Raw genomic sequence first — 72,089 nt, forward strand, 5'->3', positions numbered from 1 at the left:
AGAGGTATGTTAAGCGTGTACTTAAACGCATCAATATAATGAGTGCTAAATAGTTAGCATGCCTCTTGCTAGTCATATGGAGTTGAACAAGACAATGTGTCACACAACAAAGGAAGATAAAGAAAGTATGGTTAAAATTCCATATTCCTCTGTCGTCCGAAGCTTGATGTATGCAATAGTATGTACCAGACCTGATATTGCTCATGTTGTCGGTATTGTTAGCAGGTTTATTGACAACCCTGAAAAATAACATTGGGAAGTTGTGAAGTGGATACTTAGGTACCTGAGAGGTACCTAGGATACTGTTTGTGTTTTGGAGGATCTGATCCAATCTTGAAGGTCTATACAGACGCTGATATGGCGGGTGACATTAATAATAGAAAATTCACTACTGGATATTTGTTTATATTTTTAGGGGAAGCTATATCATGACAATCAAGGTTGCAGAAGTGTGTCACACTTTCTACAACAGCAAATTACATTGCCGCTACTGAAGCTAGCAAGAAGATGATATGGCTTAAACGGCTCATTCAAGAGCTTGACTTGAATCAGAATGAGTATGTTCTCTATTGCGACAGTTGATGGTAAGCTAGGAACATGCATTTTAGCCGCATTTTGCACTATAATTACTGTATTTTACGTGTATTCGATCTTAAATGATGGTGATTTACACTTATTATGCATTCCAGGAAATTATTTTGAGTTAAAATGATAAATTGGAGCTAAATTGAATAATTCAGAGCTTTAAAGTCTGAGTAAAATCCAAGGAATTAAACTGGGATCATATTGAGGGCTCGTGGACCGGCGTTGCATATGAAAGTTGGAAGAAAGCGCAAGGGCTAGAGCAAAATGTACTAGTGCGTCGCATAAGGCGTGGCATGGAGCGACATATTAGTGCAAAAGTTTGTCAGAAATTTGAGAAGTTCGGAGACTTGTAGTTTTTGGATCTGATAGAAAAAAACACTAGTACAACGCATAACGTGTGGCATAGTACGACACATTAGTACAAAAGTCTATCAGACAAGCAGAGTTCAGACAGTTTGCAACTGAGTAAATTACACTACTGTGATGCATAGTGTGACACATGAAGTGTAAAAAATTTGTAGGTTTTATCATTGCTCAAAGAGGGTAGTTTCGTCCGGGTTCTTTCGTACTTGGTATAAATACACTGGAAATACATTTTTGAATGGGCTTTTAACCTCCGATGTTGTGGGAGAGCATTGGAGGCTACAAGACGTAGGATTTCATCATCTTTCTATCAATTCAACACGGGAGTGTGAATTGTAAAGTTAGATTGATATTTTCTTACTCTTTAATTATATTTGTGATGACTTCCTCTATAATTATTGAGTAGTTCACCTTAGGGTTTGACATGATTTGGTGACTTGGTTGTTGTTTATGGATTTGACTATTTTTTAATTGCTTGAATTTATTGGAGGAGCTTTAATATTAGTTTTGATTTTATTCTTTATAGTGTTTAATCGAAAGATGACATCTTATTGAATATTATTGCAGTATATACCTTAATTTATTTTGGTGATTCTTTAAAGTAATCGAGAGAGCTTTTTGAGTTACCGTTTAAATTAAGATTGAGAAATATTCGCGAGAAGTTTCTCTTTGATCAGTCATACCAATAGATTTTTGCAAGTTTCACTGTACTTCACATTAATTAGTTTATTTGAAAGATTTAGATTTAATCGAGAGAGAAATACGAATCAGAAGTATAAGCTAATCACCTATTGAATTCGCGAGAATCGATAGAACCTCAAGAATGGAATATAATAGCGTCATATCCAGAATAATAACCTTGCACCCATCATGTTAAAACTCCTATTCCTCAAATTGACAAGAAACCAACTCTGCTAATCTCTTGTTCTTTGCAGTCAATTGTTAGTTGCTTTACTTTAGTAGTTAATCGTAGTTGTAATCATTCCAAATCAAATTTTGATCGTCCTGAATGGCGTTGAACCAAAAATTACTAGAGTATTGTTTAAATCCAATCCATGTGGAGACGATAAATTAACTATACTATCTTTGGCTAGCGAGCATCAATTTCGTGTTGTGTTTTGCGCTTGTCAACAGTCAAAGTGCAGTAGACTTGACTCTTGAGCAAGAACTCCATGTACCATGCAAGAACAAAACATATTAATGTGAGATATCATTGGATTCGTGAGCAAGTAGAGAACGAATTTTGTAGGTCAAAAAGATTCACACGAGTGAAAATCCTGCGGATATGTTGACCAAGATAACACCAAAAGAGAAGCTCGAGCTATGCAAAGAACTTATCAGCATGAACTCTATATGAAAAATTGAAGATATCCCCTTCAGATGTATGGGATTGGAGGGGGGAGATTGTAGGGTCCATCTCACGAATGTGAAAGGAAGACAAACTTCCTTTGGCATAAAGTATCATGCTACCAAATCTATATGAAATGTGATTTGGGTTGTCGAATTTTTCATTACTTTCACAAGGTGAAACTTTGACATTTACATTATGATGATGTTATTCATGATTCAAGCAAAGAGTATTGGACGTTTATAAATAGATAGCTCCTGACTCAGTTGAAGATACACCAAACAGAAAGAAAGAGAGTGATTCGCAGAGTAAGAAGCAAAATACTCTATAAGGAAAAAAAGAGAGTTTGAGCGGTATTTGCAATGAGGTAAAAAAAAATCAAAAGAGGGTTATTTCTTTTGAGTGTGTAGTGATATTAAAGTATTTTACTAGGTACCACAAAGTGTAAAAATTCATGTTATAGTAAAATCAGTTGCTCCTCTCGGACCGTGGTTTTCCCCTTATTCATAAGGGGTTTTCACGTAAAAATTTCGGTACCCCTGTTTCTCTTATTATTATTGTATTTTAGTAATTTGTATTTTACAGTCGTATACCGTGAATATTATTTTTGCGGGGGTTATTTTTCCCAGCACTTAGCATATAGTTTAAGGGGCTAAGCAAAATCTAACCAAAAAACTAATTGAAAAGAAAAAGAGAGTAATTAATCATGTAAGGAAAATAATATAAGACGTTGACATCATAATTGATATTTGGAATAAAATCACGTCTTCTGTTCCAATCAAACTCTATAATACAAAATAAATTGTTACCATGAAAGCAAAACATTCGAATATACTAGCTTATTGCATTATAAATTACTCCCAAGTTTCAAATTAGATGACATATTTCGCTTATCGAAAGCAAGTTTGACTAAACTTTAGAGCTAATTGGATTGGTTCAACTCAGTAGTTTAAAATTAAAATTAAAATATTCAAAAACTATACAAAAAGTACTACTAAGATACAATTTTTCTCATGCCAATAAGATAAAAAAAAATATATATATTGATCAAATTTCACGTAAGAAAATATGTCATCTAATTTGAAATAAAGTGAGTACAAATTTTATATAAAAAAAATATTTGCAGTTATCTGTAATATGAATTGATATTATACCTATAAAACCAAGTTTGGTTTGCTCATTCCATCGAAAATATTTAGTTGGATATGAGCTTAAATAAGATGCTAATATTCACATCTTGTAAGGTGTTAATCGCCTATCCATGCTTAATTTTAGAAAGACAAGTTAACATTTTAATTTAAACTAGTATTAGTACCCGCGCGATGCGCGAACACAAATTATGTCAAATTATGATTTAGGTTATTTGAATCATGTGCAAATAACCTTAAAATATAAACCTCTTAGATAAATATTATATTATATAGATATTAATAAAGAAGCAAGATATGAAATTAGTGTTCAAATCTCGTATAGTCAATGTATTTTTCTACATCTGCAGTAACCTAACCCCTTGATTTTAGTACTTGCATTTCATTTAGCTGTAAATATTAAAGAATACTAAACATGTCATGTTGTGATCTGTCTTGTTTGAGCACATTAGATTATATTATTTTAACAAAATTCTTATTATCACTTTGTTTTTTCTGAAAGTCAAATATGTCTTATTCATCACATCATTTTTACGCAAATTCCTTTTTCTTTTTGTTCTTTTCTTACAGTTATTGTATTATTTATTATTTAACATTATTATACTATTATATAATCTTTTATAAGCTTAATAGTTAACTTAATGTCTTGCTAATTATCCTTTTAGTAGTCTTTAATAAATATAAATTTTTTGTTCTTGAAATTTAATATATTTATATGCTTTATCCTCTTATTCGAATTTATTTAATCATTTAAATCTATTAGTAATATTTTTAAATATAATTTAATTATTAAATTTATTTATTTTTAAATTAATTTAAAGTATAAGTATCCTCACACTACCGGTATTCTTTTACACATTCTCTTTCCTACTATAAATCTTAATTAGTTTTTATATTAATATTTACTATAACCATAATAATATCACATTTTATTTTAAATTGTAACTTTAAATTAGTCCAAAATATTAATACATAAGTTCTTTGATTATTATGTTCCAAATGTATTGAATTTTCTTATAATTATTTTTTGTTTTAGATGTAGTTAAATTTTTGATTAACTTAATATCTTGCTTATTATCCTTTTATTAGTCTTTAATAAATATAAATTTTTGATTCTTGAAATTTAATATATTTATATGCTTTTATCCTCTTATTCAAATTTATTTAGTCATTTAAATCTATTAGTAATATTTTTAAATATAATTTAATTATTAAATTTATTTATTTTTAAATTAACTTAAAGTATAAGTATCCTCACACTACCGGTATTCTTTTATACATTCTCTTCCCTACTATAAATTTTAATTAGTTTTTATATTAATATTTTATTAGAACCATAATAATATCACATTTTATTTAAACTGTAACTTTGAATTAGTCCAAAATATTAAAACATAAGTTCTTTGATTATTATGTTCCAAATGTATTGAGTTTTCTTATAATTATTTTTATATTAGATGTAGTTAAATTTTCTTTCTTTTTTAGTTTTAAGATACAAATTTATTTTTTAATTTTCATTAGTAAAATTACCTATATTAGAAATTTATTTTGTATTTTTAAAATTTTATTTTAATCATAGAAAAATAGTTTCTTTTGTTTGAACACATTATATCTAAATATTGTAGTAATAGTTTTACTGTCATTTTACTTCTTTACATAATATTTTCAAAAATAAAAAAATTATGAATAAAAAAAATCTCATCTCAAATTCAAATAATTCTTACCATTCTATTTTCTAAATAGGACAACATTTTCGAAAAAATTATGCTATACTTTCAAACTTAAACTAACTGCAGTTCATTTAGATATTAATCATAAAAAAATATTTTCTTAATTATTTGAACACATTATATCTAAATATTGTAGTAATATTTTCAGTGTCATTTTATTTCTTTGCATAAAATTTCTTTCCATTTTAGTTTTCAAATACAAATTTAATTTTTAATTTTCATTAGTGAAATTACCTATATTAGAAATTTATTTTGTATTTTGAAAATTTTATTTTTTAACATCTTTTTAATTTTCATAAATAAAACTTCAATTTTGTGGTATTATCCATAGTTTGAGCATTCTCATCATAATTTTAAGAACTTTCTAATCTCAAATTCAAAAAGTCTTTCCCTTTTATTTCTAATAGTAAATTTGTAATAATTCTTTAATTTTACTATTTTTTAATCTAATACATAGTCTTATTATATTTTATGTGAACTTTCATTAATTTGTAACTTTATTTAATATCATTATCAACTACTATTCTTAAATTTAATATAAATAAATATATAATTTCATTAATCATAAATTAATTATTTATTTTGTAATAAAAATATTGCTAGAAAATTTTAAATTATTTAAAATTTAATAATATTTTAAGGTATAGTATATTTACTTTGTTTTAATTTCTAAACTTATGATTTATAAATATCCTTACATTATCTCTAATTTATTTTTATTATTCAATGTTTTTAGTTTTTGATTTTATCTATTAGACTTGAGTTATGTTGACTTATCCAAATTGCGATCTTTCTTATCATAATTTAAAACATTTCTCATCTCAAATTTAAATAAGTTCTACCTTTTTTTCTCTATGACAAAAAATTCGAATTTTTATTTTTTCTCTATTTATTCTTTATTTTTGCTTTTATATTATTCAATACCTAATATTTTTACATTATCATGTGACTTTTCATTAGCTTGTTTGAATTTAATACCTGTTTATACCAAACTCATTCTAATATAATATAGATAAAAATTTAAATACTTTCTCATCTCAAAAACAAATAATTCTTATCATTCTATTTTTTAAATTAGATCGCATTTTCAAGAAAAATTATGTTATATTGTCAAACTTAAACTAATTGTAGTCAATTCAAATATTAATCATAAAAAAATATTTTTTAATTATTTGAACACATTATATATAAATATTGTATTAATATTTTGTCACGACCCCAACCCCAGTCGTGATGGCGCCCAACACATTGCTAGGCAAGCCTGACCAACTAATAACCCTTTCTGTTTTCTTATAAAAATTATTATCAGCTAACACAGTTAAATTGCTAAATTACTCCAATAAGAGTTTAAGACAACGAGTCAAATATGCGGAAATTCAAATGATAATACCATTACATAGCCCATACATATCTGGTGTCACAAGTCTCGAGCCTCTAGTACAAGTTTAACAACCTAATACATGTCCATCTAGGGAATACTAATTAATAACAAGGATAGAAGGGAGAGATCAGGGTTGCGGACGCCATGCAGCTACCTCGATGCTCTCGGATATGCGCTGCTCAACTGAAATAATCCTCACTCAGCCTCAGATGCACCTGGATCTGCACGCAAGGTGCATGGAGTAATGTGAGTACTCCGACCCAGTGAGTAATAAACATAAATAATGACTGAGAATAAGAAATCACGGAAAACACAGAGTAATCTATACTGCGATAGTTTAAAAACAAGTAATATGAGAGTAATAAACCAATGGAAGCGAAATGTAGAAATACTACAACAAATAAGCAGTTAAGTGACAAACATATAAAGAGAAATCAACACATAGAACGGTACCCTATAGTACCCGCTGCGGCGTGCAGCCCGCTCCATTTATTAATCGTCGACGACGCTCACTGGGGGTGTGCAGACTCCGGGAGGGGCCCCTTGCGGCCCAAGCGCAATATCAATCCATCTCGTAGCATCAAATCTAAGACCTCGGCCTCATATCAATATCAGTATAACACTGCTACGGCGCGCAGCCCGATCCCATAGTATCCTCACATCTGGCCTTTTGTCGTACTCAGTCCAGAAATCATATAAGCCCCTCGGGCAATAGTAAAATAGTAGTTCTCAGCCCAAAACATCATTTAATATATCTTTTAGTTTCAAAAATCGAGTAAAAGTGGCTGAGTTGTAAGACAGTAGAAAACGGTACGACTGAGTTCAAGTAGTAAGTCAAACAGTGAGGAAATAGTAAATAAACTCCCCGGAGGGTTCAAAGAATTGGCAAGAAGCTCAAATATGACAATCAGTCCAGATAATGATGATAACAAATAAGCTTTAATCAAATACACAGTAGAAGCATCACTCGGGACAGACCAAGTCACAATCCCCAATAGTAAACAACATGCGCTCATCATCAAGCGCGTGTCTCACCTCAATATAGCACTACGATGTGCAAATCCGGGGTTTCAAACCCTTAGGACATCATTTACATTCATTACTCACCTAGAACCGGCGAAATCTCTAGCTCGCGACGCCTTTGACCATCAAATCGGCCTCCACGTGCGTCGAATATATCCAAAATCAGAACGAATACGTCACAATATGCTAATGGAACAAAGCCCAAGCAAAAACAATCAATAAAGGGCCCTGTTCCTGAAATTACCAAAACCCGAGCCCCGGGCCCACGTCTCGAAATTTGACCAAATTCACAAAACTAGAATCCTTATACTCTCACGAGTCTAACCATACCAAAATTATCCAATTCCGATACCATTTGGTCCTTCAAATCATTGTTTTACATTTTTGAAAGGTTTCACAATTCTCTTCCCAAATTCCATCCCAAATAACGAATTAAATGATGAATTCAGTGATAGATTCATGTACTCTAGCCAAATCTGAGTTAAAATCACTTATGCCGATGAATTTCTTGAAAAACCTTCGAAGAATCGTCAAAATTCGAGCTCTCTAGGTCAAAATATTAAATAAAATCCAAAACCTCGTATTTATAGAGTACCCCTCAGATTTCAGCCACCGCGGGCCGCATCAAATCGACCACGGTCCGCGCAAAAACAACCGTGGCCGCACAGGCCTTCCTCTGCAGTGATAGACTTTAATATTTTGGCCATAACATTCGATACAGATGCCCAAATTGTGATATCTTTACCTTTATAGAAACTAGACACGAAGGGCTACAACTTTTATTTTTGAATCATCTCAAAATTCCTTATAGATCAAAAGATATGAGCTTCCAAAGTAGGACCAGCGGAACGTTTCTTCACCGCGGCAGCGCCCACTTTTGTGCGGTCCGCGTGACGCCTACCGCGCCCGCGCCCGCTTTTGTGCGTTCCGCACTTCACTCACCGCAGGCGCACTTATTTTTGTGCGGACCGCGTGGGTGAGTTCTGGGGCCTGCAACCCTTCTGGAACTGTTGCAGCTATGATTTTCAGCCTAAAACATCCCGGAACCTATCCGGGACCCCCGAAACTTCAAATTAATTGTACAACACATCCCATGACATCGTTAAAACTTGTTCAACACTTCGGAATGCTTACAACAACATCAAATCATCAATTTAATATAGGATTCAAGCCTAAAAACTCCAAGAAGTCTTAGATTATGCTTTCGATCAAAAAGTCTATCAAATCACGTCCAAATGACCTGAAATTTTGCACACACATCCCAAATGACACAACGAAGCTACTGAAACTCTCGGAATTCCATTCCAACCCCTATATCAAAATCTCGCCTATCAACCGGAAATTGCCAAATATCAATTTCGCCAATTCAAGCCTAAATCTTCTCTACAACTCCAAAACCCATTCCGATCGCGCTCCTAAGTCACAAATCACCTCCCGAAGCTAACCGAACCATCAGAACTCATATCCGAGCCCTCTAACACATAAGTCAACATCCGGTTGACTTTTCCAACTTAAGCCTTCTTAAAAGAGACTAAGTGTCTCATTTCTTACCAAAATCCTCTCCGAACTCAAACTAATCAACCTGATCACATAAAACACAGATAACGAAGTATAGAGAAGCTGAAGGGGGGAAAACGGAGCGGTAACTCATGAGACGACTGGCCGGGTCGTCACATCCTCCCCAACTTAAATAAACGTTCGTCCTCGAATGAGTCAAGAAACATACCTGAAGCCTCGAATAGGTGAGGATATCTGCTCCGTATATCCCGCTCGATCTCCCAGGTAGCCTCCTCCACGGGCCGACCTCTCCACTGCACTTTCACTGAAGCTATATCCTTTGACCTCAACTTCCGAACCTGGCGACCCAAAATAGCCACTGGCTCCACATCATAGGTCAAATCATCGTCCAACTGAACCGTGCTGAAGTCTAAAACATGAGACAAATCCCCAATATACTTCCGGAGCATAGAAACATGAAATACCGGATGCACGCTAGACAAGTTGGGTGGCAAAGTAAGCTCATAAGCCACCTCCCCAATCCTCCGAAGCACCTCAAACGACCCAATAAATCGCGGACTCAACTTTCCTTTCTTCCCAAATCTCATAACACCCTTCATGGGCGAAACCTTTAGCAAGACCTTCTCACCAATCATGTAAGATACATCTCGTACCTTCCGGTCCGCATAGCTCTTCTGACGCGACTGTGTTGTACGAAGCCTCTCCTGAATCACCTTCACCTTCTCTAAGGAGTCCTGAACCAAATCTGTTCCCAATAGCCTAGCCTCGCTGGGCTCGAACCAACCAATGGGAGATCTACACCGCCTCCCATACAAAGCCTCATACGGAGCCATCAGAATACTCGACTGGTAGCTATTGTTGTAAGCAAACTCTACAAGTGGCAAAAACTCATCCCATGAACCTCCAAAATCAATAACACAAGCACGCAACATGTCCTCCAATATCTGAATAGTACGCTCGGACTGTCCGTATGAGGATGAAATGTTGTGTTCAACTCCACTTGAGTACCCAACTTCCTCTGCACGGTTCTCCAAAACTGCGAAGTAAACTGAGTACCTCTATCTAAGATGATGGAAACCGGAATACCATGCAACCGAACAATCTCCCGGATATAAATCCCTGCCAATCGCTATGAAGAATAGGTAATACACACAGGAATGAAGTGCGCAGACTTGGTCAGCCGATCCATAATCACCCAAATAGCATCAAACCTCTTCAAAGTCCGTGGAAGTCCAACAACAAAGTCCATAGTAATCTTCTCCCACTTCCACTCGGGAATAACCATCTGTTGAAGCAAGCCACCCGGTCTCTGATGCTCATATTTCACCTGCTGACAATTGAGACACCGAGATACAAATCCCATGATATCTTTCTTCATTCTTCTCCACCAATAGTGCTGCCTCAAATCCTGATACATCTTCGCGGCACCCGAATTAATGGAATACCGCGAGCTATGGGCCTCCTCCAGAATCAACTCTCTAAGCCCATCCACATTGGACACACAAATCTGGCTCTGCATCCTCAACACACCATCATCACCGATGGTCACATCTCTGGCATCATCATGCTGAACTCTGTCCTTAAGGACAAGCAAATGTGGATCATCATACTGGCGCTCTCTGATGCGATCATATAAGGAAGACCGAGAAACCACACAAGCCAAAACCCGACTAGGCTCCGAAATATATAGTCTCACAAACCGATTGGCCAAGGCCTGAACATCAATTGCAAGGGGTCTCTCCCCAACTGGAATATATGCCAAACTCCCCATACTCACTGCCATTCGACTCAAAGCATCGGCCACCAGATTGGCCTTCCCCGGGTGATACAATATGGTAATATCATAATCCTTAAGCAACTCTAACCATCTTCGCTGCCTCAAATTAAGATCCTTTTGCTTGAACAAATGCTGAAGACGGCAGTGATTAGTGAATACCTCACAAGATACGCCATACAAGTAGTGCCTCCAAATCTTCAATGCATGAACTATTGCAGGCAACTCCAAATCATGAACGGGGTAGTTTTTCTCATGGGGCTTCAATTGACGAGAAGCATAGTCAATGACTCTACCCTCCTGCATCAGTACACAACCAATCCCAACTCTCGAAGCATCACATACATGATATATGAACCTGAAGCTGATGGCAGAACCAATACTGGAGCTGTGGTCAACGCTGTCTTGAGCTTCTGAAAGCTCTCCTCACACTCATCCGACCATACAAATGAAACACCCTTCTGAGTCAACTTGGTCAAAGGCGCTGCGATAGATGAAAACCCTTGAACAAACCGGCGATAATAGCCTGCCAAACCAAGAAAGCTACGAATCTCTATGGTTGAGGACGGTCTAGGCCAACTCTGAACCGCCTCTATCTTCTTTGGAACAACTTGAATACCCTCGCTGGTCACCACGTGCCCCAAGAAAGCCACTGAACTGAGCCAAAACTCACACTTGGAGAATTTTGCATAAAGCTTCTCCTCTCTCAATCTCTGCAACACAACTCTCAAATGCTCCGCGTGCTCCTCCTGACTACGCGAATACACCAGAATATCGTCAATGAAGACTATGATGAATGAATCGAGATAAGACCGGAACACGCTGTTTATCAAATGCATGAACGCTGCTGGGGCATTGGTTAGCCTGAAAGACATCACAAGGAACTCATAATGACCATATCTGGTCCTGAAAGCAGTTTTAAGAATATCCGAATCCCTGATCTTCAACTGATGATAGCCTGAACGGAGATCAATCTTAAAGAACACCCTCGCTCCCTGAAGCTGGTCAAATAAATCATCAATGCGAGGCAAAGGATACTTGTTCTTAATTGTTACCTTGTTCAAATGCCTGTAATCAATGCACATTCTCATTGTGCCATCATTCTTCTTCACAAACAGAACCGGTGCACCCCACGGTAACACACTAGGCCGAATGAACCCCTTATCTAGGAGTTCCTGAAGTTGCTCCTTCAATTCTTTCAATTCTGCTAGTGCCATCCGATACGGCGGAATAGAAATGGGTTGAGTGCTCGGCACCAGGTCAATACCAAAATCAATATCCCTGTTCAGTGGCATGCCCGACAGGTCTGCAGGAAAAATATCGGGAAAATCCCTCACAACTGGAACAGAATCAATGCTAGGAGTCTCAGCTCCAACATCTCTCACGAATGCTAGATATGACAAACAACCCTTTCCAACCATACGCTGGACCTTCAAGAAAGAGATCACTCTACTAGGAACATAATTAGTCACGCCACGCCACTCGATCCGTGGTACACCCGGCATAGCCAAAGTGACTGTCTTAGCATGATAGTCTAGAATAGCATGACACGGAGATAACCAATCCATGCCCAAAATAACATCAAAGTCCACCATGCTCAATAGCAATATATCGACTCGGGTCTCCAGACCCCCAATAGTCACAACACATGACCGGTGCACATGGTCCACGACAATAGTATCACCCACCGGGGTAGACACAAGAATAGGTAAAGCAAGAAACTCCCGGGGCATACCCAAATAATGAGCAAAATATGAGGACACATAAGAATAAGTGGAACCGGGATCAAATAATACAGAGGCATCTCTACGACAGACTGAAACAATACCTGTAATGACAACGTCTGAAGCAATAACATCTGTCCTACCTGGAATAGCATAGAAATGAGCTTGGCCACCGCCGGATCGACCTCTCCCTCTAGGGAGACCCCTGGCTGCCTGACCTCTACCCCTAGCTGGCTGGGCGGGTGGTGAAGTAACTGGAGCAGAAGTCGAGGGCTGACCCTTCTACTGAGGCTGACCATCACGAAATCGAGGGCACTGCCTCCTCATATGTCCAAACTCTCCGCACTTATAACAACTACCCGGTGCTAGAGATGGGGACTAAAGGGAACCCCTTGCACCGGAGTGACTAGCTGATGCACTCGGCGCAAAAGAACCCTGAGCTAATGGGGCATGAGACGAACACTGAGCTGGAAGGGTGCTGAGTGAAAGCTGGCCCTGCTAAGACCCATGATTACCACGATCGGAAGATGCCCCACGATACTCTGGACGAGCCGAATGAGCAGGCCTGAAAAAACGACCTCTACCATGCTGGAACTAGCCTCTCGAAGGAGCACCACTGTAACTGCCCGATCCTCGAGGCCTCTTAGCCTCCCTCTCCTCTCGCTCCCGACGGTGAACCATCTCAATCTTACGAGCGATATCAACCACCTCCTCGAACGTAGCACCTAATACTCTCTCTAGTCATCAGAATACGGAGATGGTAGTTAAGTCCATCCACAAATCTCCTGATCCTCTCATGATCTTTCGTAATCATCCAAATGGCATGACGAGCCAACTCAGAAAACCTCATCTCATACTGGGTCACGGTCATACCCCCCTGCGTCAACCACTTAAACTGCCTATGCAACTCCTCTCTACGGGACTGCGGTACATACTTCTCTAAGAAGAGAGCGGAGAAATGCTGCCAAGAAAGGGGTGTTGCACCAACCGGCCTACGCCTCTCAAAATCCTCCCACCAAGTAAAGGCAGCCCCCGAGAACTGAAAGGTGGTAAATGCCACACCACTAGACTCAAGAATCCCTGTTGTACGGAGCATCCGCTGGCACTTGTCAATAAAACCCTGGGCATCCTCGCCCTCAGCACCACTAAACAACGGAGGCTGGAGCCTACCAAACCTCTCAAGACGACGCTACTCATCGTCCGGCATAGTTGGTACTACGAACTCCTGAACTGGTACAACCGGCTAAGCTGGAGGTGCCCCCGACGTCTGTAGTCCCTGCACTACCTGCTCAGGTGTGCGAGCAGCGGGGGTCTGATTGCCTCCCCCGGCCTGTGAGGTAGCTGCTGCGGTAGTGGCTGAAACTGCCTGATCCAGGCCAGTGCAAACTGATAAGATCTGGGTCAAGGCCTCATGAAGACCCGAAATCACGATGGGCACAGTTGGTGCCTGAACTGGTGCTGCTGAAGCATCCGTAACTGGAGCCTGATCCGGAGCTAGGGCAGATGGTGGATCTACAGGTGTTACCCTTGCTGCTCTGCCCCTGCCACGACCACGCCCACGGCCTCTAGTGGTCTCAGTTGGTGGCACTGGTGCTCGTCCACCTCGTCTGGTAGCTCGCGTCCTCACCATCTGTGAGAGAATGGAATACAGAAGTTTAGTTCTCGGATCAACAAAGTCACACGACAAGAATTTCAAGAATGTGAAGTTTTTCCTAAAGGTTCTACAACCTCTCGAGGATAAATACAAATGTCTCCGTACCGATCCGCGAGACTCTACTAAACCGTCTCATGACTTGCGAGACCTATGTAACCTAGGCTCTGATACCAACTTGTTACGATCCCAACCCCGGTCGTGATGGTGCCCAACACATTGCTAGGCAAGCCTGACCACTAACAACCCTTTCTGTTTTCTTATAAAAGTCATTATCAGCTAACAAATTAAATTGCTAAATTACTCCAATAAGAGTTGAAGACAACGAATTAAATATGCGAAAATTCAAATGATAATACCACTACATAGCCCATACAGATCTGGTGTCACAAGTCTCGAGCCTCTAGTACAAGTTTAACAACCTAATACATGTTCATCTAAGGAATACTAATTAATAACAAGGATAGAAGGGAGAGATCAGGGCTGCGGACGCCATGCAGCTACCTCGATGCTCCCGGATATGCGCTGCTCAACTGAAATAATCCTCACTCAACCTCAGATGCACCTGGATCTGCACGCAAGGTGCAAGGAGTAATGTGAGTACTCCGACCTAGTGAGTAATAAGCATAAATAATGACTGAGAATAAGAAATTACGGAAAACACAGAGTAATCTATACTGCGGCAGTTTAAAACAAGTAATATGAGAGTAATAAACCAATGGAAGAGAAATGTAGAAATACTACAACAAATAAGCAGTTAAGTGACAGACACATAAAGAGAAATCAACACATAGAACGTTACCCTATAGTACCCGCTGCGGCGTGCAGCCCGCTCCATTTATTTATCGTCGACGACGCTCACTGGGGGTGTGCAAACTCCGGGAGGGGCCCCTTGCGGTCCACGCGCAATATCAAGCCATCCCGTGGCATAAAATCTAGGACCTCGGCCTCATATCAATATCAATATAACACTGTTGCGGCGCGCAGCCCGATCTCATAGTATCCTCACATCTGGCCCTTGGCCGTACTCAGTCCAGAAATCATATAAGCCCCTCGGGCAATAGTAAAATAGTAGTTCTCAGCCCAAAACATCATTTAATATATCTTTTAGTTTCAAAAATCGAGTAAAAGTGGTTGAGTTGTAAGACAGTAGAAAACGGTACGACTGAGTTCAAGTAGTAAGTCAAACAGTGAGGAAATAGTAAATAAACTCCCCGGAGGGTTCAAAGAATTGGCAAGAAGCCCAAATATGACAATCAGTCCATATAATGATGATAACAAATAAGCTTTAATCAAATACGCAGTAGAAGCATCACTCGGGATGGACCAAGTCATAATCCCCAATGTAAACGACCCGCGCTCATCATCAAGCGCGTGTCTCACCTCAATATAGCACTACGATGTGCAAATCCGGGGTTTCAAACCCTTAGGACATCATTTACATTCATTACTCACCTCGAATCGGCGAAATCTCTAGCTCGCGACGCCTTTGCCCCTCAAATCGGCCTCCACGTGCGTCGAATCTATCCAAAATCAGAACGAATACGTCACAATATGCTAATGGAACAAAGCCCAAGCGAAAACAATCAACAAAGGGCCCTGTTCCCGAAATTACCAAAACCTGAGCCCCGGGCCCACGTCTCAAATTTGACCAAATTCACAAAACTAGAATCCTTATACTCTCACGAGTCTAACCATACCAAAATTATCCAATTCAGATACCATTTGGTCCCTCAAATCATCGTTTTACATTTTTGAAAGGTTTCACAATTTTCTTCCCAAATTACATCCCAAATCACGAATTAAATGATGAATTCAGTGATAGATTCATGTACTCCAGCCAAATCTGAGTTAAAATCACTTACCCCGATGAATTTCTTGAAAAACCTTCGAAAAATCATCAAAATCCGAGCTCTCTAGGTCAAAATATTAAATAAAATCCAAAACCTCGTATTTATAGAGTACCCCTCAGATTTCCGCCACCACGGGCCGCATCAAATCGACCTCGGTCCGCGCTAGCCAGTGCGGTCCGCGCAAAAACAACCGCGGTCGCACAGGCCTTCCTCTGCAGTGACATGCTTTAGTATTTTGGCTATAACGTTCGCTACAGATGTCTAAATTGCGATATCTTTACTTTTCTGGAAACTATACACGAAGGGCTACAACTTGGATTTTTGAATCATCTCAAAATTACTTATATATCAAAAGATATGAGCTTCCAAAGTAGGACCAGCAGAACGTTTCTTCACCGCGGCCGCGCCCACTTTTGTGTGGTCCGCACGACACCTACCGCGCCCGCGCCCGCTTTTGTGCGGTCCTCACTGCACTCACCGCAGGCGCACTTATTTTTGTGCGGACCGCGTGGGTGAGTTTTGGGGCCTGCAACCCTCCTGGAACTGTTGCAGCTATGATTTTCGGCCTAAAACATCCCGGAACCTATCTGGGACCTCCGAAACTTCAAACTAATTGTACCAACACTTCCCATGACATCGTTCAAACTTGTTCAACACTTCGAAACGCTTACAACAACATCAAATCATCAATTTAACATAGGATTCAAGCCTAAGAACTCCAAGAACTCTTAAATTATGCTTTCGATCAAAAAGTCTATCAAATCACGTCCGAATGACCTGAAATTTTGCACACACATCCCAAATGACACAACGAAGCTACTGAAACTCTCGGAATTCCATTCTGACCCCTATATTAAAATCTCGCCTATCAACCGGAAATTGCCAAATATCTATTTCGTCAATTCAAGCCTACATCTTCTCTACAACTCCAAAACCTATTCCGATCGCGCTTCTAAGTCACAAATCACCTCCCGAAGCTAACCGAACCATCGGAACTCACATCCGATCCCTCTAACACATAAGTCAATATCTGGTTGAATTTTTCAACTTAAGCCTTCTTAAAAGAGACTAAGTGTCTCATTTCTTACCAAAATCCTCTCCGAACTCAAACTAATCAACCCGATCACATAAAACACGGATAACGAATCATAAAGTAGCTGAAGTGGGGGAAAACAGAGCGGTAACTCATGAGACGACTGGCCGGGTCGTCACATATTTACATATAAAATATTCGTTTGCCCGATTTATCAATATTAATATGACTTTATTATTCTTGTTATTGAAATATTTTTTGCTCATTATTTAATACCTTATAAATAATTTGTATACTTTATATAGGATCTAATTTTGCTGCTTGAATTTTTTAAAATTTTAAAGTCAATTAATCTTTAATATCTTAAGTAAATTTTAGTTTTATTTTATATTTTAACTTGCTCCAAAGTATAAATAGACATAGGTTATCTCAATTTACGTCTTTCTATATTTTTTTCTTTTTTTCTTTTATAGTTTTTAAATTAAATTTTTACCTTCATAATTCTAGTTAATATAAAAGAAAATCTATGAGTGAATCAATATATAGATATAAATATAGATATAGATATATATGTAGATATAAATATAGATATAGATATATATGTAGATACAAATATATATATATATATATATATATATATTAGATTTGTCTAAGATCTATTTAGATTATGTATAAGATTCATTCAAGCACTTCCATTAATTATGTTTCCATTTATAATTTTTAATTTTTTTTTGGTAACTAAAACTTTTATTACCAAGTAATTTTTACACTGATTTGCTATAGCTTGTTCTGGACATACGCCATAGACTAAGCTACTTCTTCCTTTCCTCTAATCTCCCCGTATCTCTATCTATACATTTCACTAAACAGTAGGATAAGAATTCAATTCAATCAGTTTCCTTTTCAAGCATTTCTTTACATTTCCTCTACAATGTATATCTTGTGCTAAACTTCTAGTAATTGTTTCAGCAGTTCTCTGTATTTCTTGAAAGACTTTAGCACTCCTTTCTTGCCAAATATAGTATATGCTACCAACCAGTATCATCCTGTAGATTTCAGCAGCTGCACTTCTACCACGACAGTGTTGTTCAGCCCATTGCAGCTCATGTTCCCAATCCATAACTGGTCTAACAATCTTCAGCCATCGTAACATAGTAACCCATATTATCTTTGAGAATGGGCATACAAAGAATAAGTGATTCATGGTCTCTGCTTCTGCATTGCATAACGGACATGAGTCATCTTCTACACATCCCCACCTTTTCAATCTGTCTCTTATTTGGAGTCTTCTGTGAGCAGCCAAATATATCATGAATATCCATTTTGATAATCTAGCATTGTTCCAGATGATCCTTCTCCATGAAACTTTACTGAATTCTCCTCTATTCTTCAAGTACACATCTTTAATACTGAAAGTCTTCATTCTAATACATCATCCTTTGTGTAACCAGCTTCTGCAAAATATTTCTTGGATTTAAAGATTTTTTGAATCACCCAAGATACCTGCTTTGGTTCAGTCCCCCAGCCAGGATTGTACTTTTTATAGTATACATGAACCCATTGCACCCATAATTTATCCTTTTTTTTACACAAGTTCCATAGTAGCTTGCACATCGCAGCTTTGTTCCATGTGCCTGTATCCATCAAATTCAAACCACCTGCTACCCTTGGACAACACAATCTATCCCAAGCTATAAGTGCCTTCCTTGTACTCTCAACATTTCATGTCCATAAGAATTTTCTACAATTTTTTTAATTATTAATGTTATTTTAAAATTGCCAAGTAGCTTTATTTTAGCTTGCTACTTGGCTTAACATCATGCTTCACTACCCTTCTTTTAATATAATATAGATATAAATTTAATAAATTGGGAAACTAAATAACGGGGAGTACATTTGAGCTTCTAATTGCCAACACAAAAAGGAATGTCTCCGTCATCTAATTGGCTTGATCCCTTTTATTTATCGCTCTAGATTCTAGAAGGTGTGAGATGATCAATCAGATCATAAATCTTGAAAAAGCTCAAGTTATCTTCTCGAAATAGATGGATAGGAAGAGAAAAGGAAAATCAAATAAAAAGGGTCAAATTAAGAGCCCGTTTGGAGAATTTTTTCTCCTTTTTCCAATTTTTTTCCCGAAATCAGCATTTGTTCATAAATTTTTCAATTTTTCCTAGAAGATGCATTTTAGAAATTTTCGAAAATTTTAAAAACTCTAAAAAACTTTTTTTCAAAATTTTCACTCAAATCACTCACAAAACTTCAAAAACAACCCAAAATTATATTCATGTCCAAACACTACTCTAAATTTCAAATACCATTTTCACTTGAAATTTTTTCCCCCTATTTTGGAATTTTAAAATTGCACGGGCGCCCTATTTAACCTATACCCATTTTTTTAAAACTTTTAACTTGTACCCACTTTTTAAATAACTTCAGTCCTCTTTCTCCTCCTCCTTTTCTTCTTCAAGTTACAAAATAAATTGGTATTTATCTCCAGAAGCAACGCTGCTTTAGTTATAAGGTCAATTTTTTTTTAATTGAACAGTTTGACAATTATACTTCTGCCCCAAATTTACAGCAAATTAGTCTTAAAAAAAAGTTTAAGTTACCAGTAAGGTTTGTATTGGATTGCTCACTGTTGGAAAGCATTTTTGTAAGGCAATTGCTTCTATTTAAATATTTCTGCACAAACTTTGTGAAACCCAAGCCAGGTCGAGCAAAATGAGACAAAAGAGAGTGCTATATTCTCTAACTAATATATCACAAAATTCATTCTTGGAAGCTACAGTAAAAAGGCACAGAAAGATTAAGAGGAGATAATTTTACATTTTCAGAGTTGGTATTTATACCCATCTGTTCAAGAGAAAGCTTCATTTATCCCATTGATTTACAAGAAAAGAAAGAATTGCTTTCTTATATTCAATGCTTAATTTGAAAAGAAGGAAAGACTTTTTCCTTGCTTAGAACTTGGGAGAACATCAACAGAGGAACTGCAGTTATCTTTCCAGTGTCTTCGTTTTCTTTTTTAAGTAACATGTACTATACAATGATTGGCAGAAAACCATCTCTGGATGTCAGTGGACGAAGATCTGTCACTTCATTTAGTAGGGAACAAGATCTCTCAGTTACAACACAAAAACTTCAGCTCTAGTTACAACACAAAAACTTCAGCTCTAGAGCTGAAGTTTCCAGTTACAACACAAAAACTTCAGCTCTAGAGCTGAAGTTTCGCAGTTACAACACAAAAACTTCAGCTATAGAGCTGAAGTTTTCAGTTACAATACAAAAACTTCAGCTCTAGAGCTGAACTTCAGGCCCGACTACTAGAATGCTGAAGTTTTGCATGATTGCCTTTGCAACTTCAGCCCTGTGTGCTGAAGTTATGCGAAAAAGCGGGTGCATTTGCAATTGTTTTTGCAAAGCGGACACAAGTTAAAATGTGACACAAAAAGCGGGTATAAATGCAAATGCCCCATTCTTATGTCCAAACGCCCACCAAGATGTTAAAATAGCACGGTATAGCCAGTTTTCAGACTGGTCATTCAAAAATAGCCACCGTTTACGAAGTTAATGAAAAATAGCCACTATTTTGCTGCAACAAAGACCAGTCCCGCATAATATACGGGAGTTCGGTGCATCTGTGTACGAACTCCAGCATATTATGCTGGACCGGTATACTTTGCTGACTCCTGTATAATATACAGGAGACTGGAGCACCGGTGCTCCAAACTTCAGTATATTATATTGGACATTTATACTTGCTGGAACTCCAGTATATTATGCTGGAGTTCTAGTGTACTTATGCTGGAACTCCAACATATTATGCTGGAGTTCCAGCATAGTTATCCTGGAACTCTCGTATAATATGCTGGAGTTCAAGCATACTTATGCTGGAACTCTAGTATAATATACGTGCGTATTTTTCGGGTTTTGAACAGTGTTTTCGCTCAGATTTATCTTTACATGAAAAATAACTAAATTTCGATTACTTTTAAAATTGAGGTATTTTTGAATGACCAGTTGTAAATCTGGCTATTTTTAAATTTCTCACCGCCAAGATTCCACCCATGGAGCGAATTACTGAAGAAAAAGAAAAAAGAAAAAAGGAGGAGAAATACATGGAGCGCACCACCGGGGCGTACAGGAGTTAAAATGAAGATCCGACCCTTGGATCAACCCAAGGGTCAAACAAAACCGATATCAGTAATAATATTCCAGTTGAAAATAAATAAATAATATTCCAGCTTCACCAAACAGCAAACCAAAAAGTCCCAAAGCTGACAATTATATAAAGTGCCCATATCTCGTACGCGCAATATTGCAATTTCATCTCTCTCTCTCTCCTTCTCATGTTCTTAACATTGAGAAAGTGCGTAGACGCTCCGTGTTGTCGCCAGCAGCTCTCCTCTCATCGTGCCGCGACACAAGGCTGTTCCTCTCTCTCACATTTGCGGAAATAGGCTATTTCGTGTGAAAATAGGGAGATCGTTTTACTCCCTTCAATCAATTTCCTGATAACGAAAAGGACAATTGCTTTAACCCAGCGCATTTGCTCCGATCGGTTGGACGGCTCCTTTCATTTTTGTTTTGCTTCAATCGTAAGTACATCCTTTTCATTTTTTCAGATCTGCTGTGTTTAACATTTCCCCCCCGAATATTTTGGCTCGTTGTATCGATTTTTATCATTAATTCAATTAATTGAGTTCTCCATTATTTTGACTGTTCGTTGTACTTGCTCCTTTAGATTTTTTTGGGAACTATTCAACTTAGGTTCTATTGAATTAAGATCCATAGGGATTTTTGTGATTCTGTAGATTTAATGTCAATAGGATTTTTGAACATATTTTCCCAATTTGGAGTATAGAGTCAAATATGTTAATTCCTAATGCCACTGTGTACTCTGAATGACTGCTAGTGAGCGTGTTATCTGCATGCTGAATTTCTGCTATTGGGTTTATAATTTTCAAACTCCTACACAGAAATGGTTTAAGTTTATCGAAGGAGTAATTGGACCTAGTTCCCCCCTCTATCAAAAACTTATTTAGCTTAGTTCCCCAATTTGAACTTTAAAGTGGATTTCTGCATTGGCATTTTCTAGATTTTTTTTTGATGCTGCCATCATCTACTGAGTATCATCTTATCTGTGGGGAAGAATCCACAATTCCGTGATGGTGCATGAACTCAGTCCAAGTGGCTATAGGAATCAATCACAGATGCTAGTAAATAATGCCTGAATATATTGCTTTATTTGATGTATTTCCCATCTTAATGGATCTCCCCTTTCCTTTAGAAATGGATAGTGTATGAAACCATTCTTGGTAAAATTGATTATGAACAAGTAAATTAGATGAATCTCAATTAAACATGTTAGTTATTATTCATAGTTGTGACCAAAACTAAGTGAGCAGTAATCATCTTCATCATGCTCTCTCCCAGGTTATTCTTGGCTATTCATAATTTACATCTCTATCTTTTTCCTGATCCCTCTGACCCTATCTATATAATTTGCACATCTAACCAATTTAGTGTAAGAAGAAGGACGAAAGACATAAGATGCCTATTTTGCGAGCCCTTGTCTTTGCCATTACTTCTACTTTCATCATTGCCATTCTGTAATTCTTGCTTTGTTGTATATTATTCATCCTGTTTTTAATATTATATTTCGTCTCTCTACTACTGATATAGACATCCTTTGGGGTTGCTTGGGGCGAATCTTTTTGAGAAATTGCATAAAATACAGTTACTATGTTGTTTTGCTCACCACACTTGTGTTTTTCTCTTCCTCCACCATCTGTGGTGCTTTACTTGGGGTTGACTGTGTTGGTTTTTTAAAAGATGGGGCAGCAAAAATATTAAAAGTATTGATTGAAAAAGTCTCTCAAATAATTTTATTAAGCATAACAAGACTTTAAATAGCCAATTTTAGAACAGAATCTGCAGAGGAGAATAAATATTCAAATTCAAAAACCTAAACTATCTCAACCAACTTATCCTATTAAATTTAAATTTAAACAAAGACTCCTCCTTTGACTAAAATACTTATTATTCTGGTAAATCAAATATCAGCAGTAACAAATGCAAAATCCAACACTCCTCCTTGCTTTTGTTGCTGCATTGGGTTGATCTTCCTCAATTTCTACTTTGGCAATTTGTGCTTGTGCATTCTTTCAAGTGTTTTTGAACTTGCATCCATATGCAATTTCTTTCTGTTTTTTTTTTTTTTTATCTTTTTGGTTTTGCGCATAAAAACAATCTAAAAAATTTTATCACATAAGGAACAAGTGGAAAGATCTCAAGTAGGTAGCCAATGTTGATTTTTCTCCAGATCTTGGCTTGGTAGTGAAAAACTTTTTCAGAAGAAAAATTCATGCATTTCAAAGTTATGTAATATATAGCAGCAAAAGTAGGTTCAAAATTAACATGTAAAATGCTCAACAATTTCAATCTTGCATTCTCTATTTTTTCATTGTGTTTATTTGTTGCAAAGATCACAACTTCCTTTGATTTTTCAAAAGCTTCAAAATAATATTTCATCTTCACTGACCAAATTCGAAAGTTTTCATCAGTGAAAGTTTGTGGGGCATTGAATGAGAGACTGCTGCTTGCCATGTTTGAAAATGGGTTTAAAAATTGATATTGATTAAAATTGATTTGAAAATGGTTTTTTGGAAGAACTCACCAATCCCGTAAGATCAATGAAGCTCTGATACTACTGTTGGTTTTTTAAAAGATGGGGCAGCAAAAAAATTAAAAGTATTGATTGAAAAAGTCTTTCAAATAATTTTATTAAGCATAACAAGGCTTTATATAGCCAATTTTAGAACAGAATCTGCATAAAATCAGAATTAGGAGAATAAATATTCAAATTCAAAAACCTAAACTATCTCAACCAACTTATCCTATTAAATTTAAATTTAAACAAAGATTCCTCCTTTGACTAAAATACTTATTATTCTGGTAGATCAAATATCAGCAGCAACAAATGCAAAATCCAACATACTGTCATTGAATCTAAATATATTTCACTTCCATATTGAAGTCCGTCAACACTTCTTAATGCTCTATGCTTTCTGTTGATGCTTTTGGTGCTTACCATGTTGATTGAAATATATGCAGGAATTGTGATCGGCTGCAGAAGATTCACTGTAAAAGTTATGGCTCTTGACAGCATAATAACTTCTCCTCATAGAAGGTCACAGACACAGACAGCATTTTCATCTTCAGCCTCACTCAAGAGACAATATTCCCGATGTGACGAGTTCGGAAGCTGCTCAACATTACTTCAGCGCCACCGATTCCTTCTAACTGCGCTTGGCCTCCTAGCTTTTCTCTGCACTATCTATCTCTACTTTGCAGTCACTCTGGGGGCTGGGGCTGGTGACTCATGTTCTGGCTTGACAGGGACTCAAAAAGCAGCATGTTATGTGGAGCATGGGAAAGCTCACATGGGCAAAGGAAAACTTAAGTTCTTTTAGCAAATCATTGGCTTCTGGCTAATAATTTAGTACTATATATATGATATTTCTATTTCTTCTGAGGGGCATAAGCGCAATCCAAAGTGTTTCTTTAGGTTTTTTGGGTCTATTGGGTGGTCATTAGTTTGGTTGTATTCTTAAAATGTATAATTTGGTGCGAGGAAACAGTTTAACATCTGTTAATAGTTGTCTCTGTTGGGATGAACTCAACTCATGGATGCTGGGGAGGGCTGGCCGACTGTTAAGTTCTGTGGAACATGAACTTGAAGATGATGTGATTATTAGTGTCTGGTAAAGATAACATTATTAGGTGCAAATGAACAAAAAATTAATAGCAAAACTATCATTCTTTGAGACTTCTAGTAGCTCGTGGCGGACAGCTTGTTTGTCTAACTTTTGACTTCACAATGGCCTTGTGCGTGATACCTTTGCTTGTGAGTTAGCTTTTTGTAAATTCTTGCAGCTACTTTCTCGTTAAAGCAAAAGATTTTGTACTACCAACCAGTCATGTTCTTCTAGGGTTGGTTTTGACGGAGAATGCCATCGCCATGTGGACCAAGTCTTGCATGTGACGAGTATCTCTTATTTAGCAGCCGAGCTTGGCACTAGGAAGCTGGAATTTTTTATATCGTTGCTAATTTTATGTTTGACAGTGTTGAGAATGGATAGTATAACTCTCTATATTGGTAGAGATAATCCATGAGCAATCTAAAACTGAAAGTCATAGGGTTGGTAAAAACTTATTCACAGCCGATATTTGCATCAATCCAATAAATACATGATACATGTCTTCATATACTCTTTTTATTACTAATACTAATAGTTAAATAATACATATATTTCAGCTTAATTTATAACTTAACCGTGTTAAATTTGCCTGAATGGTGTATTAGTTTTTATGATAAGAATTTGGGACTTGCCCATCACTAACTTATCCGGCAGCAGTTTCTCAAAAGGAGATGTCTCGTAGTTAGTTTGGTATAAAGTTGAGCAATGGAATAGTGAATTTGAAAATAAGGGAAGGAGAAAGAAGAGGAGAGAATGGGAAGAAGAGAAATCAGATTTGTATTACGATAGCATAAGGTCCCTATTACAATCACCCTACTTATATTAATTAACAATTGAAAGGAATTCAAAATAACAAGTGCATATAAAGTGTGACTATCTTAACTAACTTTCCCGCCAAACTGAAATATGAAAGAAGAGGCCTAGCTGCCATTTGAATTTGTCTAGTCAGCTGCCTAATCAGCTACCTACGTCACTTGCAGCTGTTATTTGTGTATCAATATCCCCGATGAGCAACACCTTGTCCTCAAGGGTGAAAGAAGGAAACCCGGTCTTCAAAGCAGCGGCAACTTCCCATGTTGCATATGAATTGTCCAGATCCTTCCATTTGACGAAGCATTGGGCAACAACCTTGTTACCCTTTTTGATGAGCCTTCTGGCAAATATAGCTTCAGGGAATGGACATAAGGGATTGAAAAAATTAATGACAGGAGGGTGAACGATTTCAGAAGAAAGGTCATAGTAGAATTTAAGTTGGGAAATATGGAAGGCGGGGTGTATTTGGAGTTCAGGAGGTAAGAGTAGTTTATAGGCAACAGAGCTAACTCTTTCCACAATTGGATAAGGGCTAAAATATCTGGAGGTAAGCTTGTGGTATGGAAGAGTAGACAAGGTGGATTGCCGGTAGAGATGGAGTTTAACAAAAACCCAATTACCAACAACAAGTTGTTTATCAGTTCTATGAGCATTGGCCTGGCTTTGCATCCTCTGCTATGCTCTAGCCAAATGAAACTTTGCTAGCTGCAACTTAAATTCCCTGAGCAAGGCAACTTCTTCAATAGAATCTAAAGAGGAATCACCGAGAAGATATGTCAGATGCAATGGAGGAGGATAGATATATCGCAACTCAAAAGGGGAAGTTTGAATGTCAGAGTGAGTGCTAGAATTATACCACCATTCTACTAAGGGTAAGAAAGAGGACCAATCACAGGGAGTGTCTCTAAAGAAGCATCTTAGATAGGTCTCCAAACATCTATTGTGGACCTCCGTTTGCCCATCAGTTTGAAGATGATAAATAGTGAAAATTTGCGATGTAACTCCATGGACTGACATGAATTCTTGCCAAAAAGAGCTAATGAAAATGGGTTCCCAATAACTGGTCATTGTGGCAGGAAATCCATGAAGCTTATAGATATGATCCAAGAATATAGGCACCAATGATTGTGCATAGTAAGGATGATTTAAGGTAATAAAATGACCATATTTAGTTAACCTATCCACAGTGACCCAAATAACAGTTCTGACTTTAGACTTGGGCAATCCTTTAATAAAATCCATATTAATATCAGTCAAAGGTAGGGAGGGAATAGGCAAGGGTTGCAAAAGGCCAGGGTAAGCACTGGTGTTATACTTGTTCATTTGGCAAATTGAATATTTGTGGACAAAATCAAGGATATTATTTTTGATTCCATTCCAATAAAAATAAGCTAGGACCTTTCTGGTAGTAACATCAATGCATGAGTGCCCTCCAGCTGGTGTAGAGTGCCGTAAGGTCAAGATCTTGGTCCTCAAAGTGCTGTCACTACCAATAACTAACTTGCCCTTTCTCCTTAGTTGGTTATTAAGCTAAGTGTAATGTTTTTGGTCTGCAAGGTGCTGATGAGAGCTTGCAACTCAGAGTCAATGTTCTAGCTGCCTTGAATCTCCTTCCATAATTCTTCAGGTACTGCAGTTATCATCAAGGTCATAAGCTCATCACCTGGGACCCTCTATAATGAATCAGCTGCCACATTTTCCTTGCCTTTTTCTTATTGGATTTAAAAGTCAAATAACAGAAGTTTGACGAGCCATCTGATTTGAGAATCAGTATGTAGCTTCTCCTCTAGGAGATATTTAAGAGCTTTTTGATCAGCCCGTACAATAAAATTCTGTCCTAGGAGATAGTGTGACCACTTAGTCACTGCAAAGACTAAGTCCAACAATTCCCTTTCATAAACTGAGAGAATGATGTGCCTCGGAGTAAGTCTTTTACTGATAAAGGCAATTGGATGATCATTCTGCATAAGGATAGCCCCAATACCTGTACCACTTGTGTCTGTCTCTACTACAAATGGGATACTATAGTCAGGTAAAGCCAAGACAGGAGTAGAAGCGAGGGCAATCTTCAGTTCCTTGAAAGCCTATTTTGCAGCTTCAGACCAATGGAAATTGTCCTTTTTGAGCAGCTCAATTAAGGGCCTACTAATGAGTCCATATCTCTTAATAAACTTCCTGTGGTAGCCAGCCAATCCAAGAAAACCTCTCAATTGTTTAACCCTAGTAGGAGTGGGCCATTGCTGCACTGCACCAATCTTTTTAGGATCCGTGGAAATACCTTCAGCAGAGATGAAATGACCTTAGTATTCCACCCTAGAAACTCCAAAAGCACACTTGGATTGTTTGGCCAACAAGATGTGTTGCACCATGGTATCAAAGACCTGTTGGAGATGCATAACATGATCTTGCAAGTTGCCACTGTATATTAGAATATCATCAAAGAACACTAGGACAAATTTCCTTAAGAAATGCTGAAATAGGTGATTCATTAAGCACTGGAAGGTCGATGGAGCATTGGTTAGCCCAAAAGGCATTACCAAGTATTCATAATGGCCCATGTGTGTTTTGAAAGCTGTTTTTAGAATGTCCTCCTTCACCATTCTAATATGGTGATAGACCTCAAGTCTATTTTAGAAAAAATTATTGCACCTGCCAATTCATCTAGTAAGTCATCTATGATTGGTATACGAAATTTGTCCTTGATAGTACATTGATTCAATTCCCTGTAATCTACACATAGCCTTCAAGACCCATTTTTTTTGCCTACAAGTACCACAAGGGAAGAAAAGGACTGTTGCTGTATTGAATGATCCCTTGTTGTAGCATTTCTTGAACAAGTTTTTCTATAATGTCTTTCTTCATCGCTGAATACCTGTAGGGCCTTATGTTAACAACTTTAGCTCCTGGTTGCAAGGGTATCTGATGATCAAATGGACCCCTGATAGGAGGTAGTGAAGTAGGCTCAGCAAAGATCTAGGAGTACCTTCGAAGTAGGTGCTCAAGAGGAGATGGAATATTATGCTCTACCATATGTCGGGCATTCAGAAAAGAGATAACCCGACTAGATGTACTAACAGACGAGCCCTTCCACTCCAATCTAGGCAACTCTAGCATTGCTAAGGTAATAGTCTTGGCATGACAATCAAGGATGGTGTGATATGAGGATAACCAATCCATGCCCAGGATGACCTCGAAGTCGGTCATATCAAGTAATAGAAGCTCCGCTCTAGTCTCGTAACCATAGAATATGACCACAAAGGACTGATAGATCTGATCCACAACCACAAAATCGCCCACAAGAGTAGACATATAAACATAAGTACCCAAAGACTCACGAGAAATATCCAGGAAATGAGAAAACAGAGATGATACATATAAATAGGTAGATCCTGGATCAAATAACACCGAAGCATCCCTACCGCAAACAGAAATAATACCCGTGATCACGGTATCTGAGGCTACTGCATTTGGTCTGGCCGAAAAAGCATAGAATCTAGCTGGAGCACCGACTGGCTAGCCTTCACCTAGCTGAGCAATAGCTTGCTGACCTCCCCATACCTGGCCTCCACCTTTAGGACGACCCCTACCCGCAAGTCCCCTATCTCTAGGTGGTCGGACAACTGGTAATATAATCATGGGATGATGACCCTGCTGTGCTACCTTGCCCCGAAATTTGGGACAAAATCTCTTCATGTGACTCGGATCTCCACACTCGTAATAACCTCTCAGTACCATAGACTGCTGCCCCGAAGTATGACCCTGATGGCCTGAATATCCACTAGAAGAACCCTGGATGGCTGGTGGGCGATATGAACTCTCTGGCATGGCACTGAAATAGGCACTAAAAGAACCCTGATGAGCTGGTGGGCGGTAAGAACTCTCTTGCATAACACTAAAATAGGATCGCGCTAGAGCACCCCAAGGAGGTGGTGGTACTGGATATGTGGGCCAGCTAGGCTGACCCCTCCCAAACTGACCTCTGCCCCTAGCCGGGGCACCTCTAAACTCTCCAGAGAAACAGGTCCTCTTGTCCTACTACATCTGCTCTCTACCCCTCTGGCAGTAGCCCTCAATCCTCCGAGCAATCTCCACTACTAGCTAATAATCAGTACCCTTCTCAACCTCCCAGGCGATACTAGCCCGAATACTGGGGTGCAACCCTGCAACAAATCTCCGTATTTTCTCTGCGTCGGTAGGAAGTATCATAAGTACATGGCGAGACAAATCAGAGAATCTCGCCTCATAATCAGTCACTGACATCTGACCTTGCTCGAACTAACCTCGCAAATCTTCCCTCTAAGAGGGTGGAATATACATGTCCAAGAAAAGCTGTGTAAACTGGTCCCAAGTCATGGGAGGAGAACTTGCTGGTCTGCCAAGAAGATAAGACTGCCACCTGTGAGCACGTGATTTTTGCCCGACCCAAAATACTTCTACAGAATCAAACAATAGATTTTTTGTAGTTCATTTTAATTTTATAGAATTTTTAGGAATATTTATTCAAGTGTTTGCATTTTAGTCGTATTTTTGCATACATTAAAAGCATAGAAAATACACCCCCCTCCCCCCCAAAAAAAAATCAAAAATTCATGCATTGCATATTAAGTTTTGTGTTCGTATTTTAGAATTAATTGGTTAATTAATTGTTGATTAAAATAAAAATCACAAATATTGTTCATTTTTGGCTCTTAACATTAGATGAGTAGTTTTCTCTTTGGTAATTTAGGATTAATCAATTTTGTAAATGGATAATTAGCTTGATTTTATAATTTAGACTAATTTAGGATTAATTTAGTTAGGGTTTTTATTTAAAATTAAAGAAAAGAAAGAAAACAAAAACAAAAAGGCTAATTTTGATTTGGGCCACCCAAAAGACCAAATTTAGTGTCCCAAAACTCTTTTGACCCAGTTCCACCCAGTCCAGTCCTTATGCTCGGTCTAATTTTCCCTAGTTATCAAAACGACGCCGTTTGGCCATTATTGATCCCAACCGTTGATCTTTAATGATCTAACGGTTGGGAACTAACCCTCATCTATCTATATAATTGTCCTAATACCCCCACACATTGGATAACCCTTTCATTTCACCCCCGTCTCTAACTTGCAAACCTTAGCCGCCGCTAAATCCTTCACTATCTCCGCCGCCGAAAATTGCCTTACGGCGGCGGCAACACTCTAAACTCACCCAAAATTTTACCACATACTCCCTACACCTTCCTAAACCTTACCATGCTAGCTGATTTCCAAAAAAACGACCAAATTTGCCATTTTTCAGATCTGGAATTCCACCAAGAAACCTAGGTCACCCAAATAACCTCAAAATTACACCATATGACCTCCACACTCCCTTAAACCCAAATCCCTTAATGATTTCCCCAAACAACCCCTTGAATTCGTCAAATCTCAAATCTGAAAAGAAAAAAATAGAGAAAAGAGGGTAACTGTTTCCTGCATGTTCAAGATCTTTTGGTAGTTCGAAACTCAACCCAAATATTTGGGGTTAATTTCGAGCTATCTCAAAGTCCAACTCAAAAACCCGCCTCAGAATCCTCCACCTTTAGGTATATTTCTAGTTTTGTTATCTCATTTAGGCTTAACCTCCTTCTCCTTGCCATTTTCCGCTCACTGTTGTTTTTCCACTTTTTTTGTTTGTTTTCTTTCTTTTTTTTTCAATTTTTTTCTTAAACTCCGACAATAGTCTGTGATTAGTTTAATTGTTAGTTTAATTATCAATCATTAATTATTAGTTAATTTTAGGCGTTTAAAGAAAATCAAATTAGTTTTTTTAAAGACAGTAATCCAGCTAGGTCTTTGGGTTAATTATAGTTTGCCTTGTTTGTTTATTCATTATCCTCAGTGCTAGATGTCGTTTAGTATAAATAGAAAATTCAGATAAGGCCATGTGAGAAAGTTCTAGAATGTGGGCAGCTGGCCTTATTTGGCTAGTACAAAATAGTGAAACCAATTAGGGGCAGCCAACTGTCCAATTCTGTTGAAAGATGCTCTTTGTGGCTGAAGGGAATAATTTTCTTATCCTTTTCAGCATATGGAATTTTTAGACCTATAAACAGAATCTTTCTTCACTCATTTAGAGAGATTTTCAAACCCTAAAAATACCCCAAAAAGTTCAGCTCTATTGTTTTCACTGGTAGCTACTCCCTCTTCTGATTTTCGCAAAAGTTAAGGCAAAAATTTTTGGGAAATTTCTGGTCTTCTAAATCGAGATATAGATTGAGTTTGAGGCTGTGTATTGTTGTTTTTGGTTGCTGATTTTGTTTCTGATTGCTGACTCCTGTTGCTTTCAGCTCCCTCATCTTGTTTTTATTCTATAACCAGGTACCTTTTAAACTTTGGGTGACCATGGGAATTGCAAGCATACTATTAATATATGGAGAATGTTTTTAATGAAATCACGTTCATGTTCATTAAAGTTGTGATTGTAATATGAAGTTCATGTTCAAATTTCATATTTCAGCTTTTTCCTATATGTTTCCTTTCAATTCTTTCCACGGTTTTGTAATTCTGTATTTAGCTTTGTTTTAGAATCTTAGATTTACTATGATAGTTTGTGATTTGGCTAAGGGTCCTCATGTCTGAGCACTCAAGAATAGTTTAGCTTTTGTGGTGTTGTTCAAAGTCCAGGGTGATGGATGTTGTTGATAGCTTTTTTCTCGTTTATGTGTTAAAGGGTGTGAGATGCCATGCTGGTCATGGTGTCCCATTTGGATTTTGACGTCAAGTTCACCCTTGTTTAAGAGAAATCTAATGGTTTAACTGCCGAATCATGATTCAGATCTTAGCTTAGAATTGCATTTGTAGTTGAAAGGGTTACATGACTGGTTTTATGTGATTAGTTAGTAGTTTAAGGTAATTTAAATTGGTATTGTATTAATAATATTGTTAATTAACTAAAATCTGTAATATGGTTAGTCAACAGTTTTAATTTCCAAAATTTATGAAATTGTTGGTAAGAGTATTCAAGAGGGTCAGTAGGCCTTAGTAGCAATTAGGCCAGGCATTGGCCCAGAAGGGTACCCTGGTCAAAATCACCCATGGTATAGTTTCTGGACCTTTTATCATTTATGGGGCTCAATTTCAGGGCCCAAACAGTGCCAATGTTGTTACTCTTTAAAAGATTGTAATCAAATGGTTTATTGGGCCCTCTGCGGGTCCAATTTGTCCTAGAATAATTAGAACTACCTACCATGTCTACCTAATGACCTTTAACAATTTTACCCATTAGGTTTTTGGTTAATATTTAAAAATGGGTTTTTAATACATACGACTTGTCTTTAAGAAGCTGGGCCTGGTCTTGGCCCAATTGAAGCTGTTGAGGCCGCCTGCCCCCTTGTCCTCATTCCTGGGCTCAATTTCGAGCCCAGTTCCTATTTTTTCTTTAAAAGATATTTAGATAATATTGGGCCTACTACTAGTCCAGTTCTTCCCAAATATTCAAGGGCTTGGTTTATCTTCCAATGCAAACTTACAATTAGTAGCCCTTTATAACTCAAAACTTAGTTTAATAATGAACCTTGTAGTTTTCTTTAGGTGCGATTAATAATAAATTATCATAGCTATGGGTACGGTTCCCGTAACGTAGTTATGGTACATAATTTTCAAATCCGGGGGTACATTTATGTGACCCGACCACAACATCTAATTTTTTTATTAAATTAAACATGTTGTAGATCGTGGGTACGGTTCCCGTGACACGATTCGCAATGTGTACCAAACAAACAAGTGTACGACAATCGTAACTTATTCCAGAATAATTCCATAAATAATTTAAAGCGGTTTAAGAGGAATAAAAATGCACATAGGTTTTAAATATATAATTAATCAGATAATTAGGCCAACAATAATAGTTGAGCGACTGTTCTAAAATCACGGAACCCGGGAATGCCTAACACCTTCTCCCAGGTTAACAGAGCTCCTTACCCAAATTTCTGTATTTCGCGGATTGTAAAATAGAGTCAAACTTCATCGATTCGGGATTTTAAATCGGTAACTTGGGACACCCTAAATTATCCCAAGTGGCGACTCTAAATTTGAATAAACAATTCCGTTTCGATTATTGTCACTGTCATTGGAAAAACTCTCTTATATCTCCCTTTCAGGATAGAAAAAAGAGGTGTGACAGCTCTGACGACTCTGCTGGGGATCGAACCCAGAATCTCTGGTTCAGGGTTCAAGAATTCTAGCTTAGAATAATGGTTATATTTGTTTTTTATTTATTATCTAAGTTTTATTACATGCTTGGGCCTAATATGCTAAATGCCGCTTTTTACCGCTTTGGTATTATTTGAATTGTATATAAACTGCCGCGAAACCCCTCTCTTCTAATCTTCTGGGAAATGAATGCTGGCGTGACTTCTTTTCTGTTAGTGTCATACCATAAATTAGAACGAGGATCAGATCGGTTACAAAGTTGGATGGCCTTTTGGTTCCCGATATGTAGCCCTCCTCGGCTCGAGTTGTCGCTCGGATAAGCCAGGTCTAGAACAATACACCCAAGTTTTAAACCTAAAATAACATAGCCTCATGCCATATACCTAGTAGGAACATTTGTTTGCATCATGTGCGGGACTCAACATGGGGGTTGGGTCCGTCTAAGACAGGTGTACCTGAAAATAAAAAGACCAACCTGATGCATTTTTACGTGCTACCTGTGCATTCATTTGTTTCGGCTTGCATGTTGACCGAATTCTATATTAGGTAAGAAAAATCAAAGAAAAACCATGTTTGAGGTATGAGAGAGAATTTCATCCATTTCCCAAAAATGGTGTTCAAAATATCCCGAAACATTGCCGAAGTTTTGAAAAAAAAAAGAAGGAAAAAAGAGATTTTTGAAAAAAGGGGGTTAGTCCAAAATGGTTTATGTTTTTCTCATCGTGTCAAAACTGGCCGAACTACGCGGGTTTGATTCTCACCGGATGTGGGATACTTAGGCAACCCTCATCGGGTTCAGCCCCGTTTTTGTAAAAATAACCAAAATATGAAATGTTGTCATTTTTCTGTCGTAAATAAAGTGGGTGACGCCATTTTTGTCTAAATAGCCAGATGTCCCAACGGGACGCCGGAAGGCTATTTTTGCAAGAATAGCCACCGACGGTTTCTTTGTCAATTTTGGCCACCTAGCAAACACAGCCCTAAAATCTTCCATTTTGAAGTGCTGAAGGGTTGTATTCGCAAAAGTAGCCCTGATTTATTTGATTTTTGCAAAATAAACCCTTTTTATCAGTTTTCAAATAAGATTCACTTTTTTTTTAAACCAATCATCTTAATCTAAATGTGCAAAATGAGCACAAGTCAAAATTTACCAATGAAGGTTATGACCAAGATTCCGTTGGAACTACATATGTGGTGGGAAGATTTGGGTGGGCAAGGACGAGACATGGTCAACCATTACTTGAGGGCGCTCACCGGATTACTAAAGATCAGGCCTATGGGAGATATAATAAAGCAGCGGTGACATTTTGGGATCCAGCTCACAACGTTCTGCATTTCTCGGACTTCGAACTCACATCTACTTTGGAGGAGATAACGGGTTATACTGGGAGTAACGAGGGTTTAAGACATAAATACTTGGTTGCTCCAAGGGCTGTCATCCCTCACAAGTTTCTGGATTTGCTAAAAATAAGCAGGCAGGTACAATATGCAGATTTGGCGGGTGGGTTTTCCACTCTACACTTCATATACCAGCGGTACGTGCATATATGGGGATTTGAAAACCTGGAAAGCAGAATCTGTAGTAAAGGGAACCAACCAAAGTGGGAAGAGCATAGATGCTTCGCTTTCATGGTGGCATTCTTAGGTCTTCTAATGTTTCCCAGGAAGGACGGGAATATTGATCTACGGGTAGCCGAAGTCGTCAATATTTTGATTACCAATGCCAAGATCACCCTCGCACCTATGATAGTATCTGAAATATTCTGAGCTCTCACAGCTTGCAAAGCCGAAGTAGATTTTTTCGAAGGGTGAAATTTGTTACAAAAAATGTGGATGATTGAGTGTCTGTGTCATCGTCCTCGGTACATGAACTATAGATCTACAGGGAAAAGCTGCATATAGGAGTTTGGTACAAGGGTCAATGGGTTCGAAATGCCAGAAGGGGTCGTAGATTGAATATCCCGCCTTCGTTCCATAACTGCAGATCAAATAGAATGGATATTGGGTTGGCTTCATGTTAAGAGATTGTATACATGCCTACCACTGGTCCTCACTTCCTCCTAATGGGTCTCAGAAGTATCCAATCTTATGCCCCATACCGGGTTTTGAGACAGTTAGGAAGATGCCAAATAATCCCCAAGGACGAAGATCTTAGCATTCATGCAGTCGAGATCCGCTCTGATGGCCAATTTCATGAAGCAGTGGTTCGCCAAATCTGGAGTGAGTGCCAATACTTAACGGAGAACACCCGAGTATGTGATTTATCCAAGGGTGAAGTCTCGTCCGGTTACCTTGCTTGGTATAAAAAGAGTGTCGAGTTTGGTAGACCAGCCAAAAGACCCCACCTCCAAGAATTTGTTGAAGCATCACAAGAACAATGGGATTGGCTGGCCAAAGAAAATTAATACAGGGCCACTATAAGCAAGTTGGAAGGGCAAATTAGAGATCTTAAATTCGATAATGGTTTGCAAGTCGCTGCGGATGAGGGTGAAAAGAAAAGGTTAGCCCAAGAAAATGAAGCCCTCCGAGCCCAAATACAGAAGATGAAATATTAGCTGAGAACCCTGCCAGAAGTGGAAAAGATGAGAAGCTCATCAACAGCCTGAGACGGAAAGTGTACGATTCTGGGGTTGATTTGGAGAAGGCCGAAGGTGAATTAGCAAAAGCCCGGGCAAATATGGCTAAGAATGCAGAAGAGCAGGCAAGTTTCATTCAGCAGTTGAAGGAAAGGTATGACAAAGGAATCACGGGTCTGAAGAAAAAGATCAATACCCTTGAGAATGAAATGACCAAGCAAGCAAAGAACATCAAAGCAGAAAGAGAGCACTGCTATGCATTGATGTCACAACTAGAAGAGGACCTGCAATAATTACAAGAGCAAAATCATACGGACATGCAAGTTTTGGAGGCCAGAACTCAACAAATTAGATGTCTGCTCCAAGAGAAGTGCGTCATCAGGGAGAGGATCAGAAGAATTGCCGACTATATTGTGATGAAGTGTAGTGAATGCGAGGACATGACCACATCCATGTTCTTTGCTGCAGTGCTGATTTTTGTCTGTCAGATAATGGACGACCTATATCGCTTCCAAGAAGATATGGCACGTAGGCCCGCGACGAGACCGATTGATGTCCCGCGGGCCCCTAGAGCAGTATTGGAAACGCTTATGTATCCCTGATTTTATTTTTGAGTCTATATTTTAGTGTCTTTTAGAGTATGTTAGTCCACTTTGAGTCTTGTTTTGGTTTTCAGTGCTTGAGTCTATATGACAGAGCCGTTGTAATAGAGGAAAACCAGAATATTTTTATTTTATGAAAATTTGAAAACCCAAAAATATTTATTTATTTTATTTTGCATTTATCTCCTGAACTACGTAGTGATTTGATTCATGCGACATCGTGATATATAGGTAGTCCCCATAGGATTCGATCATAACCATAAAATGAAAAAGAGAAAAAAAAGAGAAGAAAGAAAAAAAACGGAGCGGAAAGAGAGAATGGAAAAACGAGAGAACAAAAGTGAGTGCAAGAAAATAAAGGGGAGCGACAAGAACCAAGTGGGAAAATCAATAATGATTAAAAAAGGCAGTAGTGAAAAAGAAAAGAAAAATAGAGAGGGGAAAGTGCAAAGTGAAAAGAGTTATTTAAGGCCGAGATGAAACATGCAGCTGTTCAAATACATAATAGAAAACTTTTAATTGTTCAGGTGCATTGCATCCCAAAAGTGTGGTTGCCTATCTGTTAAACTCTTAAACACTAACAAGTTTGTTGTTGTTATTGAGAATAGTAAGGTGGTTGGTTTGTTTGGCATTCTGGCAAGCCCCATACAATACCAGGTCTAAACACAAGATGATCATGGCTGGAAAAGAATTGGACGCAAGTGTTATTGACCCGCCGAGAGAGGAGGAAGAATATGAGCCTAGTTTGAAAGAGGAGTTACATGATCTATCCCCATAACACGTACCAAGCTTCATCTCTTACCACCACTATCATGGCACCACTTCCTAAACCATCCAAGCTCCACCAGCCAAAACAACCATATACCCCGCTCCGCTAACCACCCCTGTCTTCGTAGCACCTCCACCAGCTACACTCCATCGATCTTCCAGTGAGTCGGTATTCCAAGCACAAGATAACTAGTACTATGCCCCAAAGACCACCTTCAAAGTCCCAGATCACTACTCCTATACTCCCCACTTCGAACTTCCTGTCAAAACTGAGAAGTCACATAAAAACACGGAGCAAGAGGAGATATTTAGGAAGGTAAAGAGCTTGGAGTAGTCGCTGAGAAATATGCAAGTGCTAGGGAGCCAAGTGAGTGTGGCTTATAAGGACCTGTGCTTGTTTCCTGATGCCCAACTACCTGTCAGATTCAAAATGCCCAATTTTGACTTGTATGATAGGCATAGAGACCTCGTTGCCCACTTGAGAGGATTTTGCAACAAAATGAAGGGAGCCAATGAGAAAGATGAACTCTTGATGGAATATTTTAGCCAAAGTCTGAGTGGTGCAGCATTGAAGTGGTACACCCGCCAGGACAACAACAAGTGGTACACCTGGGTGATCTGTCCCAGGCTTTTGCTCGGCATTTCCAGTATAACGTAGAGATTGTCCCAGATCACCTGTCTTTGACTAAGATAGAGAAAAATCCTAGTGAGAGTTTCAGGGAGTATCGTTCCGATGGAGAGAACATGCGGCACGAGTCAACCCTCTAATGGAGGAAGATGAAATGGTAGAGTACTTCTTCAGGCCTTGGAGCCTACTTACTTTGGTCATCTGATCTCGACCATAGGTAAGTCTTTTAATGAAGTGGTGAAGATGGGAGGAATGATAGAGGAGGGACTAAAATCAAGCAAGATCATGAGTTACTCTGCCATCAAAGCAACTGCACAAGCAATCCAGAATGGCACCAGAGGCGTGTTAGGGAAAAAGAAGAAAGAAGATGTTGCTATGGTCATTTCAGGATCGTGGCATGGCCCAAGGGTCTCCCCTCACCATTACACCCAGCCTTAACCCTAGCCTCAAACTTACACCCAAACTCCATATAATCCACCCAACACTACTTCCCACCACCAAAACCTCAGTATTCAGTCAGGCCACCCCAATACCACGTCCATTACGCATAATCATATGCTCAACCCCCTCCTTATGAGCAATGGCGTGTCCCAGCTCCACAAAACCCTTACCCACCTCCACAAACATACCGAAACCCTATTGGTCCCAGTTTTTGACCCAGGCCAAAGTATAAAAGGGAGAGGCAATAGCGGAAACAAACTTTCACCTCGCTTAGAGAGTCTTACGCCAGTCTATTTCATAGGTTAAGGTAATTGGACATTCTAAGACCGATTAAGTCAAAATTACCAAATCCCCCTCCGAAAAACCTGGATTATTCTCTCAGATGTGCATATTGTTCTGATGCTCTAGGGCACGACACAAAAAAGTGTTGTCATTTGAAGAGCGCCATCCATGAGCTTATTGATACAAACCAATTGTGGTCCAGTGCCCGGAAGCGTCGAATATCAATCAAAATCCATTGCCAGCCCATGCCGAAATGCACATGATTGAGATAGTGCATAAGGATGGGGAGCCCATGAAGCCTTCAAAGTCTGTTATGATGATCTGTGCCCGTGAAGGTAAGCCAGTCAAAACAATTGTTACAAAGGCAACATTTTCGATAGCTGAAGGGCTGATAGACAAGCTAAGCACGCCCAATGATAAGCCGTTTGTGGTAGTCGGGAAGGGGTTCCCAGATGATGTTGAAACAAAGCAAGGAAAGCCGAAAGTGGTCATACCGGGGGTAGAAAGTAAGCCTGTCATTATTGTGGAAGGGGATCGCATCGCCCCTGTTATTATTAAACACGTGACCCAACTGCTGCTAGATAACACCAAGGCTATTCCATGGAATTACAAGCGAGTGATAATAACTTATAAAGGGAAAGAAGTGGAAGAGAAAGTTAATGAAACCCTGGGATTGACTTGTTCGGGGAGGTGTTTTGCCCTAGAGGAATTAAGGAAAGCTAAGCCACTAAAAGATAGTCCACTTCTAGTGAAGAAACCAGTCACCGAAGAGGAGGCGGAAGATAATTTGAGTAAAATGAATGTGCAAGATTACTCCATAGTGGAACAATTGAGAAAGACTCCTGCTCAGATTTCTCTTCTATCATTGTTGAGACATTCAGATGAGCACCGCCAGGTCCTCATGAAGATTCAGAATGAAGCTCATGTCCCTGATAAGATCACAATGAACCATTTGCGGAAGATTGCCAACAATATATTTGAGGCGAACATGATCACCTTCTCGGATGATGAGTTGCCCTTGGAGGGAATGGAACACAGTCGGGCTCTCTATCTCACAGTGAAATGCGAAGTTTCTGTAGACATGAGGGTGCTAGTTGACAATGGTTCTAGTGCAAATATTTTCCCTCTCTCTACTCTGTACAAGTTGTAAAAAATTTTACTGAGAGGATCCACAAGAATAGTATATGTGTCCGAGGTTTTGACGGAGGGTAAAAGATTCTGTTGATGATATTGTGCTCGAGCTGACAATAGGACCAATTGAATTTACTATGGAGTTCCAGGTACTAGACGTGGCCGTCTCTTACAATCTGCTATTGGGTAGGCCCTGGATAGATGTTGCCAAAGCAGTACCATCTTCTTTGCACCAGATGGTAAAGTTAGAGTGAGACAGACAAGAAATCGTTGTGCATGGTGATGAGAAATTATGTGCTTACAATGATATATCCGTCCCTTTATTGAAGTCGAAGATGATAAGGGGCCTTGGGTGTACTAAGTTTCCGAAACAATGTCAGTTGAGAAGGTGCTGGAAGGGAAATGTATTCCAGGTCCAAAGCTAGCTTCTGCAACCGTCATGGTATCAAATGAAATGTTGAAGAATGGTTTTGTGCCGGGCAAGGGTCTGGGCGAATCTTTGCAAGGTATCATGCAGCTAGTGTCTTTACGTGAAAATATGGGCACGTTTGGTCTGGGGTTCAAACCCACATAGGATGATGTGAAGAAGGCTAAAAAGTTGAAAAAGAAGGAATGGTCGCTCCCTAAGACTATCCCACGCCTTTCTAGGTCTTTCGTCAAGCCAGGGGTGGTGAAATGCCCGGTGTCAGCAATCCCAAAGCCCGTGGTTGATTTTGATGAAGAATTGGTTGAAAGGTTCCAGAGTCTATTTGATGAGGTAAACATGGTAGAAGTTGGGGAAGGTTCCAGCAAAACAGATGTGCAGTTTATTGGGCCAAAAGTGAAGCTTAATAATTGGGAGGCTACTTCTCTCCCTACTCGGAAGGAGTTTTGGTAGTTTGCTTTGTTCTCGTTTCTTTTATCTGAGTTATTCCAGGGTTGTAATCCAGATTTTATTTTTCGCTTGTTTTGATGTACAAACCCTTTTATCCTTTATTTTCAATGAAATGCAATTTCCCTTCTTCCATTACCCCTGATAGTGTCATTTTGTCTTTCTTTGTACAACTCTTTTTATGCTGGTTTCAATGACATGACATGCATGAGGAATATTCGGCCAAGTCCTAAAAGCCAATCTAATTCTGAAATAATAATCCAAGAAATAGAGTGTGATGATGAAACAGAATATGATGAAGAAGCGACATTTGAGGAAATTAGTAAAGAACTAAATCATTTTGAAGAGAAACCCAAGCCTAATTTGAATGAAACTGAAGCAATCAATTTAAGAGATCTAGATAATATCAAGGTTACCAAGATAAGTGTACACTTGGAACCACAAATCAAGGAAGAAATAATCAAAGCATTGTTTGAATATAAAGACATTTTTGCATGGTCATATGACAACATGTCGGGTTTGAGTACTGACTTGGTAGTTCACAAATTGCCAACTGATCCAGCATTCCGTCCTATTAAGCAGAAATTAAGGAAGTTCAAGACTGACATGAGTGTGAAGATCAAGGAAGAAATCACAAAGCAGCTGGATGCAAAGGTCATTCGGGTTACTCGATATCCCACCTGGTTAGCTAATGTTGTGCCAGTACCAAAGAAGGATGGTAAGACCAGGGTGTGCGTTGATTTCCAGGATCTCAACAAAGAAAGTCCAAAGGTTAACTTCCCATTGCCAAATATCCACGTCTTGATTGATAACTGCGCCAAGTATGAGATCAGGTTTTTTGTGGATTGCTATGCGGGGTACTACCAGATCCTGATGGATGAGGAAGATGCAGAAAAGACAGTATTCATCATGCCATGGGGAACATATTGCTACTGGGTAATGCCATTTGGTTTGAAAAATGCTGGGGCAACTTACATGAGGGAAATGACTACCGTATTTCATGACATGATACACAAGGAAATTGAGGTCTATGTGGATAATGTGATCATCAAGTCAAGAAAGCAGTCCGACCATGTCAAGGACTTGAGAAGGGGTTTTCATAGGCTCCGTAGGTACAACCTTAAGCTCAACTCTGCAAAATGTGCATTTGGTATCCCGTTTGGAAAACTGTTGGGGGTTTATAGTCAGTCGGCGAGGTATTGAGTTAGATCCGTCAAAGATCAAAGCCATCCAAGAACTGTCGCCGCCAAGGAATAAGACTGGGGTGATGAGTTTGACGGGCGTTTAAACTACATCAGTAGTTTTATTGCTCAACTCACAACACCTTGTGATCCCATATTTAAGTTGCTGAAAAAGAATGCCACGGTCAAATGGACTGATGAGTTCCAGGAGGTATTTGATAAGATCAAGAGGTACCTATCAAACCCACCTGTATTGGTCCCACCGGAGCCTGAGAGACCTTTAATTCTCTATTTGACAGTCCTGGATAATTCATTCGGTTATGTGCTGGGTCAACACGGCATCACTGGCAGAAAGGAGCAAGCCATCTATTATCTCAGCAAGAAGTTCACATCCTATGAGGTTAAGTATACTCCCCTTGAAAGGACATGTTGCGCCCTGACTTGGGTGGCACAAAAGTTGAAGCATTATCTGTCATCCTACACTACTTACCTCATTTCTCACTTGGATCCTCTAAAGTATATCTTTTAGAAGCCTATGCCCACAGAAAGACTTGCAAAGTGGCAGATTTTGCTCAAAGAGTTTGACATCATCTATGTGATTCGAACCACGATGAAAGCCCAAGCATTGGCAGATCACTTGGTTGAGAACCCGGTGGATGAAGAGTATAAGCCTTTGAGGACTTATTTCCTGATGAAGAGGTGATGCATATTGACAAGGTGGAGCAGGATGAAAAGCCAGGTTGGAAACTTTTCTTTGATGGAGCTGCTAACATGAAAGGTGTCAGAATAGGGGCTGTGCTCATTTCTCAAACAGGGCACCACTACCCTGTTACACCCCAACTTTGTTTCTATTGCACCACTAACATGGTCGAGTACGAGGCATGCATTATAGGTTTGAGGTTAGCTGTAGACATATGAGTCCAGGAAGTCTTGGTTTTGGGAGATTCGGATCTGTTGGTGCACCGGTAGGGGTGCCAATGGATATTCAAAAACTGACTAAACCGACCGAACTGTACCGCACCGAACCAATTTTTAGGTTTCTTTTTAAGAAATTGTAGGTTTTTATATAAATATATAACCGCACCAATAATTAGGGTAGGTTTTTTATTTTATAAAAATAAACCAAAAAAATACCGAACCGTACCGAATAAATTTTACATGTAGAAAATATATTTTTTTAGTAAGTTTAAAAATAATAATGCATTAAATTTTCTTTGAGCCTTGGAATTATGAAAACTATTACAAGCCAACAAGTAATTAAACTTAAAATACTAATTCCTAAAACCTAATATGCTACTTCTACTTAAACTAAGTTATTTCAAGTATCTTTATGAGCAAGACACAAAGTATTCTAGCGATTATAAGTAGCAAACTACAATGTATTAAATATGTTTCCTTTCATATAATTTAGATTTATCTTTTTGAATATTTAATCTTCTATAGACTTTATTCGTGAGTCCCAGCTTGGTATATCTTTCAACTCGTGCGATTAATATTTTCTTTTCCTTTGTTTGATTTCTTTTATGTTGTTGTAGAATAGTTGATGGATCTATACTCTAGCCATCTTTTTTTTAATTCATCACCCTTTAAACAGTTAAAATGTCTAGAGAGTTTTGCTAAGTCCTATAAAAGAACGTATGTTATTGCATTTCTACTTCTACTGGTGAATTTTACATGATATTAAAAAAAATACCGAAAATTAACCGAACCGTACCGATACCGAAGAGAAACCAACATGATTGGAACGGTTTCAAAAAGTCTAATTTAGGTTATACATAATAAAATAACCGAAAAATTGGTATGGTACAAATTTTATAAAATAACCGACCAAACCGAACCATTGACACCCCTATGCACCGGAATAAGAGAGAATGGCAGACTCGGGATTTGCAGCTCATACCGTATCGACAATGTTTACCTGATCTTTGTCAGTGATTCAGATTAGTAGAGTTCAAGCATATTCCTAGGATCCATAATGAGGTTGCCGATGCCTTGGCTACCTTGGCGTCAATGTTACACCATCCGGATAAGGCTTATATTGACCCTCTGCATATTCAAGTTCATGATCAGCATGCCTACTGTAATGTGGTTGAGGACGAGCTTGATGGTGAACCATGGTTCCATGATATCCGAGAATACATCAAGATGGGGGTATATCCGGTACAGGCCACCAGAGATCAAAATAGAACAATTCGATGTTTGGCCAGTGGATTTTTCTTGAGCATGGAATTTTGTACAAGAGAACTCTAGATCTTGGATTGCTGAGGTGCATAGATGCTAAACAAGCCACGACTATCATGACCGAAGTGCATTCCGGAGTTTTCGGGCCGTATATGAGTGGGTATGTTTTGGTAAAGAAAATTCTTCGAGTAGGGTATTATTGGCTCATCATGGAACGAGATTGCATCAGCTTTATGCGCAAGTGTCATCAATGCCAGGTACATGGTGATTTGATTCATTCTCCGCCATCTGAGTTACATACAATGTCCGCACCTTGGCCTTTTGTTGCTTAGGGCATGGATGTCATCGGACCAATTGAGCCAGCGGCATCAAATGGGCACAGGTTTATTCTGGTGGCCATCGATTATTTCACTAAGTGGGTTGAAGCTATGACTTTCAAATTTGTGACCAAGAAGGTAGTAGTCGATTTTGTTCATTCAAACCTCATTTGCCGGTTTGGAATCCCCAAGGTAATCATCATAGACAATGGTGCTAATCTTAATAGCCATTTGATGAAAGAAGTATGCCAACAGTTCAAGATTATGCATCAAAATTCCACTCCGTATCGCCCCAAGGCAAATGGAGCTGTTGAGGCGGCCAACAAGAACATAAAGAAGATACTTCGAAAGATGGTGCAAGTTTCTAGGCAATGGCATGAAAAGTTGCCTTTTGCTTTGTTGGGATATCGCACTATTGTTCACACTTCAGTAGGTGTAACTCCTTATTTGTTGGTATATAGGACTGAAGCAGTTATATCCGCAGAAGTAGAGATTTCATCCCTTCGAATTACTGCTGAAGCTGAAATTGATGATGATGAGTGGGTCAAAACCCGATTGGAGCAATTAAGTCTGATTGACGAGAAAAGACTGGTGGCAGTATGTCATGGTCAATTGTATCAAAATAGAATGGCAAGAACATACAACAAGATGGTGCATCCCCAAAAATTTGAAGTGGGTCAACAAGTATTGAAACGCATTCTTCCACATCAAGTTGAAGCTAAAGGCAAGTTTGCCCCAAATTGGTAGGTGCCGTTCATTGTAACAAGAGTGTTGTCCAATGGTGCTTTGTATTTAATAGATATAGAAGGCAAATTTATAGATATGGCTGTCAATTCTGATGCAGTCAAGAGATATTATGTATGATTTCTTTAGTTTGTTTAATTGTGTTGTTTGTACTTGACATGTTTTGAAGATTGGAATGACGAAGGTATTTTATTCTGTTACTAAACACTTTATCCTTTGTTACCCTTTTAAGGCTATTTATTTTCTTCTATACCCCTCTTTTGGAATCATAAGCAACATTTAAAAATATAGACACAGAAAATAATTAAACAAAATAGAGAAGAAAAGAGAAAAGAAAAAAGGAAGAGAGAAAAATGAGAAAAGTAAAGCAGAAGAAAGAAAAGAAAAAGAAAGAAAAGCAAAAAAAAGCAAAAAGAAAAAGTGACAAAAACAAAGCAATTCATATGTCTTGAACTATGTCCGACTTGATTCCTTTTAAGGATACGTAGGCAGCCTCACAGTTCGGTCCCATCAAAATAAAAATCCAAAATTCGTCAGACTCGAAGAAACTAGGGTAGAAGTTGTGGTTTTGCAAAAGATCTGATTCCAAAAGTTGTAATTTTGAATCTTGTTTATTTTAAATTGTTTTTAAGCCGGCACGCTGCCTTTTCCTTCTAACTCCATCAAAAAGCCTACATTAAGGTCCAAAGAAAGACCTTCCGATCAATCTTTGAAATATGCCTAGACCAGCAAGCTAGAGGTATGATTCATATCATGGGTAACACTTTTGTTCAGGAGCACAAGGAAAAATGAAATGAGAGAGTCTTATTGGTGAAAACCCTCACGAGCACCGTAAGACGATGGAAAGCTGAGAGAAAACTAAAATAAGAGAGTCTTATTGGTAAAAACCCTCGCGGGTATCGTAAGGCGACAGTGATTCGAGAGAGGTTTGTTGGTGAAAACTCGTCAGGGCACTACAAGCCGAATGAGGCTCGTGACTTTGCAGAGAGATTAGATTATGAAAAATCCCGATTTTTTGAAGTATGAAGACGGGTCACAAAATGAAAGATGATTAGGTGAACGGCCTGGGCTGATTAATCAGAGATGCATGTCATGATCATTGGAGCCAGCTGCTTCACTCAGATAAGTCTCTTTTCCACTCTTCCTCAAAATAGCCATCTCTGTCTAAAATTTCCTCTTTGTCTTTGTTTCTCGAAGTTACTTTGCTTCATTTTCTTTTGGGTTTACTTTTCTAAGTCTTTTTCAATGTTATCCTTGTTTAGCAAGCAATAAAGGTTTTCAAAGCTTATTACCAACTTTTAATTGCACAAAGTAAAGTGCGGCCAAAGCATACTAGAAATAACATGATTCAAAATGAGAAATAAAGTGTTAGTGGGAGTTCAAGTAGACAAGTGGTGTCGTGAGTTTTGAGGAATATAGAGGTTCAAATTGGAAGGACAGAAATGTAAAATAGTAGGATGAGTGCGAGACACTCGGGTCATTCAGGGTTCTATGGTTGAGGTTCAATCAGAAGTTCAAACAATTCTTTGCTAGTCCAAAAGCAGCCAATCAGAACAAAAGCATGACAGTGTAAAGGCCACCACTCTTAATAGGAATGCCGCAAACTAACTGCCACATTTTAAAACTAATAAGATTTTCTTTGATTAAAATAGGGGTAGGATTTTGTTTGTTCTACGGGAATCTTCATGAGGAAAGCGTACGCCAAATAGGTTTAACCGTAAGTTCTCAGGACCCTCATGGATAATGGGATTTAAGTTCAAGTTCTCAGGACCCTCCTGGATAATGGAATTTAATTTCAAGTTCTCAGGACCCTCCTGGATAATGGGATGTAGTTTCAAGTCCGTCAGTACTCTCCTCGATAATGGGATTTAGTTTTAAGTTTTTAAGACCTTCATAGATAATGAGATTTAGCGTAGGTTTTACCTTTAGGAAGTAAAATTTAGCTTTGAAGTTTTCACTCTTAAGAGGAGATTTAATTTTAAATTTTCAGGGCCCTCCCGGATAATGGGATTGAACGTTTAAATTCTTAGAGCTCTTTTGGATAACATGATTCGATTAACACTCACAGATGTTTCCGGTACTAAACTGGGGCAGAAAAGTTTCTTTTGTTTTGTCTGTTTTGTTATAGTTGCAGGCGCCTACCTGGAGAACAAGGGAATTCATTTCAAGTTTAAGTTGCAGGCGCCCACCTGAAAAACGAGGGAATTTTTTTCAAATTTTAAGTCAGCATCAGGTGCCCACCTGAAGAACAAGGGAATTCATTTCAAGTTTAAGTTGCAGGCACCCACCAGGAAAACAAGGGAATTTATTTCAAATTTTAAGTCAGCATCAGGCGCCCACCTGGAGAACAAGGGAATTCATTTCAAGTTTAAGTTGCAGGCGCCCACCTGGAGGACAAGAGAATTCATTTCAAGTTTAAGTTGCAGGCGCCTACCTGGAAAACAAGGGAATTTATTTCAAATTTTAAGTCAGCATCAGTTGCAGGCGCCCACCTGGAGAACAAGGGAATCCATTCAAGTACTAGGTCAAGTAGTAGGCACCTACCTGGAGAACAAGAGAATTCACTTCAAGCATCAAGTCAAGTGGCAGGTGCCTGCCTGGGAAATGAGGGAACACATTTTAGAGTTAAGTCCAAGAAAACAACAGACCCGCCTGAAGAATGGGGTCAATTCAAATTAGATATAACAGAAGTTCGCCTCGAGAATGCGAGTCAACAGTTCAAGATACGCGGCAGAACTACAGAAGTTTCAAGATCAATATTGAAGACATATAGATAGGAATCTTGTAACTCGTAGATCATAGATTTTCCTAGCTTCTTTTCATTTTGGTTTTGGTGTAATAAGGAGTTCAGCAAGTAGCAACAACAGCAACAACCGTGAAATCACATCTTTCTGGTAGTCTCAGCTAACAAAACTTCCAGAACTACACTGACCTGATTCCTTTATAGCCAAGGATATGTAGGCAACCTCGAAAGCAAGGTTCTGTTAGACTTTTCAAAAATGCTTACCACGGAGTATCCAAGCGGGCAAAAATCGTTCGTATTTGCTCACTTTGTCTTTGCCCGAAAACTCTTCGTGTTTCCGAGCAAAGAGGGGCAACTGTGAGCACGTGATTTTTCCCCGACCCAAATACTGCTATAGAATCACACAATATATTTTTTGTAGTTCATTTTAATTTTATAGAATTTTTAGGAATATTTATTCAAGTGTTTGCATTTTAGTTGCATTTTTGCATACATTAAAAGCATAGAAAATACCCTACATATATATATATATATATAAAAAAATTTCATGCATTGGATATTAGGTTTTGTGTGTGTATTTTAGAATTAATTGTTGGTTAAAATGAAAATAACATATATTGTTCATTTTTGGCTATTAGCATTAGATGAGTAGTTTTCTCTTAGGTAATTTAGGATTAATCAATTTTGTAAATGGATAATTAGCTTGATTTATAATTTAGACTAATTTAGGATTAAATTAGTTAGAATTTTTATTTAAAATTAAAGAAAAGAAAGAAAACAAAAAAAGGCTGATTTCGATTTGGGCCATCCAAAAGACCAAATTCAGTGGCCCAAAACCCTTTTGACCCTGTTCCGCCCAGCCAAGTCCCTATGTCCGGTCCAGTTTCCCCCTAGTTATCAAAATGACGCCGTTTGGCCTTTATTGATCCCAACCGTTGATCTTCAATGATCTAACGGCTGGGAGTTGACCCTCATCTACCTATATAACTATCCTAACACGCCTCCATGCCTTAGAGAACCCTTTCATTTCACCCTCTTCTCTATCCTGCAAACCCTAGCCACCCCTAAATCCTTCACCGTCTCTGCCACCGGAAATCGCCTCACGGCAGCGGCGACACTCTAAACTCATCCAAAATTACACCACATACTCCGCACACCTTCGTAAACCTTACCCTGCCAGCTGATTTCTCAAAAAACCCACCAAATTCGCTATTTTTCAGATTTGGAATTCCACTAGGAAACCTAGGTCGCCCAAATAACCGTCGCGCCCCTTTTTTCCTTCGCGGAATCGGGTTTATGACATTTTTGGTTATGGGACAACTCTTTCTTTTTGGGAAAAGGGGTTTGCAGTTTGAAGAGTTGCCACCTAACAATTTAAGGTGCGTTAGGGCACCTATAAGGTTCGTTTATAACTACGTTTGGTAACCAAAGATAGGGTAAGGGATTGAAATTATCCTAAGGGGAAGGTGTTAGGCATCCCTCAGGATCCACTAGTGTGGTTCTCGGCCAAACAATTTTTTGTGAATTTGTACAATTATCAAATAAACAAGTATAGCTCAAATAGTAGGGGATTTAAATTTAAGAACACAGATGTTTGAAAGCAATTAATGAAAAGCAAGAGTTTAAAGGAATTACAATCTAAGTGCATTTGTGAATGTAAAAAGGGGGGGGGGGTATCCTAGGTTTGTTTATAATATGGATCAAATCAATGCAATACCCGGTATGACACTCCTCAAAGAGGGACTACACGTGGTATTAATACACCGGTCATCATATCTATATCTACCCTTTCCCGCCCCGTGAAGGTAATTAAAGCGAGGGTTGGTCTCGATCCCTATTGCATGCTGTTACCCGTCCCTTCCTATCAGTACCAAAGGAATTTAAGACTCCTATCCTATAAAGGGGATGGGGGGGGGGTCTAGGAAGACCCTCAAGTTTAAAAGTAAAATGCTAAGGCGACATACAATAACAAGTAGGACTTCAATTAAGGGGAGCAGGGGAGACAAACGAAAGGTTCAAATATACCTCCACATACAGTGCACATAAACATCATGACTCATACACAATTAAGGTCTGAATTAAGATCCTAAGCATGGTATCTAAGTGATAACAGTAGAACCAGATTTATTGCATGACTCAGAAAAGAAGTCTGAATCAGGCTTGCCTACTGATTTAACTATTGATAATTAAGCAACATACATAAAGAAGCATGCTTCCAGTTTTGACAAATTTAGCACCTAAGGCTTGACTAGGCGTAAAATAACATGCAACAGCTATTCAAAATTATTAAAAACAGTTTGGAAATTGTTTGTACCTAAAACATGTTGTTCTAAATATTGCGAAGACATGCAGGGATTATTACCAGTTTATTTAAAGCAGGATGAGACTGTTGATACTCCTTTTCATGCATCCGTAGTTTAACTAAGCGTAGCTAAGTGAGTATGAACGAGAACCTAATCATGGTATCTAATGATTTGTATGCAGGATTCCTAAAGTAGGATTTCTAAATGCACATCATGATTGCAGAATTTCCTAAGAGCATGGTTTCTAAATGAAATTTTGGAACATGTTTACGGGGCAGAATCACATAATAGCAGCTTATTTTATTGTTATTATCTACCCTATAGACAGGATTTCTAAGTGTGGATGAGATGCTAAAAATAGTACATATAAATCCTAAATAGCATGATGTCTAATGTAGGAATCCTAAGCATGGTTTCTATTGCGTAATTAAGAATATAAACCTAATAACATGTTTTCTACCCTTAACAACTATGTCATGCATATTTACCCCATCCCTTTTTTACTAGCCAACCCCATACTTGTTTACAACAGGTTATTACATACCAACATTGAAATGAATTACATAAGTAAAAATAAAAACTGAGAAGTTACACTATAGAGAGCCTGATTAGGACTTCCTCCCTGAGTTATGTAATAAATCACCTCAAGTGCCAAGATTGTTCCATAGTCTTTTTTTATCCGGGTGTGTCAGAGTTCCCTAAGGACCTCAAGTGATCCTGAGCAGTGCTCACACCCAGATTTCATAACCAAGACAGAATAAGTGCAGTGTGGAAAGGCCAACTTTTATGTGTCCAAGTTCAGAGGGAGCTTAAGGGTCCCAAGGCAAGGCTCACACAAAAGGGGCAGAACCTAGTGGTATAAGAGTATATGTGAGAGTGCTTGACATAGATTTAAAAGGGTTGAGTTAGAAACAATTTTGACAAAGCATGTTTGAAATAAGTTTACAAAACAACAGAAGAGTTGCTTAGGAAAACAGTTTTGGAGAAGAAAATAAAAAGGACAATCAGCAACTCAGGACCAAATCAACATACATGGTTCAAACACAATAGGGAAAGGAGAAATTGGGGACAAATAGTTCATATGTGAAAGCATATTTGCACACAGGTTAACACCAGAGAAGTGCTACAGAAATTAAATAGTCACAACAATAGTCTATCACAAAGTGTTCATGCTAGGAGCTTAACAGAGTTACTCGTTAGGTGTAGGGGGAAAGGTTCATGATCACATAGTGACTAGGTATCACAAACACATGCTTGCAATGTATTGGGGGTTATGGCAGAATATTTGTAGAAGAATGTAAGAAAACAGTAGACATGTTGAATTACGGGGAAGGGGTCTATTACACAGAGTTAGTCATGCTACTTATACATTAGGAGCCTATGGGCTAACATGAGCATACTAGTTGAGGGAAATAAATAAGAACTCAAGTAAACATGCTGACCCAGTATCCAACAAGACAAGTGATACCCAGACATGCTGATTAAACACTTGAACAAGAGAGGGCAAAACTTAAGCATGATGTATAAAGCAGTAAATAAGAAGAGCAATTAAATATATAAGCCATTAAATTAATGCAGAAGGAGACATGGATTAACAGACATGGAACACATAGAGTTGAGTTTCAGAATTGAACTAGGAACATACCAGTTAAGGAAGTAAAGTGCAGAAAGTAAAGAAAATAGAGTTCCACAGTCTAGCCTTGACTTTCAGCCAGCTAGACAAGCAATTAGCACAAGTAGCAGAGAGAGAAGAGAGAGTTTGAGTGTGTGTTTGTGTATTCTGAACTGTGTTCGAGTCTTGAGAGGTAAAACAAGAGTATATATATAATACTTTAGGAGTAGAGCCAATAAGGTAAAAGAATCAGAAGCCAGTCAATTAGGGGCAATCACAGAATTTCAGAATCAAATCACATAAAAGGGGTTCGGAATAGACCCCCTTAATTAGGGATAATTGATTAACGGTAACAACAAGGGTTTAATTAAGGCAAAGAGTCCAAATCATACCAAATAAGGAATCAGTAAGAATCCTAAAATTATACATGCAATTAATTAAGACAGAGATGACCAATTAAAGTCATAAACAAGGAATTAAAGATAATCTATGCACACGAATCTTAATAGAGTAAAGTAATCAACAAAACCTTCAAAAGAATAGTGATTTCCAGAAAGAATTACTCAAATCCCATAAAATAGAAATTAGACTAAGTAAGACCTCAAAGAAAATATAGTACTTAGCCGGAAAAGCAGGTTCGAACTCTAACAAAGATTAATTAGGGCAAAACCACAAAAATACTGGATTTAACAAGGAAAAATATTTAAGTCCAGAAGATGGAGTAAACTAACACAACTGGTACCACAAAGATATCCCAAATCGAAGCACAGATTGAAGGAACCACATAGAAATAACTAGGGTTTCATATTCTTGCACAAATTAGTCACGAAGACGAAATGATAATTAATCAAACACTTAGAAGTCAGAAAAACCATTTAAAAATAACTTGGGATGAACCCTAGTTTAGGAAGAGCGATCAAAAATTCAAAATAGTTAGTTAAAACAGGAAGTTTTTAAAGAAAAACGCTTAATAATACTCGAATCACCTCAGATCTAGAAATATCTGAGAAGAATCGAACAATAGCGAATCTAGGGTTTTTGGAAAATAGTAGAGATAAAGAAAAATTGGTTAAAAACTCATGGATATACCTTGATCTAAGACAGATCTAAAGAAAAGTGGAAAATCTCAAGAGTTAGGGTTTCAGAGAACCCAAAGAAGATGAGAGGACCTTAAAATGTCACTGGTTTTAGCCGGAAAAATCAGATCTTACTCAAATAGCTATGAATGGCCAGGAAATGGCATGAAATACCATGGATAAGAGTTTAACCGCTCCAGGTTCACCTGAGGACCTTAGGGTAGTGTCAAACCTGCATGGGGTGAAACATAGGCCAGAAGATGATGAGAGACCATGGTTTCCGGCAAGGGAGGTGGCCGGAGAAGGTGGACAATGATTAGGGTTTGAGGGTGTCTGAGAGAGAAGATAGGATGAGAGGATTCATTGGCGGCTCAATGAAAGAATGGGGTAGGGTTTAGGGGGTTGTTCGATCAAAAAAGGAAAGAAACGACGTGGACCGTTGATTTGAAAGATCAACGGTCTAGATTAAATGAGATAGGTGGGTTCCGGGTTTGGGTATGGGTTAGTAGGGTATGGGTTGGGTTTTTAATTGTAAAATTGGGCTGGGAATTTGGGGTCCGATTTGGCTATAATTGAAAGCCAATTTGGCTATAATTTAAATAGCCAGGTTTTCCCTATTTGATTTATAAAAAATAGTAGATGGTTTTTGAAAAATAATTTAAAAAGCTAAAATGATTTATAATACATAATTAGCAATTTAAAAATATAGGATCAAATTTTATGCATATAAAACATAATTAAATCTTTAAAAGGGCTAATATTGCAATTATGTGCAATTTAGCTTTAAAAATAGTAAATATAATTATAAAAATATATAAAAATTACCCTAGTCATATTTTGGCATAAATATAGAAATCCAATAGATAAATTATCAAAATAATAATTATGAAAATAATTATTGGGGATTTTATGGATAAAAAGGGAGAAAATAAATCAATTTAAAACCTTAAAATTATGGGAAAAAATAATAAAAACCTTGGACATGCTTATATATGCATATATATGCTATTTTGAAGGTATTTATACATTAAAAAATACATAGGGAAAAATTGGGTATCAACAATAACCCTGAAATTACACCCTATAACCTCCGCGCTCCCTTAAACCCAAATCCCTTAATGATTTCCCCAAACAACCCCTTGAATTCGTCAAATCTCAAATCTGAAAAAAGAGAAAAAAGGGTAACTGTTTCCTGCATGTTCAAGATCTTTTGGTAGTTCGAAACTCACCCCAAATGGATTGTTCTTGACTGGAATAATCATTTGGGGTTAATTTCGAGCTATCTCGAAGTCCAACTCAAAAACCCACCCCAGAATCCTCCACAGTTAGGTATATTTCTGGTTTTGTTATCTCATTTAGGCTTAACCTCCTTCTCCATACCATTTTTCGCTCACTGTTGTTTTTTCACTTTCCTTGTTTGTTTTCTTTCTTTTCTTTCAATTTTTTCTCTTAAACTCTAACAATAGTCTGTGATTAGTTTAATTGTCAATCACTAATTATTAGTTAATTTTGGGTGTTTAAAGAAAATCGAATCAGTTTTTTTAAAGACAGTAATCCAGCTAGGTCTTTGGGTTAATTATTGTTTGCCTTGTTTGTTTATTCATTATCCTCAGTGCTAGATGTCGTTTAGTGTTCATTCATGCCTTGCTTAGTTTACTTTTCCATATAATTGTTATTATTAGGGTTTGTTGTGTGTCTAATTGGTTTTAGGTTAGATTTTGAATCCCAATTAGTTTGTTTTTGTTCAGCAGTATATTTTTACTATTGTGACATCAATTGGAAATTATGAGGGGTTAATTGAACAAAGGAAAACTTAAGGGGGATCAATGGAAGGTATGTAAATAGGAAATTCAGATAAGGCCATGTGAGAAGGTTCTAGAATATGGGCAGTTGACCCTATTTAGCCAATACAAAATACTGAAACAAATTAGGGGAAGCCAGCTGTCCAATTCTGTTGAAAGATGCTCTTTATGGCTGAAGGGAATAATTTTCTTATCCTTTTCAGCACATGGAATTTTTAGACCTATAAATAGAACCTTTCTTCACTCACTTAGAGAGATTTTCAGACCCTAAAATTACCCCAAAAAGTTCAGTTCTATTAATTTGATTGGTAGCTACTCCCTCTTCTGATTTTCGCAAAAGTTAAGACAAAAGTTTCTGGGAAATTTCTGGTCTTCTAAGTTGAGATATGGATTGAGTTTGAGGCTGTGTATTGCTATTTCTGGCTGTTGATTTTGTTTCTTATTGCTGACTCCTGTTGCTTTCAGCTCCCTCACCTTGTTTTTTGTTTTATAATCAAGTACCTCTTAAACTTTGGGTGACCATGGGAATTGCAAGCGTGCTATTAATATATGGAGAATGTTTTTAATGAAATCATGTTCATGTTTATTAAAGATGTTATTGTAATATGAAGTTTATGTTCAAATTTCATATTTCAGTTTTTTCCTATATGTTTCCTTTCAATTCTTTCTACCATTTTGTAATTCTGTATTTAGCTTTGTTTTAGAATCTTGGATTTACTATGATAGTTTGTGATCTGGCTAAGGGTCTTCATGTTTGAGTACTCAAGAATAGTTTAGCTTTTGTGGTGTTGTTCAAAGTCCAGGGTGTTGCATGTTGTTGATAGCTCTTTTCTCGTTTATGTTTAAAGGGTGTGAGATGCCATGCTGGTCATGGTGTCCTATTTGGATTTTGACGTCCAAGTTCACCCATGTTTAAGAGAAATCCAATGGTTTAAATCATGATTCAGATCTTAGCTTAGAATTGCATTTGTAGTTGAAAGAGTTACATGACTGGTTTTATGTGATTAATTAGTAGTTTAAGGTAATTTAAGTTGGTATTGTATTACTAATATTGTTAATTAACTAAAATCTGTAATATAGTTAGTCAGCAGTCTTAATTTCCAGGATTTATGCAATTGTTGTTAAGCGTATTCAAGAGGGTCAGTAAGCCTTAGTAGAAATTGGGTAAGGCGTTGGCTCAGAAGGGTAGCCTGGTCAAAATCACCCCTGGTATGATTTCTGGACCCTTTTCTCATTTATGGGGCTTAATTTCAGGGCCCAAGCAGTACTAGTGTTGTTACTCTTTAAAAGATTGTGATCAAATGGTTTATTGGGCTCTCCCATGTCTACCTAATTACCTTCAAAAAATTTACCCATTAGGTTTTCTGTTAATATTTAAAAATGGATTTTTAATATAAACGGATTGTCTTTAAGAAGCTGGGCCTGGTCTTGGCCCAATTGAAGCTGTTGAGGCCGCCTGCCCCTTTGTCCACATTCCTAGGCTCAATTTCGAGCCCAGTTCCTATTTTTCCTTTGAAAGATCTTTAGATAATAGTGGGCCTACTACTGGCCCAGTTCTTCCCAAATATTCAAGGGCCTGGTTTATCTTCCAATGCAAACTTACAATTGGTAGCCCTTTATAACTCAAAATTTAGTTTAATAATGAACCTCGAAGTTTGATTTAGGCGCGATTAATAATGAATTATCATAGCTATGAGTACGGTTCCCGTGACATAGTTATGGTACATAATTTCCAAATCCAGGGGTATAGTTATGTGACCCAGCCACAACTTCTAGTTTTGTTAATAAATTAAATATGTTGTAGATTGTGGGTACGGTTCTCGTGACACGATTTGCAATGTGTACCAAACAAACAAGTGTACGACAATCGTAACTTGTTCCAGAATAATTCCATAAATAATTTAAAGTGGTTTAAGAGGAATAAAAATGCACATATGTTTTACATATGTAATTAATCAGATAATTAGGCCAACAATAATAGTTGAGCGACCGTGCTAAAACCACGAAACTCGGAAATGCCTAACACCTTCTCCCAGGTTAACAGAGTTCCTTACCCGGATTTCTTTGTTTAGCGAACAGTAAAACAGAGTCAAAGTTCCTCGATTTGGGATTTTAAATCGGTGACTTGGGACACCCTAAATTATCCCAAGTGGCGACTCTGAATCTGAATAAATAATCCCATTTCGATTGTTGTCACTTTAATTGGAAAAACTCCCTTATATCTCCCTTTCTGGGTAGAAAAAGGAGGTGTGACACCACCACCTACGGGCCCTACCCTCTAGCTAGAAAGTAGTGAAACCACCCCATGGGACTCCAATATCCTTATGTTGTGCAGTCTGTCCCTGCACCGATCAATGAAGTCCTAGGGATACTCATGCCGCTCGCCCCCAAAGATTGGAGGGAATAGCCTAGCCCATATGTACAATAGCTTATGTGGATCACCGTCCGCAACTTGTCTAGGCTCAGGTGCAGCTGCGGCAACTGGCTGGGCTCTGCCCATGGGTAGTGCATCTGGGGTCTGATATGCGGCAGCTACATGCCCGAATCTTGGGCAGTAGGGGTCTGTGCTCCCCCTCCCACCTAGGATGTGGCTGGGTCCGCTGGAAATAAACCAACCTGATTCATAGTATTCATGAACCACAATATACGACCCATGACCTCCTGAAAACCCAGTGCTGACATAAAATCTACTGAGGCTGGCTCTGCGGCGGGCACCTCACCCAGCTCCTCAATAATGGGACCCTCCACTGGATCCACTGGTGGTGCTATTGGGGAAGATCTGGGATGCCCTCGTCCCCTACCTCGGGCTGGTTCCCTCCCCTGGCTTCTGCCTCGACCTTTAGCAATGGAGGGCACAGCTCCTCCGGATCTGGAACGTCTGCCGTACGCGTCCTCACCATCTGTGAGATAATGAGAGAAAGGAATTTAGTATACCATCAAATGCACGATAGAAGATGAATAAAGAGTAGTTTTCTAACACCCTATAGCCTCTCGAAGATAAGTACAGACGTCTCTACATCGATCCGCAAGACTCTACTATTCTGCCCATAACTTGTGAGACCTACGTGAACCTAGTGCTCTGATACCATGTTGTCACGACCCAGTTCCATTATTGGTCATGATGGCACGCAACACTGTTGTTAGGCAAGCCAATACTCAAACTAGTGGTTTCTGTTTAAATAAATTACTGAGTGGATAACATTCCCTCATTTGTTAAAATATTTAGAAATTTTCAAATGTAACATAATTAAACGGAAGCAAATGAGTACAAATCGTAATCATGTAAATAAATCCAAAATCATAAGTCTACTAGTGTGTGTGCCAAGACCTGGTGTCACAAGTATATGGGCAATCTAGTAGAATATACAAAAGAATACTAGCCTACTGTTTGAAAGGAAATAGATAGAAAAATATAATATAAGAAATACTCCAGCTGCTGCAGAACGGCTCAGGAAGCAGCTCACCGTGAAGTTTCGAGATGGGGATCAAATCTGCGCACCAGACTGGTAACCAGATGCGCCTGTCTCAGATCCTGTACAATTAAATACAGAAGTGTAGTGTGAGTACATAAATAATATGTACCTAGTAAGTATCTAGTCTAACCTCGAAAAAGTAGCGATGAGGGGTCGACTCCGACACTTACTAAGGGCCAACAATATAATAATATAAAGTTTTAATTAAGCATGATAAGTAGAGATAACAAGAAATAACTGAACAATGTTTCACCATATTTAAGAACCCAAATCAGTCCCCTCATTTAAAACAAATGATCTCTCAAACAATGAAGTTATACTAATTATAGAAGGAACTTCCAGTTTTATTATCACGCACAAATTTCTGCCAAGGACGTTCGGCCCGATCTAACATAAATGTAAACTGTGCATTGCCGATGGTCGAACAGCACAAACCATAGATGCATCTATTAACCTACCGAGGCGAACAACCCGCTTCCATAAGAGTAGTGTAAAGAATTACCCCGCTCGCAGAATATACTTGCGATGCGGTCAAATATAAATTTATCAATAAATCATAACCCTTTCTTGATTCTTTTCAAAAATAAAGACAGTTCAACTTGAAGCTTTTAAATTCTAAGAAATCCTCAACTTAGTTCCATTTGATACAATTAACAAATATAATCAAATAACGATGTCCACAATGCATGGTGTAACCCTAAAACTACCCGGACATAAACAAAAATAGTAGCTACATACGGACTCTCGTCACTTCGTGAGTACGTATCCCCCACAAATAACAACACACATTAATTAAGTTTACCTATGGGGTAAATTCCCTATTACAAGTTTAGAAAAGAGACTTACCTCGTCTCAAAGCCTACTTCCCAATTCAAGAGTGCGCTCAAACCTCCAAATTTGATGCCAAACGACTCGAAATTAGTCAAACATTACATAAATCAATCATTCTATGCTCAAAAGTTCATATCTCCACTATTAAAGTGATTACCCAACCCAAATTGAAAGATTCCTAAAATTCACCTCTGGCCCACATGCCAGGATTCCGGAAATTTTCGAAGAAAGTTGTTACTCATAACCTTAGGAACATAAATATATGATTTTCACAAAGTTTCATAATCGTTTTTGTGGTAAAATCTAATTTTTATTAAGCCCTAGGTTTTTCATCTAAACCCATGATTTCTACCAATTTTCATGTTGAAGTCTACCCATAATCTATGTATTAAACTCACATTAAGTAGAAATTACTTACCTCACAAGGCTAGGTCGAAATCCCCTCCTTAAAAGCTCTCAAATAGCCCAAGAGTGGAAGAAAATGAGTAGAAATGGCTTAAGTTCCGTATTAAATGAACCTTACTACCTCCAGTGATTTTGCACTTGCGGTGCCTTGGCCGCACCTGCAGTCCCGCACATGTGGTAAATCTATCGTAGATGCGCATTTTCCTCTACTAACCAAGCTCTCTATCTGCGGGCTCCAGGGACCGCATCTGCACACAAACCCGCACCGCAACCACTGACCTCACACCTGCGGTCGCGCATGTGCACCAAAACGTCCTCACCCACGGTGCCTGGGTTGTCCTCCCTCCTTCGCTTCTGCGTTAATGGCTCGCACCTGCGAGCTTGCACTGTGGCTGGCCAAGCGCAAGTGCGATTATGACAGAACTGGGGAGCTTCAGCTCTTGCTCCAAGTTTCCAACTTGGTCCGAGCCTTGTCCGATTGACACTCGAGGCCCCCGAGGCCCCGCCCGAACGTACCCACAAGTTTGGAATCATAAAATGGACTTGCTCGAGCTCTTGAAACGCCCGAAACAACATTAAAACTAAGAATCACACCCCAAAACCAATTGAATCAAACTTATGAACTTCAAGTTCTTCAATTTACTTCCAATGCGTCGAAACGTACTTAAACTACTCGGAATGACACCAAATTTTGTGTGCAAGTCCTAAATGACATTACAGAACTGTTCCCAGTCTCGGAATTCTGTTTGGACCTCAATATCACCAAAAATTGCTCCAAACTAATTTAAAGAACTTCTAAAACCTTCAAGAACCAACTTTCATTATTAGGCATCGAAACGTTCTTGGGTCATCCAAAACCCGATCTGAACATGCGCCCAAGTACGAAATTATCATTCAAACCTATTGTAAGCCTCAAATCCCGATTCCTAGGTCATTTACTTAAAATATTGAACGAAGTCAAACTTGGCCTTTTAAGCCAACCTTAAGGAACCAAGTGTTCCGATTTCAACCCGAACCCTTCCAAATCCCAAACTGACCAACTCCGCAAGTCATAAAATAGTAAAAGCATGTACGAAAGTTTTATTTAGAGGAACGGGGTTCTAGAAAGCATAACGACCGGTCGGATCGTTACAAAACATAAGTTACGTGCATATAACTCTAGTATGACATTTGAGCTTCAAGAATTGTCTTCACTCATCAAGGACACTTGTTCTATCATCTAGATCATGGTGCACTCCAAACTATTCCTTTTTTACCTTCCATTGGCATGCTCACTTCAAGAATTAACACTCACTTTCTAGGGCAATGAAGGATTCACTCTTCTCTCACAAAGGAATGTCACAAGTAAGGCTTCAAGTACCATAGGCATGCCCGTCATGTAGATCGCCACTAATGTAAGCTTACTCGATTCAAAATCAAGTAGGACTTCTTTCATATTGTAATGAAGGCTTTTGGATTGGGGTAGGATACCATATGGGATAAGTGGTTACACCCTTCCTTAAGCACTCCACTTTTCAATTTCTTGGCTCATATTTACCAACCCTTAGAGGCATTTCCTTTCCTTGGGGTCTAGAGAGACTTGGAATCACTCTTTATTGTTCATTTCATTGTTTTTCTCCCTTGATGCTCATACTAGATATAGTTGCCTCTTTTGATTTTATCAACCTTCCTTTTTATTCTCTTTTTGGCATTTTTTTTTCTTTTCTTGACTTTTCTTTTCATAGAGATCATTTCTTCTCTCTTTTTAGTGCCTTGATACCTCTTTTAGATTCCTCAACTTCTTTTTCCAAATGTATGCCTTAAGCTATTTATTTCATAAGGGTATTAAGAAAGGTTCGGGTGTGAGAGGATTATAGACAAAATGGGTAAATGCTTGTAGCATGATTACCAATAGAGAAAGGCTAAAGGCTCAAAGGGGTTGACTAGGGATAACAAACATTAGGTGGCAATAGAAAGCTCAAACGGACCAAGGAAAGCCTACAATAAACTTCCAAACCAAGCAAACCTAGAATTTCGCCTTGAAACACATTAGGGGCAAGTTCTAGACTATCCACTCAAATACTTGAACTAGCAACAAAAATCACCTCACCTCTTATGCAACTAGACCGTAAAAGAGGATAAAGTCTAAAGCCTACAACGATCGCAATCAAGTTAAAGATCACTATGGTCCAATCAACCACTTAATGATTATTAAAGTCAACTCAAGAACCTCAAAGTCACTAACTAGAGCTATTTTCTTCCAAAAACCTTGTTTCAAACCATAAGCAGGTAGTTAAGTGTGTTGGTGCCAAATGAAGCATAAATAACTCTTTTTAGATAATTCCTTGATTAGGGCTTTTATTCGTTACTACTACTATTATCATTACCTAAATATAAAATAGACTCATTCCCTTAAGAAAGTTATCATACCATCCATCCTCGGGAAGAGTCACTCGGTTAACGCAAAAGACCACATTTGAAAAGAACCATGGTATTAAGAAAACTAAAGGCTTATTATTCACACTACTAAGAAAAACACAAAAGCTACTAACATAAAAAAAACTACTAACATAAACAAAATCAAAGTAAACAATAAAAAAGCTAATGAAAGAAACAACTACCAAAGATCGATAAAAAAATAGAATCAGCCAATTATTACATTCCAAATGTATCCAATATATCATCAAATAAGCTCTACCCCTCCCTCGAATAAGAGTAAGCATTTTCCCCAATGCTTAACAAAAGAAGAGCAAAAGGAGAGAGGGCGAAAAAACTCCCTAATTGTCCCCGGTCATCTCTGTGTCCCCAGCATCATCAGTCCTAGTTGGCTCAGCCACTTGAATATCATCATCAAATATAGAACTGGCTTGGAAAGTGAACATCACACACACTGCATCAGCACTGTCGGCGGCAAGGCAAGCCTGGCCAATGGGAGCATCCTGTGTAGATGGATCAGGGTGGGGCTGGATTGGGTCAATCAACATGTCAAACGACAAATCCCCAGCTGTAGTTAGTTGGGTCACCTCAGTCCTAAGCTTGTCCATTTACTTCTTGCTGGCTTGGGACTTCCCCATCTTCTTGACCTGCTTGGTCAACCCCTTAATCACAGCACCATGCTGTACCAAGGTATCCATAATCACCTTCTGGTTGTTCAAGATCTTTCTTAGCTTCTCATAAATGCAGTAGGGTCTGAGGGTGCTTGTGTAGATACCTGCCGTGTAACTGCACTGGAGATCTTACACAACTTTGAAGTAGCTGCCTGTATCCAGTTGTTGAGACTCGTTATTGTCTGGGAGACTTGTAGAGTAGAAAGTGTGCATATAGGCATGGGCACCAGCCTCAGAACTGGAGTATGGACTGCCCTAGGAGTTGTGGAAGGAACTATAGAGGTATTTGAAGATGGTGGCTCAGGAAGCAACTGTTGTACTGGTAGAAGGCTCAACTGATGTGGATGGAATATCAGGTTTATTAGAAACTACCATTATTGGCTCATCAAACTGGCCAGCAATAGTAGAAGGCTGAGAACTCTTCTTCGGGTTCCTTGGATCTTACAACTTATACCACTTAAATGGTCATGTTGTCTTTATCTTTATGTCAAAAGCCCTGGGCTCTACCTTTGCATCAGTAAGATACTTAGTAATGGTGCTAGGGTATGGGTATGAAGTGTTGCTCTGCTGTGCCACCAAAGAAATATTGGTCGACATTAAGGCACCCATATTGATCGGGTACTCTACAATGATAGAAGCCACCAGAATAGCTCTAGGGATAGGCAAGTTATTCTCATTCAAAAACGGGTTTAGATTGCTGTAGACAAAGGTTTTCCACCCTTTGGCCTCGAAACTCAAAGAGGTATGGAGGATAGGCACCCCAACAGTAATCCAAGGGGTAGTGGTGCTTAGTACCATCATCTCCGCAAGCCATGGTCTCTATTCTTCCTTAAAGGCACACTTCTCTAAATATTATTTCGGCTCCATATCCTCAAATCCCAAGTACATATTTAGAATGTGCTGATCAAATATCAAGTTGCGCACTTTGGTAACCTTTGTCCCCTTGCGAATATGTGTAGTGTTCGTATAAAACTCTCGGACAAGGTATTCCTTGACATCCACTAACTTCTCCATAAATAGCATTTGAACTGCTCTAGAACTGCGAGATTATACTTGTCAAGTTCAATAAAAACTACCGCACATGAGTCAAAGTCACTCATGCCACCATATTCGGAAATCAAAGAAATCCTGGCAGCTCACAAATCTATCCTTCCAAACCTCTTTATTCTTTGTTCTTGCTACACCTCCCTGTGTAGCTTCTCCCCCTATCCCATCATCAGGAGCGTCATCAGAATAAGACCCTATAGTAGCTACCTCGGACTCCTGGATAGCACTTTCTGAACCCTGGGAAGTGTTGTGGGATGTAGAAGGCACATCCAGATGCTCAGATCGCCCATGTGGCCTGGACTAGTTAGATGTGTGTTCCCCCAAAGTAGATATTGAGTTTCCTTCGGAGGCTTCCCTGGACGGAGCATAAGATCTAGACTCAGTGAGACAAGACACCTAGACACCTCTACCTCGACCCCTTGAAGACTCTCCTCTTCCCTTAGAAGATTCGCCGTGTCCTCGTGATCGTACCATTATCTGTATCAACACAAATATAATTGTCAGTTGCAAATCATAATTCAACACTATTAAGATGTATGTAAGTGAGTGGGAACAACTCAGAAACATTGGGGTTATAGTTGAACAATCATGCTGCATAAATGGGGAAGAGCGATCCATACATTTTGAAGTGTGGCCCATAGAGTGGGAGTGCGATCCGCACAATTTCAAGTGCGTCTGCACTTTTGCAAACAATTTTAGAGGCCTCAGATTCCTCTTCTCTGATTGATAGTGTGAGGTCCATGTGCTGCTGCAGAATCAATCTGGGGTCCGCATATCAAGGATCCAGAGGGCAGGCCTCAGATAGACAATGCGGATCGAAAATGCGACCTCTTAAGGAATTCTGTGGTCCGCACAATTAAAGTGCAACCGCATATAGTACCCAATCAACAGTTAACATATTTAGGAAACTGCGGACGAAACAAATTCAAGTGCGACCCCACATTTTAAAAACAAATGGGTAGGTTTGAGTTTTACCTAGGTTTTACAACTACTAGTTCGAATCTACTTGGCAACATGGTATACACAAAGAAATTAGTTAACCCCAACCCAATGTAGCATGATTTAACAGTTACCCATTATAAATATACCCCACATGGATACACAAATGGATTAAAAAGAAGCTAAAAAGAAAAAAATAAATTCAAAAATCAAAATAAAACAAAATCAACATGAAATGAATCATACCAGATGATGTGAGTGTGCAAGATCATGTGAGTTCAATTGGGTGTGTGGGTTTGACAGTATGAGATCCTCAAGTAAGCTCTCAGAGTAATAGTTATTTCTCAAGAGTGTGAAGAGTGTAAAATGAGGCCTAAAATTCTATTTATACTTAGAATAGTTGAGAGGGAAAAGGGTCCAGTGCGGCCGCACAGATCCACGTGTGGTCCGCACTCCTTCACCTGGCCTTCAATTAGCTGCTTCTCATGTGTGGTTTGCACAATTTCAAGTGCGGCTGCACAATTCTCCTTGTGGTCGCACAATTTCCCCGAACGGATAGGGAAAAGATCAGAGACCCAGTCATTTGACATCTAATTTTGTTTTAGGAAGTACGGTCCACAGATGAAAGCTGCGGCCGCACAAACTCTTCCGTGGTGGCACAATCTTTTCTGCGGTTGCACAATTGAAATGTGTGGTCCGCACATTTTTTTCCACCATTCTTTCATCTAACACTCAACCTTGCGGCACACTTCAAATGAAGTTAAAAACAACAAAGAACATCTAACTACAAAAAGAAAAAGGAAAAGAACTTGGGTTGCCTCCCAAGAAGCGACACAATGTCATAGTAACCTCACGTGAAGTAAATGACCGCCACCACGTGGATTTCTACAACTTTACCCAAGTAGTGATTTAACTGGTGACCATTGACTCGGAATATTTTATTGTTGTTGTTCTTCAAATTCAATGCACCGAAGGGTGTCACACCAACAACTTCAAATGAACCACTCCACTTGACTTGAGTTTTCCGGAAAACATCCTTAACCTTGAGTTAAACAACAATACAAGGTCACCAAGCTTGAACTCTTTGTTCATAATGTACTTTTCATGAAGATATTTCATATTTTCGTTGTACAAGGATGAACTCTCATAAGCATGGTACCTAAACTCATCCAATTCATTCAAGTGTACAACTCGCAAGTTAGCGACTACATCCCAATCAAGATTCAATTTCTTCAAGGCCCACATTGCCTTGTGCTTTAGTTCAACTGGAGGATGGTAAGCTTTTCCGAACACTAATCGGTATGGACCAATCCGTCCTATTTACATTTACCATTTTAGACAAGATACTCTTTATCTCCCGGTTGGAGACTTCCACTTGATCCCCCATCGCTTATGATTGCACGTGGAGTACCAAATCTTGTAAAAATATTCTTCTTCAAGAAAGCCACTACAGTTCTCGCCTCATTGTTGGGTAAGGCGACGACCTCAACCGATTTGAGCACATAATCCATCGTGACCAAGATGTAAGTGTTTCCACAAGAACTCATAAAAGGGCCTATAAATTATATTCCTCAAACATCAAAACTATCAATCTCCAAGATGGTTGTGATAGGAATCTCATTTTTCTTTGAAATTCTACTGGCCCGAAACATTTATCACATCTTCACTAAGTCACTTGCATCCTTGTAAAGAGAAGTCTGATAGAAACCACAACTAAGAACTTTGGCCGTTGCTCTTGCTCTACCATGATGACCACCATATGGCGAAGAATGACAAGCACCAAGAATATAACTTTACTCTTCTTCCAGTACACTACCTTCTAATCACCCTATCCGTACAAATCCAGAAAAGGTATGGCTCATCCCAATAGTAATCTTTTGAGATTCTTCCTTTAATTTGAAGAGAACTCATTCGAAATGGTGCCACTCACAAGGAAATCTTTTAAGTCCACAAACCACAGTACCTCTTTCTTTGATAGTGCCAAGAGTTGCTCACCGGGGAAAGAGTCATTAATTTCAAGGCCATCATGAGGCCTCTCATCCTCTTCCAAATGAGACAAGTGATCCATCACTTGGTTTTCACTATCTTCATGTCGTAAATGTATATATCAAATTCTTGCAACAAGAGAACCCATCTCATCAACCAAGCTTTAGATTCCTTTTTCTCATAAGATAGCGAAGTGCCGCATGATCTATGTAGACAACAACTTTGGCACCCATCAAGTACGAGCAAAACTTCTCAATTACAAACACAATAGCAAGGAGATATTTCTCTGTAACGGTATAATTGACTTGGGAAGTATTCATGTTCTTACTAGCATAGTAGACTGGATGAAAAGCCTTGTGGATACGTTGCCTCACAGCTACGTCACTTACATCACACATGAGTTCAAAAGGCTTGCTCCAATTTGGAGCAATAATGATCGGAGTTGTTGTCAACTTGAGCTTCAATTGTTCAAAATCCCTCATACAATCATCATTGAAATGAAATTTGGCATCCTTCTCAAGGATATTACATAATGGGTTTACTACTTTAGAGAAATCTTTGATAAAATGCGGATAGAAACCAGCGTGACCAAAGAAACTTCGCATACCCTTTAGCGAAGTTGGGGGTGGAAGCTTAGAAATCACCTCAATCTTAGCCTTGTCAACTTCAATACCATTCTTTGAGATCTTATGGACAAGAACAATGCCTTCCTCAACCATAAAATGACATTTCTCTCAATTGAGCACCAAACAACTAGTGCTCCGTCAGCACACGATACTCCAAAGTAGCGCTCGGATGAATCATTTCCCTTTTATATCATATCCACAAGAAACATAAAATCTGAGTCATACCACAACCTTCACATATCAATAAAGTGAAACGTAACACACATCCATGAAATTCCTTGCTCAAATTACCCCAGATGTTTTCTTCCCTTAGTCATAACTAATCCACCAATCTACCTATAACTAGAAACTACAAATGCCCATAACCTCGTGACCCAATCATAGACAGTAAGCTCTCCCACTTAGCTTCAAGCCACACTTGCAAGCTCCAAGGACCCACAATGACTTATCCTCCTAGATACCATAATCCTACACCATTACCCAGATAATTTTCTCGCAAGTTCTTGCTAAATTTATCATCACACATCCCGAATTAGCAGTCCTAACTACACACTCAACCTCATGATAATTGTGACGGCCTCCTCAGGCGATTTAGACCCGCATTGCAGTATATGCCCCATGTCGGATCGAAAGTAAAACTCTTCATAGGAACTTTATTAGAAATCATGTAATCCTTAACCTTCTTACAGGATATAGCCCACCTGTGTAACCTCACATCGACATCCCCTACGACATTGCCATAGTTACATCCATTATGAAATCAGTCAATCCTCATGGATCCACACTCATTTGCTAGCCGTAAGAATCTGTTCATTCCATTAACATCAACTAAAGGCCCAATAATAATTTTAAAACTCGAAGCTATACTGCATCCTAACACGACAATCAGGCATTCCCGTTCCCCTACATTACAAGCAAAATCTGTTCCGTCATATTCAAACTTCTTAAGTATCGAAGCCACCATCTCAAATGAACAACATAGACTTAGTCTTCTACCCACCATGTTCTTTCTCATCCTTTGCTGCTAAAAATGCTACCTAAAATCGTGATCCATCTCTGTAATGCAAGAATGAATAAAATACCATAACTTCTTAGCCCTCTTGAGGACCATCGCACTCGAATCATCACTAATAGAGACACCGATGCGACCCTAAAGCCATTATATATCTCCATCTCTAATAACTGCTTCTTAGGTACTATTTTACAACACCATGCCCCTAAGGCAAACAAATGAAAACTATCATACCGACGAGTCTTAATGCGTTCAAACAAGGACGATAACATCACAACACAAACAATAATTCCATCAAGTTCGGAAATATCAAATCTGGCCACTTCGTTAATCAACACCCGAACATCTATACCCCAATTTGCCTCACCAGTACTGGAATGAATACCAAACTTCCCAATCATGAGCTGAATAGTCCTCCTCCTGCATCATTCACTGCCGCAACACATAAGCAATCACACTACCATTCAAATCAGCACTAGGCGATAACAACCAATGAACATCACAATTCACTATGTAAGGCCTCGAAACTATGGGCAACACTAACATTGGCCTAGAACGAAAAAACACCCCTCCATAAGGTGATGATAATAGCCTGCGCGCATATGCAGGGGATAAACATCATGCACCACACATGCAGCATCTACACAACTCGTTGGTACCTAACTAATATCGAATATTAGATGTCACGTTCGAGTGAGTAGGAAGAAACTGAAGACATAAGCTCCAACAAGGTCAAATCGCACGACGAGGAACTAAGAAAGGGAATTCTCCTAACATCCCTGTAGCCTCTTGAAGATACGTACAGACATCCCTTTACCGATCCGCAAGACTCTACTAGACTTGATCATGACTCAGGAGACCTAAGTGAACCTAGTGCTATGATACCAAAATGTCACGACCCAAATTTCACTGTAGGCCATGATGGCGCCCAACGCCATCATTAAGCCAACAATTATATCAACATATTAATAGTTAATCAAAGATAAATTTCAAAATAATTAAAAAAAATAAGGAGTGGAAATCGCTCAATTTTATAGAAAATAGATATTATTATTTTAAATGTCTAAATAAGGCAAAGATATAAACCATAAAATCATAGAGGAATACAATAAAGAGAAAAATTCTAAATCTCCAAAATCTGGTGACACAAGTGCCTGAGCATCTACTAGGAAGTACAATACTAATACAACATCTGTATGGAATGTGAAATAGATAGGACAAAATAAATGAATATGATGGAGACTCCATGTACTATGAATAGTAACATGGAATGCAACTCACCATAAAGCCCCATCAACAGCTGCGTCATGCGCCCAAATAAGCACCAAAAAGAACCTGTCTCAGTACCTGCATGATCAGTGCAAAGAGTGTAGTGTGAGTACGTGAATCAACGCGTACCCAATAAGTATCTAGCCTAACCCCGGAGAAGTAGTGATGAGAGATCAACATCGACACTTACTAGTGACCCAATAAATTAATACAATAAATTATAAATAGGTATGAAATACAACGGTAATAATGAGATAAGAAATTGTGACTAACATAATCCTCCAACATAATGATAGTATGAATTCCTCTAATATCATGTGTTATCTCAAACTGAAAGAAATATCATGTAATGCCAAGTCTCAAATCAAAAGGGAAATCTCATAAATGTTCGGACTCCTAGCGACATTATGCACGAATAATGCCGAGTCGTGCGGTCCAATCCAATAATAATCGTGTACATACACTGCCGAGGTCGTATTACCCTATCCATGGATGCATATAAAATATACTGCCGAGGTCGTACGGCTCGATCCATAATGCTATTTCATAGTACTGTCGAGGCATACGACTCGATCCATAGGAATAGAGAAACTCTTCGAACTCCGGGTCAAACAATTACAATACAAGGATGAGCACATAAAGAAAGCATACTTTTTACCATCAATCAAGTTCTCCGCCAAAACTCAAGGTAATGAAGCTTGGCCTAACATAATCCCAAATCAAATTTCATTTATAAATGTAAGTAACTAAACTAACAAGTTGAGTTCAAATAATACACGTATCGCATGATAATGTCATAAGTCTACCTATATATAAATATGATTTTAATTACGTACGGACTCTCGTCACCTCGTGCATACGTAGCACCCACAACTAGTAATATACTGGTTCTCAACAAAAGTATTTTTAAAAAAGCACTTTTGAGAAAAAAGCACTTTTCAAAATAAGCTAATTTTGAATCTTGGTCTCTCCAAAATATCATTTACTAGAAAGTAAATAACATGTAGTAACAATTTAACACCTACGGAATAGTTTTCCCCTTACACGGTTAGACATGAGATTTACCTCGCACCGAAATCCGATAATCGACTCCAATGCCTCTCTAACACCTCAAACCGATGCCAATGATTCGAAATTAATCAAACAACGCGCAAATCAAACAAAATATACTCCAATAATCGTAATTTAACAATTTATAACAATTCTTAAGTCTACTCGAAAAGTCAACAAAGTCAACCCACGGGCCCCCGTGGCCAGATTCCAAAACATTCTCGAAGATAGCTATTACCCATAGCACTAGGAGCTCAAATATATAATTTATTCCTAATTCCATATCTAATTTCGTGGTCAAAATCCAAATTACCAATTCTAGATTTTCTTTCAAAACTCTACAATTTCTACCAATTTTCATGTTAAAATCCATATATAATCGATGTATTTAACTCACAATGGATGAAAATCACTTACCACATGATAGATGATGAAAATAGAACTCCAAAATCTCCCCAAGTATGGCTCCAAAGAGAAAATGAGATGAAATTATCCAAAACCCGATTCTTAAGAAGTGCTCTACCAAGTGACCCATCTTCACGATCACGGACACACCCTTGCTATCGAGAAGGCCAACCAGCCTCGCCCATGAAATCCTCATATGTGAATACGAGGACCCTCCCGCGATTGCAAAGCTTAGTCATCCCAAGCCTACGCGAACGCCAGTCCAGCTCCTCGAATGCGAAGGCAAAACCTCAAACTCAAAAATTATGCTATGCGGTCGCGATCCAAAATAGATCGTGATGAACAACCTTCCATGCTCTAACCAACCCCACTAATACATAGCGTTCGCGAACATCACTATGCGAACGCGAAGAACAATCTGGTCATCCTCCGCGATCACGATACTCTTTCCGTGATCGTGAAGAATAAAGTCTTCATCAGTACACTTAACCCTTTGCGATCATGACCCTTCATCCACGATCATGATGCATACCAAACACACCAGAAACTAGCAGCTGCAAAACATAAAGAAATGAAATGAAACTATCCCGAAGCATACCCGCAGCACCCGGAACCCCATCCAATCACACCAACAAGTCTCAATACCTTATCCAAAGGCTCAAAATGCCACGAATAATATCAAAACCAAGAATCAATGATCCAAACCTCTTCTTAACTTTCAAATGTTTAAACTTTGCCAAAAGCATCCGAATCTTACTTAGATATTCCTGATCACGATCAAACTTCACGCACAAGTTCCAATCAATAAAATGAACCTATACAA

The 72,089-nt window shown here is 38.6% G+C and overlaps 4 protein-coding genes and 1 long non-coding RNA gene across 5 annotated transcripts; 2 read left to right on the forward strand and 3 right to left on the reverse strand.

Annotated features, from left to right (window-relative positions):
• Window positions 1-17,993: 17,993 nt before the first annotated feature.
• On the reverse strand, window positions 17,994-18,554 carry LOC104211722 (uncharacterized). Its single transcript, XM_009760819.1, has one exon. It carries the CDS (start codon window positions 18,552-18,554, stop codon window positions 17,994-17,996), a length of 561 nt encoding a protein of 186 aa, XP_009759121.1.
• Window positions 18,555-21,429: 2,875 nt separating this feature from the next.
• On the forward strand, window positions 21,430-24,965 carry LOC104211717 (uncharacterized). Its single transcript, XR_707213.2, has 2 exons — window positions 21,430-21,732; window positions 24,251-24,965. It is a non-coding gene; the product is annotated as an uncharacterized lncRNA (long non-coding RNA).
• An 889-nt stretch (window positions 24,966-25,854) lies between these two features.
• LOC138888631 (uncharacterized) lies at window positions 25,855-26,379 on the reverse strand. The gene has a single exon (XM_070170528.1). It carries the CDS (start codon window positions 26,377-26,379, stop codon window positions 25,855-25,857), a length of 525 nt encoding a protein of 174 aa, XP_070026629.1.
• A 16,682-nt stretch (window positions 26,380-43,061) lies between these two features.
• On the forward strand, window positions 43,062-45,721 carry LOC138888632 (uncharacterized). Its single transcript, XM_070170529.1, has 3 exons — window positions 43,062-43,258; window positions 45,319-45,454; window positions 45,605-45,721. Exons 1-3 carry the CDS (start codon window positions 43,062-43,064, stop codon window positions 45,719-45,721), a joined length of 450 nt encoding a protein of 149 aa, XP_070026630.1.
• Window positions 45,722-65,896: 20,175 nt separating this feature from the next.
• Window positions 65,897-66,986, reverse strand: LOC138888633 (uncharacterized). Its single transcript, XM_070170531.1, has 2 exons — window positions 66,914-66,986; window positions 65,897-66,234 (listed from the first exon to the last, which is right to left on the reverse strand). Exons 1-2 carry the CDS (start codon window positions 66,984-66,986, stop codon window positions 65,897-65,899), a joined length of 411 nt encoding a protein of 136 aa, XP_070026632.1.
• Window positions 66,987-72,089: the final 5,103 nt, after the last annotated feature.

This window comes from Nicotiana sylvestris, chromosome 3 (assembly GCF_000393655.2).
Source record: "Nicotiana sylvestris chromosome 3, ASM39365v2, whole genome shotgun sequence".
Classification (NCBI taxonomy): Eukaryota; Viridiplantae; Streptophyta; class Magnoliopsida; order Solanales; family Solanaceae; genus Nicotiana; species Nicotiana sylvestris.

Bases quoted from the DNA above. Each gene is read 5' to 3' on its own strand.
- LOC104211722 (XM_009760819.1), bottom strand. From the start codon at position 18,554: ATGAAGACTTTCAGTATTAAAGATGTGTACTTGAAGAATAGAGGAGAA.
- LOC138888631 (XM_070170528.1), bottom strand. From the start codon at position 26,379: ATGCAAAGCCAGGCCAATGCTCATAGAACTGATAAACAACTTGTTGTT.
- LOC138888632 (XM_070170529.1), top strand. From the start codon at position 43,062: ATGCATATTGACAAGGTGGAGCAGGATGAAAAGCCAGGTTGGAAACTT. The intron at 43,259-45,318 runs GTTAGCTGTAGA...GTTGGTATATAG, and splicing joins GCATGCATTATAGGTTTGAG to GACTGAAGCAGTTATATCCG. The intron at 45,455-45,604 runs GTATGTCATGGT...CCAAATTGGTAG, and splicing joins ACGAGAAAAGACTGGTGGCA to GTGCCGTTCATTGTAACAAG.
- LOC138888633 (XM_070170531.1), bottom strand. From the start codon at position 66,986: ATGGATCACTTGTCTCATTTGGAAGAGGATGAGAGGCCTCATGATGGC. The intron at 66,235-66,913 runs GTGAGCAACTCT...AAATGTAAATAG, and splicing joins AATTAATGACTCTTTCCCCG to GACGGATTGGTCCATACCGA.